This window comes from Aphis gossypii, unplaced genomic scaffold, assembly GCF_020184175.1.
Source record: "Aphis gossypii isolate Hap1 unplaced genomic scaffold, ASM2018417v2 Contig00007, whole genome shotgun sequence".
NCBI classification, from domain to species: Eukaryota; Metazoa; Arthropoda; class Insecta; order Hemiptera; family Aphididae; genus Aphis; species Aphis gossypii.
This window is the reverse complement of record NW_026082986.1, coordinates 313,975-386,063: the sequence shown is the minus strand read 5'-3', so window position 1 is coordinate 386,063 and position 72,089 is coordinate 313,975. Positions and strand designations below refer to the sequence as shown.

Genomic DNA, 72,089 nt, shown 5'->3' with positions numbered 1-72,089 from the left:
CTAGGGCTAGGATTTATATGCGTTTGCATGTTTTAGATTCTGAACGAAGTGATGAATGTATTGATTTTACAATGGTGTGTGTTTTTTTTTTTTTTTTTTTTTTTGTTTTTGTGTCTGTGTACAGCATAACTAGTCGAAATAATGCTCCAATTTCAAACAATGGGGGTGGTTTCCGATGTAAAAGTGAATATCCTTGGTGCATTATACAGGTAAAAAGTTAACATTTTTCAACAGTTTTCAAAAAAATCGAGAAAAACAAAAAAAAAATGACGGAAAAACGGCAATTTTTACGCAAAACCAGTTTTCGACCAAATCGATTTTTTTTTATGGTTGTAATTCAAAAACTAATCACTGAAAATACTTGAAATTTTCACCAAATGTTAATGTCAGTGATATCCGTATATAGTTAAATTTTCAAAAAATTTTGACTTTTTTTGAGTTATTTATAGACCACTGAAATTTTCGATTTTTTTGAAAAATTTTTTTTAAAGTGTCGATAAAAAATTTTTGGATTACCAAAAAGTTTTGAAAATTTAATACAAGGTTCCTTATGAGTTTTTTTTAATGTAGCTAAAAAAAATTAAAAATCGTTAGTCACAATTTTTTTTTATAAGCGTTTTTAGTTCAAATTTTTACGAAATCTGTCGAAAACGCGAAAATTTGCAAGTAATTTTGAAGTTGAAAAATCATAAAATTTTTTTCTTTTATAACTAAGTTTTGAAAATTTGGTACAAGGTTCTCCATACATTTTTCTTCAAATATCTGTAAAAAAAACTCTACCGGATTCAGACAAAAAATTTTTATGAGTGTTTGAAATTTAAATTTTTACAAAAACCGCGTTAAATAACAGTTTAGCCTCAAACGATTTTTGATATTTGTTATTATTCAAAAAGTATAAGTCGTAGATACTTGAAAATTTTACCAGTTATTAAGATTCGCGTTTTCTTTACGTGATTTAAATTTCAAAATATTTTGACTTTTTTTGAGCTATTTATAGACAACTGAAATTTTCAATTTTTCTGAAAAAATATTTTTGAAGTGTCGATAAAATTTTTTTGGCCATATCAAAATACTTGAAAATTTAATACAAAGTTCCTCATATGTTATTCTTATAGTGATTAAAGAATTATAAGAATACATAGGCACAATTTTTTTTTATTAGCATTTGAAGTTCAAATTTTGACGAAAATTCGTCAAAATTATGAATATTTGCGAAATATTTGAAGTTGAAAAATCATAAAATTGTTTGTGTTTATAACTAAGGATTAAAAATACAACACTAAGTTTTCCATAAGTTTACCTTCAAGTATCTATAGAGAAAACTCGAAGCATCATTATAGGAAAAATTTTAAGTGCGTTTGAATTTTAAATTTTAACGAAATAGCGTAACGATAACGATTTATCCTCAAACGATTTTAAATATTTGTTATTATTCAAAAAGTATAAGTCGTAGATACTTGAAAATTTTACCAGTTATTAAGATTCGCGTTTTCTTTACGTGATTTAATTTTCAAAATATTTTTTAATATAAGCTGGTTTTTTTAAACCACCTTTTTTACCAACCACTAGAAATTATATCCTAGGCTGACAAATCATCTTCGTTCAGAATCGTTTTTCGTATACAATGATAACTATCATTGGATTCAAATTTAACACTCCTATAATATATAATAATGATCCATACGGCACCTAATGTACAGCAGAGCGGTACTCACTTGCCCACTTTTTTTTCCTTAAGTCCAAATTTAATGGTTGTCAGATTTGTCCACGATTTGGCTTATTCTCGTTTAAATAGAACCAATTTTTTTCCCATATTTTTGCATATTTTGAACACAATGCATATTTATAAATTTTTGGAATTTTGACTTTTTTAACTTAAATTTTCAAATTTTTATAATTTATTGTTAATTTTAAATGGTGTTTTTTCATAAAATCGATAATTTTTGGTTTATCCGTCGAATTATTGTAAATATAGAGTATAAATATTATATATCTAAGAAATCGATATTAATTAACTCCAGGATAAATCGCATTATTTAAAATATGCACCAATAACCTCGTGTGATGTGGAAAGGAGTTTTAGTCAGTATAAATCTATTTTACGTTCAAATCGTTGGATGTTTATATTTGAAAATTATTGAAACAACACATTATAGTAGCATGTTATAATGATTTAATATAAACTAATATTTAATATTTTAATGTAATAATAATAAAATTTTGAATTATGATAAATAATAATACTATAGAAATAATAAACATTTGTTTTTGCATATCTTTGCATATTTTGGTAAATAAAATGCATATTTTACAATTTTTTATTGCATATAAATCCTAGCCCTAAATTAATCACTATAATCGTACCAATTGGAAATTTGTATTATTTTATATGATTCAATGAATGTGCGTTAGTATATTGATACGGTTTTTGGGCGTCCGACGAAATGTGTTGCACACTAGTGCTCACTGCACATACACCAATATAGATGTACATTATGATTTGAAAAGTCAGTTCATTTCAAACTGGAAAATTCTTAACGATGGTAATGTTATGTCTCTATCATTGTAAAATAAAATGACCGTCAGCGATTTACTGCAATACATGCGGTAGAGTACCTTCTTAAATAAAAAACCATGCTATTATTAATTATACAAGAAATGTTATAGGTGCATTAAATCGTACTCAGTTGTAAAGATTTTTTCTCCTTTCAACAGCAAAATCCCTACTATTTTATTTTATTCCGTATCTAACCTTACCTACATTATAATAGATTATCGGTTTTTCTACCTGACCTACGTCTGAAAAGTGTCTATCTAGGACCCATGGGTGTAATAAAGAAAATTTTTATAGGGAATAAAAACTATTTTATGTCGATATACCGTTAACTTAAAGATACTTAGAGACTAAATAAACCCAATGAATTCATTTTTCAAATTATCAAAGGGGCAGTTTCCCTCTCTCGCCCCCCCCCCCACACTGTTTACGCCAATGCTGGGACCCCATATGCTGAGTCTCCTGTATCATCGACTGGTCAGTTACACGTGTATCCGCCGCCTTCCCACGCTCTGCGTTAAACATATATCTATGACTTCACGTCAGATCGTAGGTTAACGTGCGATGATGCTTACGATGATGGTTTAACGGTGACCGGGTGACGATACTAATACGCATTTAATCATAATCGATACGGTCAGCATTTTCAAGAAAAGCTTCTCTCGTATCACTTTCGATAATAGGCCAATAGTTTCTCACGCTATATATTTTAATAAAATTCGTGCATGGGTGTTGTCCATCTATTACTAGAACTATATGTGATTTATTTAATCCTTCACATTTAGGCCTAGTGTTACTGTCTCGTACTTGATGAATTCTACTCCAAACGAAAATGTTCATAAATCCTACGACGTAGTATTTATTATATTTATAACTTTCATTACGCACGGTCCAACGTATGTATCTACGTTTCGGTACCTATATATATTATATTTAGTATCAGTTAGAGCACGTAGCAAAACCATCTAAAATAAAACGTAACAAGAAGACAATATTCTTGTATCCCTTCATCAACGCCACAATTTATAATCTTCGACTGAAAAGGTTTATATTTATAAAGATAATTATATATATCTTCCTCGACTATAAATTTTTATGTCACAGAATTTATATATATACCGGATGCTACGTAAATCAAGAATAAAAAGAAATTTTTTTTCAAATAATAAGATCGTCGAGTACACGAAATCTGCTATAAAGGTATATTATAATAATAGGTAATAAGAAATCTATACTATCGGCAATAACAGTCGTTAAATTCTAACAAAGAATCAGAACATTTGCTCGTATTATGTCGATGTACATAATAAGCTACCAACATACCGCGGTGTAACTCGAAGAACGAAAAAGGAAACTATATAAGTATTACTATTGTGTTAAGGTCTAATTAGCGATTTCTCTTTAGAATCTTCTACAGAATATTTTGTTCACAGCATGACCACACCAATGTATTTCAGCATATTGTCTTTGCCTATTGTGCTCGCAGTTGCAATATTCTACCGTCATCGTCACCGATAAATGACGTTTACCGATAGTGCATTCCAAATTTAAAATACTCGAATACGTCTTGCCTAAATATATTCATAGTGTATGCATTTATTGTTTCACTAAATTGGTAACCTTTATCATTTATTTTTCCGAAAAAATGTGGATTGTTAAATGTTCGACAATTTTTGAAACCTATAGTGGTTAAACATTATTCCATGTTCACAATATTATTATAGTATCATTATCTATAAAAATTCATCTTCTATAATAATTGTATGTTTATAACTGTTAATTAATTATTTTAGTAGGTAGTTAGTTATTAACTTCACCGGTCGTCTAGACTCTGTAGATTGGTGGTTAGTTTACTATGATATATATGTTTAGTATAATAATTTATCAATATATACTATACATAATTAATATAATATTAGTATGATCGAAGAATTTTTCAAAATTTTACCTATAAAAATACATTTTATTAAATACATACTTATTATAAAATCATCTTCACTCTTCCATTACTGTTTTAGTAGGTATTTAATAAAAGTTCGTATATGAAAAGTAGCCAAGTCAAACTTTAGGCTTCAATATTTATCCTAAGTTATAAAAAGAAATTATATTTTAAGTTATTATAAAACATTTATAATTTTACATATATGTTTTTAATGGGATAATCAATGTACTAATCTTATTCTCGTATAGCATGCGCGTTAAAGTCTTTGTGAACTATATACAACGGCATGTTGCAAGGTACATCTTCCTGTATCAAATTTTGCGATTTAGGTCATCCTCATAATTAATCATAGGTTAGGTTAGGTTAGGTTAGGTAGGGCTAATTTTTTAAGTTTTTACTTTTTTGAATGACAGCATAGATTTTTAATTTCATATTCCAAAGCAGAGTAATTTTCTGAGTAATTCGATACATAAAAATCAAATTTAGGGTGAGTAGTTTATGAGTTATACGTATTTAAAGTTTAGCTGCGCGGAGTGGAGTGGTACGGGGTTACCCCGCAAAATGTTTGTCCACTACTCCGCTTGTCACGAATTACTCAAAAAATTATTCTGCTTTGGAATATTAAATTAAAAATCTATGTTGTCATTCAAAAAAGTAAAAAACTTAAAAAATTATAAGGATAAAAAATATTTAAAAATATAAATTTTATAAAAATGTTGTTTTTTATTTGAAACTATGTAAAAAAATATTTTCAAAAACATGAATACTTTTGGAAATAATGAGTGTTGTTTGATAAAAGTATCACCCTGTAGAAGTATATCTGCTGCAACATAATCTGCAGGCTACTTTCCATTTGTAAACGATACAAACCGTCACTTGTTTTATTGATCTCTCGGTTATAGTTAGAAACTAAACTTACGTATTTATATATTATATTAACTGATAGAAATCAGTAAATATGTACAGTCAATTTATAAGGATATGTGTGGGAAAACTACATTAATCTCGCGGTCTTAATTGTTTATTGTTTTGTCTCATTTAGTAATACAACATTCAAATTATTTCAAATATATAATTTAATACTTAAATTGAATTATTAAAATCCTTTGGATCGACAGAAACCTCTTAAATATCTCCTTAAGTAGGTATAGTTTTGGTTAAAATTAGGATACATCCTGTGATCAGCTTGACAATGGTCGGTGGGTTAGGGGGTCAGATCCTTATATTATACTAATATATCATTAACATTTTATTGTTTTTCACAGCTGTAAAATGTACTCCTTAGCAAAGTTGTCTTACTACGCTTGCAGCGATGATGAAAAATTTATTTATGACGAGTTAGAAACACTCAAAATTGACATTCAACCCTGTTGTGAGGATATTATAAGATACCAGAAAAAAAAGGCAAAATTAAATATTATGGATAATGATATCGATGTCAAATTAATAGACGACGAAGGTAAGCAATAATATAGTCTAAGAATATAAAGAGTATAATAAACTCGAATATTGTTACTGTATTTAATTTTATTCATAAAACCCAACCATTGTTACTTATTTTTCGTTTAACCATTTTAAATACTACTCTAATGGCTAGTTGATCACCTTTATTTTTTAATTCAAGCCTGCACATTCGATATCGATCAATAGTTGTGTAATTATTAATAATGCTCCTGAACGGGAAGAGCATTTTCAGCTTCACAAGTATTTTATTCAAAAATTAGTCCAGGATAGGTTAGGAAGACTTTTCATAAATATTTTATTTGATATATTTGGTATTATACCTCAATATTCTTCACGAACTCGTTCTAATTTATTAATTAAATCCTGCTGAAATAATTATGGACATAATAATTACCTTAAGAGGATTCCAATACTGCAAGAAATGAGTCAACACTTGACTTTTTTAATTTTGAAATATGCATTTTATATTATGAGTAATCCGGTTATATAATACTATAATAGTATGTTACATTTTAGATTACACGATGAGCGAAAAAGCCGCTGCCAGTGGGCATATAATGTGTTTAGAGTTCGCTGAAAGCTGCGGGTTCCCGTGGACAAGAAGAGTACGTGCAAGGGCCGCAAAAAATGCAATTAATTGCCCTCTTTACACTCGTTTTCATTCATTTGATAACGACGTATGCTCAGAAGCTGCTTGTAATGGCCAACTGGAGTGTCTAATGTACCTCCATGACAATGGCTGTTTATGGGACGAAGACACGTGTAAAGCGGCCGCGGCAAGTGGGCACATGGACGTGCTGCGGTATGCCCATGAAAACGGCTGTCCATGGGATGAAGGCACGTGTGAAGCGGCCGCGGAAAGTGGGCACATGGACATGCTGCGGTATGCCCATGAAAATGGCTGCCCATGGAATGAGTTTACGTGTATGTCGGCTGCGTATTATGGGCACATGGACTTGCTGCGGTATGCCCATGAAAACGGTTGCCCATGGGACGAAGGCACGTGTGAAGCGGCCGTGGCAAGTGGGCACATGGACATGCTGCGGTATGCTCATGAAAACGGCTGCCCATGGGATAAATCTACATGTGGTGCGGCCGTGGCAAGTGGGCACATGGACATGCTGCGGTATGCCCATGAAAACGGCTGTCCGTGGGACCAGAGTACGTGTGAGGAGGCCGCGCGAAATGGAAACATGGACGTATTGCGGTATGCCCATGAAAACGGCTGCCCGTGGGACAAGAGTACGTGTGAGGAGGCTACGTTTTATGGGCACATGGACATGCTGCGGTATGCCCATGAAAACGGCTGTCCATGGGACGAAGGCACGTGTGAGGCGGCCGTGGCAAGTGGGCACATGGACATGCTGCGGTATGCTCATGAAAACGGCTGCCCATGGGATAAATCTACATGTGGTGTGGCCGCGGCAAGTGGGCACATGGACATGCTGCGGTATGCCCATGAAAACGGCTGTCCGTGGGACCAGAGTACGTGTGAGGAGGCCGCGCGAAATGGAAACATGGACGTATTGCGGTATGCCCATGAAAACGGCTGCCCGTGGGACAAGAGTACGTGTGAGGAGGCTGCGTTTTATGGGCACATGGACATGCTGCGGTATGCCCATGAAAACGGCTGCCCATGGGATGAGCTTACGTGTAGGTCGGCCGCGAAAAGGGGGGACATGGACATGCTGCGGTATGCCCATGAAAACGGCTGCCCATGGGATGTGCTTACGTGTAATGCGGCCGCGGGTGGTGGGCACATGGACATGCTGCGGTATGCTCATGAAAACGGCTGCCCATGGGATAAATATACGTGTAGAGCGGCCGCGGCAAGTGGGCACATGGACATACTGCGGTATGCCAATGAACGGGGCTGCCCGTGGAACAAATTTACGTGTAATCCGGCCGCAAAAAACGGACAAGGCTCATGTCTGGAAAATAGATGCTTGGAGATTGAGGTATTCGTGGAAGAATGGCTAGAAGAATGACAACATTTGTAAAAAAGTACTCCATTAAAACTTAAAAACTTTTTTTTGTAAAATATTATTTAATATACTTGTATTGTTATGAATTTAAGATGGGCTTATTAATTTTGTTTATACCAACTACTAACCATAGGTACCCTACCTATGGGTTATACCTATACGAAAAACACAATATAATTTAAAGCGAAAATGAATAGCGTTTATTACATATTTATTTTGAGTAATATCTATCTATTTGTTGATGAGAAAATTATTTAGTACTGTAGATTAGTATAATAATTCAGTAATCGAAGAATTCTAATACTGAGTGCTCGTTTCTCGTCTTGGTGTTGTCGGCCGCGGGGAACCGATGTCGACCGTCGGCGTTGTGGCTCAGTTTTGGCACGGAAACTCGCTAGGTGAGGGTTTCCCAATCGATGTGCCGTGAGACCTTTATAGGTGTGCCACAAAAATTTCTCGATTATTAATAAACGTTTACGTACTATTTTGGTAATTGATTAAAATATAATACAGTCGCGAGTTATGTGATTTCTACTACGCATGCGCAAACCACTTGTCGCACATTTTTCCCAATAATGATAAATATAAAAATAATATTACGTAACTGATAATTTGTTTTTAAAGCTTTAAGTTATATTTATATTATATTATAAATATTATAATATAAATATAATAATAATTATAGGAATAAATATGCCGAGATAAATTTGCGACTCGTCGCTTGCGCATGCGCAGTAGAGGTCACATAACTCGCGACTCGTCGGTAATGTGTGCATCATCGACATTGTGTGTAATCTAAATGGCATGGCTCTATCCATTCATGTATATGATCTAAGATTTTGTATTGAAAAAAAAAAACGTTGATAAATCGATTAGCGTTATCAAAGTAGATTAAAACGTACTATTAAGCTATTTATACCTACAGCATTGCGCTACGGTACAGTAATACATTGAAAACACCAACAGATAAGTAAATAATTGGCTTCTGGTTGGCGATGTTAAAATTATTATTATCGTTACCTGATTAGATAATAGAATTAATTAAACAACATTTAGAATATTTATAAAGTAAAATATAATTAGGTTTATAATTTAATATATTTACTAAAATACGCAACTCGCATTAATGAAACACCAATTATATTTTTCTAAGAAACCAAAATGCTCTGACATGACCATATCGTATTTTACTATTTATAACTATTGTCTGTAATTGGAATATTAATGCAATTTATTCCTTATTAAGCTCAAAACTAACAGAATTTAAAAAAAAATTATTTTATTCATTATTATTTCTACTTTAAAAATACATAAAACCTGACAAATACACAACACTAAACATTAATTATACTATTAGAATTTAAATTATTTCCAATATAACTTTAAAACTAAAAAATGTTATCTATAGGTACAAAATATATTGAGTTATTGAATAGGTAAATTAATACCTAACATGAATGACATGATTAATAATGTTCATATTTACAATTTTTTATTTTATATTATGTTCTTTCAAATTATATTTTATTATTATAATTTATAATACATGGATTGGTGATTAGATTATTTCTATTATGTAAACGTGAGTACATAGGTTGATAGTAAAGTGTTTATTATATTAAGTTTATAATAATAATGATTAATTTTACACATCTACAATTATTATCATTAATCAACGATGATATCAATGATACCTATACTATTATGGTACAATTAATATAATATAAAATTAATATTAGTATTCTTACTAAAGATTAAACAAATTAATTTTAATTTTAATTATAAATAATTGAAATAATATATAATTGATATGACTACCGCGGTCATAGATCATCATAATTATAATTTATAAGTACCTGCCACCTGGTACAGGTATACTGTTAAATATATAAATAAATTCTCTGTAAAAACAATTATTAAATATTTATTTTTATTTGTTATAATTTATAATGTATACAATATAATGTTAATTTAATTTTGGACCTGTCAAAATAAGATAAAAGTTGTACCTAACCTTATTTAGGGATGTAGGTATGTACCAAACCTAATACCTTATCTAACCATTTAGTTTTAATAAGTTCTATATACTTGGTCCTTATCAAAAAGATTTTCAAATGTAAAAAGATGGAAAATTTTGTTACGTACTATAAATACTATTTGAAAATGTCAATAATGTCATAGTATCTATAAAATATAATTATATAGAGGTTCAAGTACACCTGCCCGAATATTTTAAATTAAGTATAACAAAATAACTAAAATTGTTATTCTGTATTGTTAATTTAATTTCATTATATTTCAAATTAAAAAGTCTTTAAACAATACCAGGTTTCTAATGTTTTTATATTTTTCACATTTTATGGTAACAGTATGAACTACTTAGCTACATGAAAATGAAACACAATACATTTTTGACTATAAAATAATGTGCAAATAATCATGATTAAGACTTATTTTGTTAAAATAAAATCAGAAATTCAAATATTTATAAAAAAAATCTAAAATCAAACAAGTTATAAAGTATAGGGTATCAAATTATTGTTTGATTTAGTTGCCAGTTAACTTGCATAATAATAGTTTATTACAACTTTTTTAACAATAGCCACACGCCGCAGCCGTTCACCGAATCTCAAAGGATGATAGTTATTATAGGTTGGTCCGATTTTACGAAATAACTGTTTAATATAAATTATAGCTATCCAGAAATAAAGGGTCGTATAAATTGAGACGGCGGCAGCGGCGCAACGAAAAACCAGGGGTTCTCCTAATATGAATTACGATAGATACAATTTAAAATAAACAAATGAGTAATAACAGATACAATTAATACATTCATGGTTTAAATTAATAATATAAAAATAATATAATATAATAATGTAGATGTATACAAAATTATTTTGAAGATTAAAAAAAAAAGTATTGAAAAATGTATTCTATTAAGTTTTCTTTTGATTAAGACGGGTAAGAGATTTTTCCAAAAATCATCGTTTCGTTTTGTTTTATACATCAAACCTGTAATGATTAGTAAAAAAATACCCATCATTTTTTAAAACATATGTAGTAGAGATTTTCGCAGAAGATATTTTTGAGAATTTTCAATATTTCAACGATCCCTTTTTGTTTTTAATTTTAAAAATATTACTTATTACTAAATTACTTGTTTTTTATTAATTACATTTTTTCTTATTTATACAAAAACAAACTAAATTCACCGTTTATGATATTGAATATAATAGTTAAAATAAATGTAGGTACTATTTCTATTTAAAATAATTATTTTTTATAATGTTTGCCCCTTAAAATACTTATGGTTACATTATTGAGTTCTATCATCATTATATATAATGAGTCGTTATTAATAATGACTATACGCATTACGATATTATAATATATTAATTAAACTGCTTCGGACGGCTAATTATTGTAACTAGGCAGTAGGCACTCCAATACAAATACAAATAAAGCTAATAAAATAATATATTAAATTTGGATTTACATTGTTAATCAATCGACTTACAACAGTGCATGGAATTGCTAACAATTTTCGATATTCCGGGACATTTACGGTCTAAACATTTGCGGTCGACTCCTTTTTCGTGCCGTTTGCGGTCAGTTTATTTCTATCTACCTGATAGATAAATATAAAATTATGCAATTACATGTAATAATATACTATTATAGATTTATGTTAATTATAAACTTCTCTGTACACTTTTCCAGGCTTAGGACTGGCAGTAATTTTATTGGCGTGCTTAAAAGATTATTATTATTATATTACTTATTCTAGCTTTTGTATATTGGCTATGATGTTCAAGCATTTTTTCAAATTTTTGTCCAATTCATACGCAGCTTATATTTTTTAATTCTTTGGTCTAATCGTATAAAAGTCTTTTTTCTCCTTTTGCCTTCCGTGTTTAAATAACTGCGTTCATGTACATATAATAAGTATATAACAAATCATAATTTAGCCGAAATTGCAAAGTCTAATATAAATGATTCAGAATCTATTATATATTATATTGGTAACTATTGTGTACTGTTAAAGCACTGCTTTTAGTAGTTTCCAAAATGTCGAAGGAATAATTCATTTTAAAAATACCATAACTCTACAAAGGTATATAGTACAGTACATACTATACTAAAGATTGAGTACCTATATAGATGTTATCGACATACGAGTACCTATATATAAATGCTGTCTAACTATATATTTGACAAAATATAATTTTTCAACATTTCATATTTTGTTATGAAAACTATAAACAACCATTTATTTAGGCGTTTAGCAATAATTTAGTATACATAATTTAATATATATAGGTATATTATATAGGTATATCTTAGATTTGATAATCAGGTAGATAGAAATAATCTGACCGCAAACGGTAGGAAAAAGGTGCCGACCGTATCGATGACCGACACCAATTTTCGAGCATTACATTATACAGAAAGCGGCAAAAGTCGGGGTTAGGACGTTAGTGCGACACATACCACAACAATTAGGTGCAATACATTAACCATTCTTCGTACTGAAAATATAACCATCTGCCATTGTTATCACTGTAGCTCTTTCTTCATATTCGTTGAGCGTTGAAAACATGAACCACAGGAACCGACTTTTGCTGCATTCTGTATTATACCTACCTACAATAATGATATAGCATGTATCATACACACACACATATATATATTATGACTTATGACATTAATTAGATATAATGTTTGTGTACGTAAGTGTATAATATGTATAATATGCGTAACCGTTCAAATGTTCAAACATATTATTATACCTACTTAGTTAATATAGGTATTGTTAACAACAGTGTAGACACAGAATGAAGTATGTTTGTTTCATTGTCGATCCGCGATATTTTATTATCGTTATATTAAAAATAATTAACTGACTCACTTCGGTTAAAACGTTGCCAGATAACATATTAATACATATTATGTATATATTATAGTAAGTATAATTTAAATAGCTTATAGGTAACAACAAAGATTATATTTTTTATTTAATGACCAAGGTCAAAGTACACATTTTGTTCGATTCCAATTTCAATTGAAAAACACCAAAACTATCAATCATTCCTGTTAAAATGAATTAATTGTATTGTATAATAGAATCACTACAGCAAATATAATTATTAATGAAAACAATTCCCGCTAGATTGATAAAATTGTATTCAAACTTTACACCTATGCTATCGTTTGTACGTTATTTAAAGAAAGAAAATATTTTTCGTATGTATTATATATATTGTATATTTTATTTTAATAATAATAGGTAATGTTTTTGAGTAATCATATAAAGATATTTGGCTTCAGAAAAACGAACATTTTATTTTCGTATAGGGCTGTATAGATTCCATAAAATAAAATAATTATTATAATTGGATATAATTTTAGACCTCTATTTTATATTTTGTTATTCCGCCTAAATTAGTGTTTGTAAATTTATGTCGTTTATATATCTATTTCAACGAAGAATAAGATAAGTTAAGACAGCCTGACAGTAGAATTATTTAATTAGTTAATGCCACGCAATGTAGGATCAACTAATAATTTATAATTTATAAACTATATTATATTATTAATTATTATTATATGCATCTCATAATGTACAATATTATATTATATTCAACTTTAATTGGTATATATTTGAATATTTCTTCGTCGACCAATTAAAAAAATAATTATCAAAAATATAAATCGTATAGGTATATACGTTATACATACAATGAAATACGAATGAAATACAATACGATAATTGTAAATTGATAATATAACTTAATATAAACTATTTAATTGTCCGCTAATAATCACATAATTGATACATAATGTATACATATTGCAGAGTGTTATTTTAACCAATGATGATAAAAATGAAATTCACAAATTAATTTGTTTTTTTGAGTATTAACTTTTATGGTTTTGTTTTTAAATAAATTACTGATATCACCGTACATTTCGTATTGTCGAAGGACAATTATATTTAATTAATAATAATTATTATACATAAATAAAATAATTGTTTTCATAGCATTCGAATATTATCGTATATAATTATATATCAACGATTTACGCATCATACTTTAATAGAAATATTTTAATTACATTAATATTTAGGTTCGAAATTGAAGCCATTATTGTTTTATCAAAGCTTGTAATTCATTATCAATTCGGTATCATCAATCGAACAACGGTTCAAAGCTAATCTAACAAACACATCTAGGATTTTACGTACTGTATAAATAATAAATAAATAATATAAGGAATCGTTCTTTCATCGTTCTCTAACGTTTCGTCACCGAAGCTTTTGATAATGAACAGTTCCTGGTGTTTATAAAATTTGGTGGAAATACTGAAATTATATGATAATAGAGAGGCATAGTCTATGATTATGGTCTTGGTCACAATATACAGTTCACTAGAAGTTAGAACATCTCTGATATTATTTATGGATAAGAAGTAGGCACCGGGCCATCCTTTTCAACCATTAATTATTGCAATAGTCACTTTCAAAAAATATTTGGATCAACTGAGAAATATTTTTAGACCATATAAAACACTTCGAAAAAATGTGCCTAATTTTATTTCATTTGTAATTAAAACTGCAGTTAACTTTCAAAAATTGATTTTATAAAATTGCAATTAAAATAAAATGTATAAATTAAATATGTTCAATACAAACTATGAAAATCTTTCTATGAAAGTTGTTTACTAACTTTTATTTTATCAAAACAATAATTAAGTTTCCGTAACATTATCGAAACATCAACACATGTAGGTATACATTTGCAACAAGAGTGGCATTCATTGGTACCTACTCATATTAAACCTTATTGGCTACTTACCTACTAACCATTTACTTATTAATATTTACGAATAACACATAATATACCTAAATAGAGACAATACAAGATTAGTACTTGAATAATGAATTATTGTTGCCGCTTAAATATAGCAAAACTATCAAAATATATACATACTAAAGTTATAACTAATCTATAGTCAATATGGAAACAATAAAATATCAAGTTATTTTAAATTTTAAATAATAGCTATACATTTCGTAAACAGATTAATATTATTAATTTTACTATAGCTAAAATTTTTTGTGGACTTTGGGAAGTAGTAAAATATAATTCTTCAAAAATATATAAAATAATTCACACGTCCAAGCAGTGACGGGATTCAGTCTTAAAACGACAATATTAATATAGACATAATATAAAAACTACCTTTCCTCCTTGATTTTGGGAAACTACGTGTTCTGTGATTTTTTAAACTTTTTGTGTGTATTTAGAATTGCACAATGGCCACAATGATATAATGAATTTAATACAGTGAAACCTTTTCTCTTAACGGAAACCGCACTAAATAGCTGATACCTTCGAATAACGAACATAATTCCAAAAACCAAGATTGTTTGGTATTATAAGTTTTACAGTACCTATTAATATTAAGAAAGAGTAATAAATGAACAATATACACTATAAAGAAGTAAGGTAATTTAATAAAATAAGCTAAATAATATATAAAACTGTTATTTGATACCTTATCGTGACGTTTTATGTGCAAGATTATTTTTAACTTACAATCTATATTAATAATACAATGAGTAAATTTGAAAAAGATAAGAATTTTTGACATGAAGTATACGATGAGAGAAAATATCCAACGATATTATTAAAAATGACATTTTTTATGCACTAATCAGTGTTCAGAGTTTTAATATGATGTACAATATTGATAGCGAATAATGAATAATAATTAGTATAATTTCACTAAACGATAATTAAACATAAAATTGTAGTAATGACTTTAATACGTACCTATGTACAACTAAAAATTAAAATAATAATAAAATGTATTGTTAGTTGAGAATTATTGGTTGTAACTTATATACGGTTAACAGTTATGTAGGTACCTACTTAAATGTAATAAATAGTAATAATATTACTACGAGTATACTGCATTATTATGGTAAACCATCATCGTTATTACTAAATGCTTGAGTGTAAAAGGCGAGAGGTATATGTTCGATTTATAATTGCAGTGAATAAAAATAAAAAATTATTATCTACATGTTGCGGCAAACGAAAAAATAATATACTAGTTTATTATTATATTGTTAGAATACGAACGGATTTTACGCGTTCAAATATTACACTACTGTCTACCAACGATTAGAAATTTAAAAAAAAGTTTATTTCGAGTCGTTTTTTAGTAAGCCGTTTTCAATCAAATTTATTCTACAGACTAAATTGTGACTTTTTGGCACAATTTAATTTTGCACATAATATATTAATATCGTATATATGTAAAATGCATTTTAAATTTATAAATAATCAGTTATGATGTGTAAGTAACAGAAAACGTGATCGTTTGTATTTCATAATGTCCGAAACTCATAACGGAAGCAGTCAGTCACCACCCTGCACCCATACCTTATAATATCTACGATTATTACTGTGACAGTAAAGAGTATTGATTTTTACATTATATGCTATAATGTGCATTGTGCATATTATTTTTAAAAATATGTAAAAATGAAAAATATTTAATTCCGTCGAACATAAGTTTTAAAATTTTTTCATAAATTCACATTAAATCTTGAGCATTTATTCTATTCTCTGAGTCGTCTGTAATCTGTATGTTATTTTTCGCAATACCAAATAATATATGAAGCATAAAATGTTGTATCTACTGCATGGTTAATAATATTTACCAAAAACACGTGCCTTATGCACGTGTGCTATCGGGTGTTTTTCTAGTAATTACTAATTAAGTCACTTCCGTTAGACCGTCGACCATTGTTCATTTACATACTGACGTATATAATATAATGTATTATTATTATATACTGAGATAATAGCTTATAATATAAATTTGACATAAGATATATACTTTGCATAAACCTACTGTTAGCATTTGAAAACAAAATTTCTCGAAACTGAAAAATCAACTAATAAAGTAGGTACCTACAAACAAAAGATCATTAATTGTAACAATAACGATGCGTAAACATCCTACACCCAAGGAGTGTTGCGACCAAAATCTTTTCAAATGAGAGATCCATACTTGTTAAAACATGGATAATATTATATGAAATTATCTTTTATAGCCCATATAGACATGGCACCATAGCCCAAAAGGGGTTCTGGACCTGCCACCCAGGTTATGTCACTGACGGTAAGTCTACAATGATACCTATAGAATTGTATTATGTTTAAAATAACCGAAATACACGCTATTGTACAGATTTGTAGTCGAATGAACGATAATAGAGAGTCGCACAGATCTAAGGGGAGGCCGGAGAGTAGGTGTTAAGAAGCTTTAGCCACTCTCCTTGGCACGTGTCATATTAAGACATTAAGTAATATTTAATTCTTCTTAATATCTATATTCTATATATTTAAAATTATAATAATAATCATTGTTATTATTTGCTATTTACTTTATTAGTCACTATCGAACTATTCGAACTGTTCAATAGTCCATAATAACCATTTGAATAGTTAAATCGAATAGGTTTTTTTTATATGTTTATTCGAATAGGTAGCTTATCGAATAATTTTTATTCATTTGAACTTCGAAAATTTTTTAAATTTTAAATAAGTAAAAATTATTCAAATAAACTATTAAAAATAAAAAAGTAATTACTAACACTACTAACCTAACCTACTATACCTAGTTGTAAGTTGTAACAAATATTGTACTATATACCTATACTATATAATTTATTCCTAAAAATAAAATAATATCATTAGTTTGGTTAATAGTTAAATTAAAAAGTATTTGAAAAAATTCTAAAACCGAAAACGGCGTTACCTGGAAAGGCAGCAGTGGCGGCAGAGACGTTTAGTCGAATCTCTTTTGGCCAGCCTGAAAAACCGTTGCTCCTCCTTCACCTATGCTGCATCGCCGCCGCCGCCGCATCACCACCACCGGAATCCCCACCACCACAGCTGCGGACGACCACGACAACTACGTTCCCCGGGCGTGTTGACCGTCTATCAAACGGCGCTCGGCTTCTTATCAGTCGGCATACGGAAATCAACGAGTAAGATACTCCGTGAAGCCATCAGTCTGCCGTATTAGCATCTAGTTGTACTGCTTAGTACTCGGTTCCGTGTTTCGTGTTTAACCTCCGTATTGTAGTATTTCTGCATTTTTTTTTTCTGAATTTTGAACCCTAAGTCATTATGCATACGTTGCGGTCGGACGCCAATCGAAACCGTAGTAAGAACGTAGCTAGAAGAGCACGTGGAAGATTTCACCCAAGGTACAGTATATAGGATAGGTAACAACAATAATAAAGCGTATTATAAGAAATATTGTTTAACCTATTCTTTTTATTTTTTTATTTGCAACACGTTACATATACCTACTGACATTATTATTACTTGTAAATTGGAATATTATTTCGTGAATTAAAAACAAATAATAATGACGGTGATAACGGAATAGTATGACGATAAAAAACGAGTACGCGTATGTACACACCGCGATCGATTCCCTCAAATCCCAGAACTGTTTTGGTGCGCGTACTCGTTTTAATCTCATCGTCGTCACTATTACATAATATGCACAACTAACCGTGATCTTTTTTTACTAAACACAGAAATGCACGAGTGCCCCTGCTTACGCCGTTGGAAATGCTTGAACGCAGAATTTCATTCCAAGACCTCGAATCGTTGCAATTAGTCGATGAAATGCCCCAAAACATTTTCAATCGAAATGGTAGTAAGAACGTTGCTAGAAGAGCACGTAGGAGTTTTAACCAAAGGTACAGTAATAGGATAGTAACAACAATAATAAAGCCTATTATAAGAAATATTGTTTAACCCATTCTTTTTATTTGCAACACGTTACATATACCTACTGACATTATTATTACTTGTAAATTGGAATATTATTTCGCGAATTAAACACAAATAATAACAATGACGGTGATAACGGAATAGTATAATGATAAAAAACGAGTACGCGTGTGTACACACCGCGATCGATTCCCTCAAATCCCAGAACTGTTTTGGTGTGCGTACTCGTTTTAATCTCATCGTCGTCACTATTACATAATATGCACAACTAACCGTAATATTTTTTTACTAAACACAGAAATGCACGAGTGCCCCTGCTTACGCCGTTGGAAATGCTTGAACGCAGAATTTCATTCCAAGACCTCGAATCGTTGCAATTAGTCGATGAAATGCCCCGAAACATTTTCAATCGAAATGGTAGTAAGAACGTTGCTAAAAGAGCACGTAGGAGTTTTAACCAAAGGTACAGTATACAGTATCACCCTTATATTTAACCACTATTAACTTTTGATTTTTAAATGGTAACATATAATAAAAATATCATGAATTAATAATCCCATTTTTATTATGAATTTAAATTAATTTTAAATAAACTATAACCTACAATATATAACATTTTATTATTTTAGTACACCTTTGGAATATAAATCTATATTTAAATTATCTAAATACCTGCATATTCACACATATGTATACATAGTAAAAACAATGAAACAAAAAAATATAATAAAAATCAATAGGTACCTATTGTACAACATATATACAATGTATATACATTATACATAAAAAAAATATACTAGGTATAATAAACACCAAAATCTTATAAAAATAAATTGTTTTGTTTGAGGTCTTATAAAATTGTCCATAATAAAATTTGAACACAATAATTGTATATTTATCTTGTGGTTTGAACGATATATAAATTTATACAACATACTTAATAGTTATAAAACTGAGACTAATAAATAATTACATAGTAAATGATACAATTTTTTTTTAATAACATAATATAATACAGGTGTATGCTGAAATTAATTTCAGATGGTGTTTGACAAATTGAAGAGTCTCATTACTCATTTGTAAAATTTCTTCAGAGGCGCACACAAAGCTACCTAAAAAATTATTTTATACACCTTATGATACAACTAATAGAAGTCTAAAAATGTAATTAAATTCATATAACATGAGGTGACTTCAGCCACATTGAAAATATTATTCTTACAATTTAATATTATTTTATTAACTATATGCTATATAAATTGTATATTAGGCATACATACATATAACTAATACATCTTATTTTTATGATTATTATTTTTTTTTAACTATTTCACATTAGTTTTGAGTTAGGTAACTGTAACAAGTCAATAATCAAAATTTTAAATATACATAAAATAGTACCTAACCTATAAGTAAACAAAAAGCATTTTGTATTTTTTAAATGTATACTAATTGTACAACTTTTTTTTACTTATTTTATTTAATTAAAAACAAATTAATTCAAATTTGCAAGTCCTACATATTATCCCATATTATATTAAATAATACTACAAACCACTTAAATTATTTAAAAGTGAAAAACAATAAAAAGCTAAATATTTCAAATTTAAATTTATATAATGTTTTATTTCAAGATTATTTTAACAATATAATTATGAATATTGTTAATAACAATAAGGTAATATATAGGAAAACAACTTACCTATTTCAATATATCATGACTGAAATCACCCCATTTTATATTACTATTATTATGAATCACTATAAAAGGCATTTGTATAGCAGGTGATCTACCAATTTACTAGAAGTGATCCATCACAATATTTAGATATGTAAATTTACATTGTACATATTAGGTATAAAATATATTTCACCATTAATTATTAAGATATATTTTTTTAGGACCATCAAATCAAATAAGAATTTATTAAAAATACACAGTTTACCATCATTGACTATTGCAACAATATAAAAATTCTGTTTCTATTATTATCGAAATTAGGCGTACCTACATGACAACATTATTATAGTACATTATATTTATTGGCTTAAATTTAGAAGTATGTAGTAAGTTAATAACTATAATAATTAATAGGTAAATAATAAAGGAGTAGAAGTAAAATTGATTGACTTTATTACTACTACTATAAAAGAAATGCACAGGTAAATGTGGCCAAATATTTATAAAATTTAATAGAGCACCTGCTAGACAAATGCCCTTTAAAATGTTACCATAATTTAATAGCTCAGGACTATGATAAGTCTATTCCAATTTAAATCATACAGTCAAATCAAAATATTTGTAATGCAAAAATGCAAAATATGAGTGAAGATCATAACATATATTAAAAAAAATTGAAGCAAGCTCAACTTAACCTCTAACTAAAAAAAATACAGTAAAATTTAGTAGGTGACAATACCTAAATAGTTAACAACACCAATCAAACAGAACTCAGAAGGAACTATTTAGTTGCTAAACACTAATTAATACAATATAGTTTAATATAAAAATATTTTTTGATACCTAAATATTTGGATTACGATTTACGACATACCTAGGTACCTAATATTATAACAAAATGGTTATTTAAGTATAATATTTTATAATACCATGTATTATAATGAAAAAATTCAAAAAAAGTTAATACTTTCTAATATTATTAGTGTACCCACTTAAATGAATCAACCTGTATAACAACAATAATAAAGCGTATCATAGGAAATATTCTTTAACCCATTCTTTTTTTTTTTTATTATTTGCAATACTTTACATAATAATATGCACAATTCTATTTTCAGATCTATTTTTACCGAACATGCACGAGTGCCTCCGCTTACGCCGTTTGAAACGTTTGAGCACGACATTTCATTCCTCGATCGTTATGCTACAAACGAAGGAACGGAAGACACGGACGACATCGATGAAGAATTGTCAGAAATAGAAGACAGTATTAATACTAACGTCAGCGATACTTGGTCGATTAACAACGGGACGTCGGAAGACGAAGGCGAGGATAATTTTATAGACGAAAACGAAGAAGCGTCCAGAGAACAAATGTTGACTCCGTCACCGACGATTGGACTAAATAGTCCATCCGTCTCGGACGAGAACCGTGTCATGCATATCGAGTTTACGGAAGCCGCGGCCGGTCGAAATCGAAGCAGAAACGTAGCTAGAAGAGGACGTCCTAACCCTTTCCCAAAGTAAAGTATAACAACAATAATAAACCATATAACTCATATTTCTTTTTATTTGTTATTTGTAACACATTGAATGTACCTACTGACAATATTGTTACTTGTAAATTGTAATATCATTATATGAATTAAAAAAATAATAATAACAATAATAACAATAATGACGGTGATAACGAAATAATATGATAAGAAACGAGTAGGTATGCGTGTATCATATATACCGCGAATAATGCTTCTGAATCACAGAACTGTTTTGGTGCGCGTATCTACTCGTTTTAATCTCACTGTCGTCTATATATTACAATATATTAATTTATTATGTATAACTAACCGTGTTCAATTTTTACTCCACACAGAAATGCATTGGTGAACCTAACGCCCTTTCAACGCGGCGAAACATTCAACGGATTTGCCAAGAACCTCGAACTAGAGGAAATTGTTGGGTTTTCGTATGATGATGATGATGAGATGGTTTTGTGTGACGTCAAATGGCGAAATGATGGAAATAGGACCAGGAAAATTGAAGCAAGTCTTTTACGAAGATACTGTCCTGGTATCATCGCGGACTTTTACGAAAGAGTGATTATCGCGAGTATTCGTCAATGAAACGCCTGTACGTGAAATGAAAACTGAGTTTAGAAAAATAAAAACGTATTTTGTGTGTTGACACAATACGCACGTATTACAAATTAAACATAAGATTATATATTTTTTTTAATTTCCTATTAACATTTTATTCAAAAAGTTGTATTAAAAATAAAGAAGATATGAAGATGTTAATTAAACAAGTAAAACCATTTATGTACCTATATTATAAGATATAACTATACAGGGTGTAATATGATAAATATAATATTTTTTTTTATTTTACTCTTATTCAAAATGCCTTTTTATTATAAAATTAATTTTACTAAGAAACAATCCACATTATTAACCAATAAATATTTATTAAAATGATCACTGATAAATGATAAAACATACCCTAATGTTACTGCGAGTCGTTCCTCTATTTAAATAGATCTTATTTTATTTGTGTATTCTTTTATCGTATCTTTTATATTAAACTATGAAGTTTAAAAAAAGATTTACTTGACATGTGAAAATAAATTGAAAAATTTGACTCGTATATAAGAAGATCGGGTAATAGGGTGTGAACATTTCCCCTATCTAATCTAGTCCCGATAAAAGGATGCACCCAATGGTGCCTATTTTGTTTTTTATTTTATTTTTATATTTTCTATTCATCGAACAATAAAGTAAAATAACTTCTTCTGCTTCCATGGTTGAGTGAAAAATAAAAAAATTTAATAGTTTTATTATAGAATCAGACACTAGCAAATGACAAGCATCTCTTGTAAAAAGCGCTCATATATAAAACACATTCTGTGTCTTGTAGCACAATTTTAGTGGCTGGACACAAAGTACCTCGTCTGAAAGCGCTCTTATAGTTACTCTACATTTAATAATGAATGTAATTGTTACAGTTTTAAATATGTTAAATGAAAAATGAAATATTTATTAGCAAATTTAAAATGTAATTGGTATAGTAACTCAGTACCTCAGTACACACATACTTTTGAATAATACAAACAAAATTATATTTTTTTTTCATTTCATAAACACATTTGATACGATAAGTTATATTACAGTTACTCTACATTTAATAATAAATCTAATTGTTATAGTTTCAAATATGTCAAATCAAAACCGAAATATTTATTAACAAATTTAAAATGTAATTGGTATGGTAACTCGGTACACACATACTTTTGAATATTACAAACAAAATTATATATTTTTTTTTATTTCATAAAAACATTTGATTCGATAAGTTATATTATAGTTACTCTACATTTAATAATGCATCTATTTGTTATAGTTTTAAATATGTTTAATGATAATTTAGATATTTATTAACAAATTTAAAATGTAATTGGTATAGTAACTCAGTACACACATACTTTTGAACATTACAAACAATATTATTTTTTTTTTTTATTTCATAAGCACATTTGATACGATAAGTTATATTATAGTTACTCTACATTTAATAATGAATTTAATTGTTGTAGTTTTAAATATGTTAAATGAAAACTGAAATATTTATTAACAAATTTAAAATGTAGTTGGTATAGTAACTCAGTACACACATACTTTTGAACATTACAAACAATATTATTTTTTTTTTTATTTCATAAAAACATTTGATACGATAAGTTATATTATAGTTACTCTACATTTAATAATGCATCTAATTGATATAGTTTTAAATATGTTTAATGATAATTTAGATATTTATTAACAAATTTAAAATGTAATTGGTATAGTAACTCAGTACAGACACACTTTTGAGTATTACAAACAAAATTATATTTTTTTTATATTTCATAAAAACATTTGATACGATAAGTTATATTACAGTTACTCTACATTTAATAATAAATCTAATTGTTATAGTTTCAAATATGTCAAATCAAAACCGAAATATTTATTAACAAATTTAAAATGTAATTGGTATGGTAACTCGGTACACACATACTTTTGAATATTACAAACAAAATTATATATTTTTTTTTATTTCATAAGCACATTTGATACGATAAGTTATATTATAGTTACTCTACATTTAATAATGCATCTAATTGATATAGTTTTAAATATGTTTAATGATAATTTAGATATTTATTAACAAATTTAAAATGTAATTGGTATAGTAACTCAGTACAGACACACTTTTGAATATTACAAACAAAATTATTTTTTTTTTTTATTTCATAAAAACATTTGATTCGATAAGTTATATTATAGTTACTCTACATTTAATAATGCATCTATTTGTTATAGTTTTAAATATGTTTAATGATAATTTAGATATTTATTAACAAATTTAAAATGTAATTGGTATAGTAACTCAGTACACACATACTTTTGAACATTACAAACAATATTATTTTTTTTTTTTATTTCATAAGCACATTTGATACGATAAGTTATATTATAGTTATTCTACATTTAATAATGAATTTAATTGTTGTAGTTTTAAATATGTTAAATGAAAACTGAAATATTTATTAACAAATTTAAAATGTAATTGGTATAGTAACTCGGTAAACACATACTTTTGAATATTACAAACAAAATTATTTTTTTTTTTATTTCATAAAAACATTTGATACGATAAGTTATATTATAGTTACTCTACATTTAATAATGCATCTAATTGATATAGTTTTAAATATGTTTAATGACAATTTAGATATTTATTAACAAATTTAAAATGTAATTGGTATAGTAACTCAGTACAGACACACTTTTGAGTATTACAAACAAAATTATATTTTTTTTATATTTCATAAAAACATTTGATTCGATAAGTTATATTATAGTTACTCTACATTTAATAATGAATTTATTGTTATAGTTTTAAATATGTTAAATGAAAACTGAAATATTATTAGTATATTTAAAATGTAATTGGTATAGTAACTCAGTACAGACACACTTTTGAATATTACAAACAAAATTATATTTTTTTTTTTATTTCATAAGCACATTTGATACAATAAGTTATATTATAGTTATTCTACATTTAATAATGCATCTAATTGATATAGTTTTAATATGTTTAATGATAATTTAGATATTTATTAACAAATTTAAAATGTAATTGGTATAGTAACTCAGTACAGACACACTTTTGAATATTACAAACAAAATTATATTTTTTTTTTATTTCATTAATATATTTGATACGATTAGTTATATTATAGTTACTCTACATTTAATAATGAATGTAATTGTTATAGTTTTAAATATGTTAAATGAAAAATGAAATATTTATTAGCAAATTTAAAATGTAATTGGTATGGTAACTCGGTACACACATACTTTTGAATATTACAAACAAAATTATTATTTTTTTTTTATTTCATAAGCACATTTGATACGATAAGTTATATTATAGTTACTCTACATTTAATAATGCATCTATTTGTTATAGTTTTAAATATGTTTAATGATAATTTAGATATTTATTAACAAATTTAAAATGTAATTGGTATAGTAACTCAGTACACACATACTTTTGAACATTACAAACAATATTTTTTTTTTTTTATTTCATAAGCACATTTGATACGATAAGTTATATTATAGTTACTCTACATTTAATAATGAATTTAATTGTTATAGTTTTAAATATGTTAAATGAAAACTGAAATATTTATTAACAAATTTAAAATGTAATTGGTATAGTAACTCAGTACACACATACTTTTGAACATTACAAAAAATATTATTTTTTTTTTTTATTTCATAAGCACATTTGATACGATAAGTTATATTATAGTTACTCTACATTTAATAATGAATTTAATTGTTATAGTTTTAAATATATTAAATGAAAACTGAAATATTTATTAGCAAATTTAAAATGTAATTGGTATAGTAACTCAGTACACACATACTTTTGAATATTACAAACAAAATTATTTTTTTTTTTATTTCATAAACACATTTGATACAATAAGTTATATTATAGTTACTCTACATTTAAAATGCATCAATGATCATAATTGATATAGTTTTAATTATGTTTAATGATAATTTAGATATTTATTAACAAAAATTTAAAATGTAATTGGTATAGTAACTCAGTACAGACACACTTTTGAATATTACAAACAAAATTATTTTTTTTTTTATTTCATAAAAATTTGATTCGATAAGTTATATTATAGTTACTCTACATTTAATAATGCATCTATTTGTTATAGTTTTAAATATGTTTAATGATAATTTAGATATTTATTAACAAATTTAAAATGTAATTGGTATAGTAACTCAGTACACACATACTTTTGAACATTACAAACAATATTATTTTTTTTTTTATTTCATAAGCACATTTGATACGATAAGTTATATTATAGTTATTCTACATTTAATAATGAATTAATTGTTGTAGTTTTAAATATGTTAAATGAAAACTGAAATATTTATTAACAAATTAAAATGTAATTGGTATAGTAACTCGTAGTAACACATACTTTTGAATATTACAAACAAAATTTTTTTTTTTTTATTTCATAAAAACATTTGATACGATAAGTTATATTATAGTTACTCTACATTTAATAATGCATCTAATTGATATAGTTTTAAATATGTTTAATGACAATTTAGATATTTATTAACAAATTTAAAATGTAATTGGTATAGTAACTCAGTACAGACACACTTTTGAGTATTACAAACAAAATATTTTTTTTATATTTCATAAAAACATTTGATTCGATAAGTTATATTATAGTTACTCTACATTTAATAATGAATTTAATTGTTATAGTTTTAAATATGTTAAATGAAAACTGAAATATTTATTAGTATATTTAAAATGTAATTGGTATAGTATAGTAACTCAGTACAGACACATTTTGAATATTACAAACAAAATTATATTTTTTTTTTTATTTCATAAGCACATTTGATACAATAAGTTATATTATAGTTATTCTACATTTAATAATGCATCTAATTGATATAGTTTTAAATATGTTTAATGATAATTTAGATATTTATTAACAAATTTAAAATGTAATTGGTATAGTAACTCAGTACAGACACACTTTTGAATATTACAAACAAAATTATATTTTTTTTATTTCATTAATATATTTGATACGATTAGTTATATTATAGTTACTCTACATTTAATAATGAATGTAATTGTTATAGTTTTAAATATGTTAAATGAAAAATGAAATATTTATTAGCAAATTTAAAATGTAATTGGTATGGTAACTCGGTACACACATACTTTTGAATATTACAAACAAAATTATATATTTTTTTTTATTTCATAAGCACATTTGATACGATAAGTTATATTATAGTTACTCTACATTTAATAATGCATCTAATTGATATAGTTTTAAATATGTTTAATGATAATTTAGATATTTATTAACAAATTTAAAATGTAATTGGTATAGTAACTCAGTACAGACACACTTTTGAATATTACAAACAAAATTATTTTTTTTTTTTATTTCATAAAAACATTTGATTCGATAAGTTATATTATAGTTACTCTACATTTAATAATGCATCTATTTGTTATAGTTTTAAATATGTTTAATGATATTTAGATATTTATTAACAAATTTAAAATGTAATTGGTATAGTAACTCAGTACACACATACTTTTGAACATTACAAACAAAATTATTTTTTTTTTTATTTCATAAGCACATTTGATACGATAAGTTATATTATAGTTACTCTACATTTAATAATGAATTTAATTGTTGTAGTTTTAAATATGTTAAATGAAAACTGAAATATTTATTAACAAATTTAAAATGTAGTTGGTATAGTAACTCAGTACACACATACTTTTGAACATTACAAACAATATTATTTTTTTTTTTATTTCATAAAAACATTTGATACGATAAGTTATATTATAGTTACTCTACATTTAATAATGCATCTAATTGATATTGTTTTAATTATGTTTAATGATAATTTAGATATTTATTAACAAATTTAAAATGTAATTGGTATAATAACTCGGTAAACACATACTTTTGAATATTACAAACAAAATTATTTTTTTTTTTATTTCATAAAAACATTTGATACGATAAGTTATATATAGTTACTCTACATTTAATAATGCATCTAATTGATATAGTTTTAAATATGTTTAATGATAATTTAGATATTTATTAACAAATTTAAAATGTAATTGGTATAGTAACTCAGTACAGACACACTTTTGAGTATTACAAACAAAATTATATTTTTTTTATATTTCATAAAAACATTTGATTCGATAAGTTATATTATAGTTACTCTACATTTAATAATGAATTTAATTGTTATAGTTTTAAATATGTTAAATGAAAACTGAAATATTTATTAGTATATTTAAAATGTAATTGGTATAGTAACTCAGTACAGACACACTTTTGAATATTACAAACAAAATTATATTTTTTTTTTTATTTCATAAGCACATTTGATACAATAAGTTATATTATAGTTATTCTACATTTAATAATGCATCTAATTGATATAGTTTTAAATATGTTTAATGATAATTTAGATATTTATTAACAAATTTAAAATGTAATTGGTATAGTAACTCAGTACAGACACACTTTTGAATATTACAAACAAAATTATATTTTTTTTTTATTTCATTAATATATTTGATACGATTAGTTATATTATAGTTACTCTACATTTAATAATGAATGTAATTGTTATAGTTTTAAATATGTTAAATGAAAAATGAAATATTTATTAGCAAATTTAAAATGTAATTGGTATGGTAACTCGGTACACACATACTTTTGAATATTACAAACAAAATTATATATTTTTTTTTATTTCATAAGCACATTTGATACGATAAGTTATATTATAGTTACTCTACATTTAATAATGCATCTATTTGTTATAGTTTTAAATATGTTTAATGATAATTTAGATATTTATTAACAAATTTAAAATGTAATTGGTATAGTAACTCAGTACACACATACTTTTGAACATTACAAACAATATTATTTTTTTTTTTTATTTCATAAGCACATTTGATACGATAAGTTATATTATAGTTACTCTACATTTAATAATGAATTTAATTGTTATAGTTTTAAATATGTTAAATGAAAACTGAAATATTTATTAACAAATTTAAAATGTAATTGGTATAGTAACTCAGTACACACATACTTTTGAACATTACAAAAAATATTATTTTTTTTTTTTATTTCATAAGCACATTTGATACGATAAGTTATATTATAGTTACTCTACATTTAATAATGAATTTAATTGTTATAGTTTTAAATATATTAAATGAAAACTGAAATATTTATTAGCAAATTTAAAATGTAATTGGTATAGTAACTCAGTACACACATACTTTTGAATATTACAAACAAAATTATTTTTTTTTTTATTTCATAAACACATTTGATACAATAAGTTATATTATAGTTACTCTACATTTAATAATGCATCAAATTGATATAGTTTTAATTATGTTTAATGATAATTTAGATATTTATTAACAAATTTAAAATGTAATTGGTATAATAACTCGGTAAACACATACTTTTGAATATTACAAACAAAATTATTTTTTTTTTTATTTCATAAAAACATTTGATACGATTAGTTATATTATAGTTACTCTACATTTAATAATGAATGTAATTGTTATAGTTTTAAATATGTTAAATGAAAAATGAAATATTTATTAGCAAATTTAAAATGTAATTGGTACAGTAACTCAGTACTCACATACTTTTGAATATTACAAACAAAATTATATTTTTTTTTTATTTCATAAGCACATTTGATACGATAAGTTATATTATAGTTACTCTACATTTAATAATAAATCTAATTGTTATAGTTTTAAATGTGTTAAATGAAAACTGAAATATTTATTAGCAAATTTAAAATGTAATTTTTATATTAACTCAGTACACACATACTCTTGAATATTACAAACAAAATTATATTTTTTTTTTATTTCATAAGCACATTTGATACGATAAGTTATATTATAGTTACTCTACATTTTATCATGCATCTAATTGATATAGTTTTAAATATGTTTAATGATAATTTAGATATTTATTAACAAATTTAAAATGTAATTGTAATAGTAACTTGGTAAACACATACTTTTGAATATTACAAACAAAATTATTTTTTTTTTTATATTTCATAAAAACATTTGATTCGATAAGTTATATTGTAGTTACTCTACATTTATAAATGCATCTAATTGTTATAGTTTTAAATATGTTTTTTTGATAACTTAGATAATTATTAGCAAAATAAAAATGTATTTTGTGTGTGCACACAGTACACACACAAAAATGTATTTTGTGTGTGCACACAGTACACACAATATATTAAAAATAAGATAATATTTTTTTTAAACATGTTTATATGATTATATTTTATAGTATTTTTTATTCACGATTTACCATTTTAATTTGATATATTTTGCACAGATGAAAAAAATCTAATAATTAGTAGTTAGTATTGTCTTTATATTATACATAGATAATATACTTAATAGTAATTATATTAGATAATATTATTATATACATACAAAATGTACATCTAATTCATGAATAGCAAAAAATTTAAAAATAATGATTAAATAAGGGTAATGATGTAAATCTTTTCTGGGAATATGTATTGACAGTAGTCTAAGTTTACATTGATATTTTCTACCCTAGAAAAATAAATAAGTATAGTTTAATTAAGTTTAAACTATAAAAAATAATACATATTAAATTTATTTTGATAAAATATTTTTTTCTGATGGTACCGCTTTTATTCAAAAGAATGTAAATTATAAATGTTTATTTACTATTAATCTAATAATATTATCTCAATATTTTAACTTTTTAGAATTAAATTTAAACAAAACTTTATATATTGGGTTCAATATCCAAAACTACAATTTAAATATTTCTTTTCTGCTTATGTGGTCATAGAAAATTATGTATTTACTGTAATAATTGAGTTAACAGATTAAAATATTTATGTTCAGTGGCATATTTAGGATTCATTTCATGGGGGTTTTTATCATTTAATAGATCATGATAGGTGGGGGCATAAGTATGTGTACGTTTTATACAACTTTTTTTATTCTAAAACACATAAAATAAATAATACAATATGTAATATTAATATTAAAACAATAATTATAACATATTACATATAGCCCTTCGGGGGGGGGGGGGGTTCTAACAACCATATCATCCCTCCCTAAATAAGCCACAGTTTGTGTTTACATATTGGCTAACAATTAAATACGGAATTACCATAATATTATTCATATTGTAAAATTAATGAGAACATTTTATGTGGTTGTTAATATCTTTAATTTAATTTCAGTAGTTATATTAAATAAATAAATAAATTTAATAGATTTTCATTTATTTTAAAATAATAATTCAGACACTTTTATTATATCTTTTTACTGAACGACAAACGAAAACATGGGAATGAGACTCAAACATTGTTCTCACTTAATTTAAGTTATAATTACGTAATTGCATAATATTTTTTTAATTTTCATAATATATATTTAGTGATGTGGCCTATTTTCAATTATTACCAACTAATTGAAGGGGAATAAGTAAACAATTTTTTATGTAACCAACTTCGTATTTAGGCACACGCCCGATAGGCTGGGCCTAGAGCGGCGACATTGGATGGCGGAAATCTTTAACGATTTTTTTTTTACAAAATTACAAAAAGTATTTTTCAATTGATGAAATCAAATTTAACTAATTTTTCGTTGGCTCAAAATTTAACAGCTACAATCGTACAATCTACCCGTACCTACTATATTATACACAATATAATATAAAAAAAAGCGGCAAGTGGGTACCGTTCTGCTGTACATTAGGGGGTGGAGTTGACCTCGAACTAGGGTAGGTTAAATTTGAATGCAATGATAGGTATCATTGTATATGAAAAACGATTCTGAACGAAGATGATTTGTCAGCCTAGGATATAATTTCCAGTGGTTGGTGAAAAAGGTGGTTTATGTTTTAATGGCCTGAATACACCAAAATTGAAGTTCTTATATAGTTATTGTAAGCTAACCTTATGAAAAATCTTGTAATAAATTTTCAACTCTTAGCTACCTATACAAATATTTTATGAATTGTACCTACAAAATAATTTGCAAATATTCATAATTTTGACGAATTTTCATCAAAATTTGAACTTCAAATGCTAATAAAAAAAAAATGTTCCTATGTATTCTTATAATTTTTTAATCACTTTAAGAATAAGATATGAGGAACTTTGTATAAAATTTTCAAGTATTTTGATTAGGCCAAAAAAATTTTATCGACACTTCAAAAAAAATTTTTCAGAAAAATTTAAAATTTCAGTTGTCTATAAATAACTCAAAAAAAGTCAAATTTTTTTGAAAATTTAATTGTATTTAGATAACACTAACATAAATATTTTGTAAAAATTTCAAGTATTTACAGTGATAAGTTTTTGAATTACAACCATATATAAAAATCGATTTAGTCGAAAACTGGTTTTGCGTAAAAATTCCCGTGTTTCTGTCACTTTTTTTTTGTTTTTCTCGATTTTTTTGTAAACTGTTGAAAAATGTTTACTTTTTAGGTACCTCTATAACACACCAAGGATATTCACTTTGTTATCTGAAACCACCCCCAAAGTTTGAAATTGAAACATTATTTCGACTAGTTATGCTGTACACAGACGAAAAAAGCAAAAAAAAAACATACATTATTGTAAAATCAATACATTCATCACTCCGTTCAGAATCTAAAATTATATAGTAAATAATTAAATATGTTTTATAAATAATTTTAGGAAGGGTGTTGGAAGCGGTGAATCGAAAAATGCCTTTAGACGGAAAAACCAGGATCCTAACCCCAGGATATTATTTGAACAAGGGACTGAAGGAATCCACAAAATTACCAAAGAGGCAATAGAATAGCTAAAAAAACTTGATTTAGACTTATAATTATGATTATTTATAACAATATTTTATCATATGTTTTTATATTTTATTTGCGTTTATACTAACAACTATATTATGTGTATCACCAGAACGATATGTTCTGTTTTTTATTTTGTTTTGTTTTGTTTTATTTTATTATTCTATTATTTGTTACAGTTATAAATTGAATAGTGTATTAGGGTTTTATATACCAGGATATCCTCCTTGAACTTTATTTATGGAAATTTCATTCAAATTAATCGGAAATACCGTCAAGACCTGTCTTAGTAATATTTTACTATGTTTTAAATTTTATTTTTATTTCATAACATTTTTTTTAACCTATAATCAACTGTTATCTTAAATAATAAATTAAATAAATTAATATTACCTATACTAATATCGTTTGAATTTTACATATTTTCACGCAACAAAAGTTTTAAAAAAAACTACCTATCAAAGAATCCACATAAAACATATCTTAAACACGGAAAATGAAATTATCTCATCATCAAATTTCCATTTTTTAATATTTTTAGATTTTTTTCCAGAATTAGTTACAGATTATTTGATAGCCTGTCTAAATGCATCCTTTTGATTTGTCCACGACTTTTTACAGTTTTCAACTGAAATATTTTTTAATAGGTATATTATGAAAAGCATATGACGTATTAAGCGTATTAAAATTACTTAAAATAACAATGTATTTATATAACATATATATATAAATTAAAAAAAAGAACCATGGAACTCATAGGTTGCGGCTCGTGGTTTGGACGACTAGATGATCGCATCTCCTACTAAAATTAAAAACTAAATTTAAAAAAAATAATTTTTATTAAAAATACAAATTTTTAAATAGTAAAATAGTTATAAGAAAATAAATAGTTATTGTGTGCTAACATTAAATTTGTTTCCCTCATATACCAGGAGCATAATGGGTACCTAGTACGACCTACGCATGCACACTGCACTACAGCGCACACACGACCAGCGTCGTCCGTACATTCAGAAATAATAATTCTGAATATGTACAATGTATATTATAAGGGTCTGAACAGACGACAGGTTTTTGCCGGTCGTGTTTACTCATATCATTTAATATGTATTTTACTATGACGCGTAATTATCTTCCGGTGTTTTACCGTCTAGGTAGGATACCATCTAGCGTGGTAATTTAGCCGGACCGGTGAGTTCTGCTCCAAACTGACCGTCCGGCGAAAACCGTCAACGTCTGTTCAGACCCCAAGCGAAGGCGTTGCAATAGTGTGTGAGTACGTTTAAGCTGCGATCTAATAATCTAATACCTATACGGGTTTTGGACGACGGGTCAGCGTCATCCGAGCAATATTCTGAATAGGTACGTATATTATTATAAGCTAGGCGTTGCAATCGTGTAAGTGCGAGTACGCTTAAGCTGCGATCTTATACATTCAAGTTTTGGTCGACAGGCAGCGTCGTTCATACGGTAAAATATTATACTTCTATATCGGGTAGTTTATTTCTATTTTTAAAATTAACTGAGTGTACGCTCGTCGTTGTCGGCTGCTAATCGCTATTATTATTATTTTAATAAATTAATAATTTTCTACTACTATCTAAAACTAGTAGGAAGTAGATTGTCATACGTATTTTAAGTAGGTATGAATTGTATTGTTTTTTAATTTTAATTAGTTCAATATGTCGAATTATGCTCATAATATAATAAATACCAAAATAATAATAATACTATATATACTCATAATTATATTACATTTAATTTGACAATTTGTTATACTTATGACTAAAGGCATATTATATTTAAAGTCGCAAAGAAATGTACCGAAATGGTGGCAAATGTTACTACGTGTCTACGTGCATTATATTACTCAGGTGGTGTAGGACAATAGGTACATTATATTATTAACCCGCGTAATTGGTAGGTACCATAAAGGAATTACGCTGTTATGTTTTTAAAGTGTTTTGGAAAACATAGGTAATATGCATTACTTTCAAACACCGCCTAATACGAATTTTATGTTTCGTAAAATTGTGCGTTCATGTGCATACCGATTAGGACGTTTACCAATCCAAAGAAATTCTAGGTAGTATCTAATTATATATAGGTAATAATTATGTATTTTATCGTGAATTAAAAGTAAACACTTATTTTTCATACTGTTTGTCTGTTTGTATTTTATTATATTTAATAGTAGCTGTGTTAGTAGTAGTAATAATAATAAATATTAATTATATTCATTATGAATAGATATACAATATTCGAGGAAGACGCTTCATTCATATAACGTGTTATGTTCATATTATGTTGTCTCCGTACTACAAACATATGACATAGGTAAACAATTTAAGACCAATAAAACCGATTTTTTTTGATATACTAATCAACTAATTTACTTGAAAATTAGAATTGACCTATACGTAATCAAACTTGAAGGTTAGAAGGTTAGGTTTTTACGGAATTTTAATAATTATAAGCTCCTTTTCACCATTAGCGACTGCCAATTATAAATTTTAATACCAAACCTTGACAGTGTAAAGATTCCCCGTCGGGACACTGCTAATGTAGGTTATTAAAACAATATATTATAATGTACCTAATTATTATGATAAACCGCGATTGTTATACATAAATTGTATCTATAAACTGAACTGTCTCCATAGTGAGGTTTATATTAAAGGATTTTTTAGGTTTACTTTTTTTTATAGTTTATGAACTAATGATTTAAGTAGATAATATCGATAATAATATTATACAGCCGACTTGCGTCCTCAAAACGGGACGTAAAGTTACCGATCAAATTTACTACCTGAAAAATATATCTTTTTGGGATGCAAGACTCAAGTTAAGTCACTCGTGTGCGCATCGGTATCATTATCGGCCGTCGGCGTCCATTGACATCATGACTATTGGTTTTATAATATACAGATAAGCCGAGCTATAGGAATATTTGGAAACCTTATTTTTAGATTTATTTTATTCCGATTGACATTGCTCACATTGCTGTTGTATTCATTGTATATTGTAATTTGTAAACAAGTCATTTTCTGGTTATTCTCGGAATTCCGGCAATGCCGGCGTCCGGCACACAGATTTCTATACAGAACTATTCAACAATATTATAGTATAGAAGTCTGTGTACTGGCACCATGGACTTAAATAATATTATCTAAGTAACTACCTATTACCTAGGTCAGTGACCGGCAAGGTGGATTGAATTCACGATAGTCACCGATTACGATTTGTAGATTTTATACATTTTTAACTATAAAATATAAAATATTATTATAATCAATATTATATTAAATAATAAAAATACACAGAGGCGCATTTGAAAAAGTTAAGTCCCAAGACAACATAATTTTCCCACCCCATCTCGATCCAAGGAAAAAAAATGAAAAAACAAATAAAGTTAAGTATATTATGTAAATTAAATCAAATAGTTGTAGATTTTTAAAAATAATAAGTGTAAACTTAAATTACTAAAATTATGCCAAACGTAAAAAGTAAATAATAATAATATACACGTAAACCAAAATTAACACACGTAAAATTAAATAACTAATTAACCATTGAGTCAAGTTATACCATTGATTATACATTAGCCCACTCTTACAAAGTATAATAAAATTTTGCAAACAATTATAAATTATAAAGTAATGTATAAAAAAACCTATAAAATATTTTATTTTGATTTGTAGGTATTCTAAATATGACTAAAATTTTTAATTTTTCAATTTTGACTAATTTTGATGTTCCATAAAGTTTAGTTTTTAAATATTTTACAAATTAAAAGCTGTTCTATAATATATAATTCAAGTTCAACACAATCGGCATTCATTTTACCCATTCTTTTATTTTTTCATTAGTTAGTAATTTGTTGATAAAATGATGCCTGATTTTTTTTTTTAGTTTCACGTTGTCAACATTTTTTTTCAAAAATATTTAAAATAGGTATGATCGATTATAAGTATTTTCGTTGGTGCCTTAAGGCCTGTGTTAAATAAAGAATAATTTTTATTTATAATTAGCATTTGATTCTCATCATTTAAATCTTTCTCTATAATTAATTCACTCTTACAATATTCACGGTTACATTTTTTTTTATACATTTAAATGCTAGATATCCAGCGAAATATGTCACTGAGCAATAATTTTCTAATGCAACTGATATTGTATTTAAATCCTTTGGTACCGATATATACATATCAGTATCTTTTACACCGCATTCCGAATGTGTAGCTGAAGATTGATCATTTTCGATATTATTAAAATCAATGCCACGACCTATTTACGTAATAATAACGCTATTATTGGAAACAACGGAAACTGTTAATGATGTACGACAATATAATATAGTTCATTTTATTTTGTTGTCGAAATTTCTTCTGACGTTCCGTATTTTCTTTCGTTCTTTTTTCCTACCTAACTGTAATAATATAATCACAAGTACGCATATACCCTGTTAACAACAGTATACACATATACACATTCATTGTCGGCTGGTGGTGTTTAAAGTGGGTGGTGTGTAAATGCAATTATTGTAAAAGTTTGTTATAAAAAAAAAGCGTTTCGAACGCTGCGTATTTCGCGTCGTATTCCATCGAATTGAAAATGTGTTGGCTTATATCGGAGTAGCTATACACGATGGACGTAATATGTCACGTTTTAATCCGCGGCGGAAAACGCCGGTCGGCTTGCGTTTTGGTGGACGAACGCCGAAGTACCTAATAAAACTGCGGCGTATTACGTCCGTCGTGTATAGCTACTCCGATATAAACCAACACATTTTCAATTCGACGGAAAATGCCGCGGAAAACGTTGTGTAAAGTCCCAGGCCGAAGTGTTGACATTGAGTGGGGGACTCAATGACATAATACATTTACACTGACTAACGGTGTTCTGACCGAGCTGCACATCCAATGATGTGTATTTATTACATAACTTCAATAAATTATAGGAGTAATATTTTCGGGTATAAGCGAACATAAACTTTTTTGAATTAATACAATATTATACAATAAATTATTATATTTAAGCTTAAATAGAATGCAAATTGTGTAAAAAATTGAAAATACATTTTTACTATTTTATCCGTATTAATTTATGTGGTGTGCGCACACATTTGCACACCTAGGTACGAGCCGCCACTGTACACATCACGTCCAATGTGTCGAATAATCTACTTTATACTTTATGTTAGGTAAAACAGTACCGCAGTTGACGTTGGTAGATCTGTGTTTCGAGTGTATCGAACGATTGTAGGACGGGACTGGTGAATATCCGGTCTGACCGGTGGTACGGGGGGGGGGGGGGGGGGGGCGTACAGACGTATACTGCCTAGTTCTGAACATGGTTAAATAACATGATGTCAACTCGGTCTGTACAACTGGCCTACGTCACGCTGTCTCAGTGTCTGCTTATGCTTACTTCGAGCGCGTGATTTAAATTGGAGACAAGCAACGGGCCTACATCACAATTCATGGAATACCAAATAAAACCAACATCTTTTCGATGTAATCAACGAGATGCGTATTACGGCAAAAAAAAGTAAATTTTGACAGCATACCATGTTATTTGTCCGTGGTTCTGAAGTTACGTCGGGAAATGGCCAAGTTGACGCGTATTAGTTCACATCGATTCATAAAATTACCCAATCTACACCATACCGAAACTGATCAGATTTACCTCTACCACTGACAATAGTGACAAGTGTGACCATTCATTCATTGCTTATAGGGACAGTCAGTAGTCACAGCCTACTACAGGTGTAAGGACAAAGCAATAGAACTACGGATATTTAACCTGCATGTATTTTAGACAATTAACACTGTGACATGTAACTATATAGGACACGACTTTTCCGTTAATAAATGATTTTTTTCGAGTACCTCGTCATCATAATATTAAATACATTACATTGTTAATATAATTATAATTAAAGGTAATAATGATATTATATTAAATTTAAAATGTATAATTATAATATTATAAATTCTTACATAACAGCATAAAAAGCTATTAATAGGAATATTAGCGCTGCAATATTGGTTTTCTCTCTTAGACCAAAATGTGAATAAAATCACCTATAACCTCACATAAATTATAGAGGATAATAATTTTAAGGATTTGATATTTCGTTTTATATTTAATTATAAATTAACTTTTGTACTCGAATTTAAAATTAAATACATTTTTGTAAGTTTTAAATGAATATTCATAATATTAAATAAATTAATATTTAATATTCACATAAATCGATAAAGCATACCTGAAAAATATTATTATCTATAATTTTTGTGATAAGTAATTTTACTTTAAGATTTATGAAAAACAAAAAAAAAAATGTTTTTGCTTGAATGTATTTTATCTATGTAGTACTTGGCCAATGAGAGAAACAAATACTGTGCTGACATTCATTTAAAATTGGTTGTGTGTTTAAAATTTTAATTCGAATTTTTTATAATCATTAGAGATACGATAATTATGCTATTCCTCTTTCCTTTTCAAACCGATCTAACGTGGTCAGAAAATTTTCTTCACCTTGGCTGTCTGCAATGATGGAGCAACGATAAGATGGCACTGGTGGTGTCCAGGAGCGGTTGCAGTCGTCTAGCACTACGTTCTTCCTTTTGCCCTGACACAATTGTTTTTGAATTTCTTTTTTTATGATTAGATGAGTATCAGTAATCAGTTCCAGCTCATTGTTTAGTTTGCAAAGATTATCCTTTTATTAATATAAATAATTATAATTAAAGGTGATAAATAAAAAATATATTACATACATTCAAAATTTAAATACAAGTATTATATTAATATTATGTACTCATATATATACTTCAAAATCGTAAAATTTGTAATATAGTATAATATTATAATATATTGTATATAATTTTTATTTGATTTTTATTTTTTCAAATATGCTGCAATTACAGTGTACCTACCTACTGGCTATTATAATTTAAGTATGATATTAATGAAATATAGTAAATTTTTCCTATTTGTTTACATGGATACCCCTTGACTTCTTGAATATAAGTAATAACTACTCCGAAAATATATTATAATAATAGTTTTATGTCTTTAGGTATAGAGGACGATATAAACACATTAAACACGCATCTATACATTAATAGCTTCTATGAAATTTGGGGCATCTATTTAAATTCAATTTTATTTTACTCGCTGCATATTGTCAACTCTTATTATTTTGTTTTTAAATACGACCATATAACTTATGATAATATATTATAATAGACATCATATGTATTGTGAAAAAAGATAACTAATATTAATCAAGTAAAGATGCTAACTTCGTACTCTTCAATTTCCTTTTCCACTTTTTCTAAAAACTTGTTAGCCATATTCATAAACGAACAAATATTCGGTTGACTTTCTTCCAGCTTGAAAGACGACTTTTCAAGCATCTCGCGTGTCCACCGTTGGACCTCACCGCCATCGTTGTATGTTTCAACGTCACTATTTATTGAATAAATTCCTCTCTGCATCATAGCATATATTACATCTTTGGATAGTGGCGCGGGTTTATTTTTAAATATGCCTTCATCTCTCATTTGCTCAAGTCTCGACCACCGAGTTTTATTGCTGTTGTCAGGTTTCGCAGAATCTAGGTATAAAAGGAATAACACTAATGATATGATGGCGGATATAAAGAAAAAAATAATAAACAATCCCATTAATACGATAGAATTATTTGAATGTTTGAACGCGTTAAAATTAATTAATTTTTTATACAAATCAAAATATAAACTATAAAAGTTTGTTTATTTGGTCCCTATGAGTGATATATTTTGAGAAATAGTAACATTACGACACTCGATTCTTTAGAATTTATTTTTATTTTGTAAAAATACTCACTAATTAAAAAATAAATATTTAAATCATACCCACAATTTCAAACTTAATAAAATTGGAGTAATTAAGTATTGTGCCAGTTTTAAACTATTTATTATTTTTAAGATTTCGTTGTAGTTACATTTATTGCATAATCATATTCAGAATTATTGATATTTGCGTCAACATATTGAATAGATAGTAACATATTTGAAGTCCGTGATCATTAATAATATATTATTTATAAGTACCTATATAACTTAAATTGACAGCTACATTTATTATAATTTATTACATTAATTAATTTACATTTATAAACTATTAATAAGTAATTCATTAAGGTTATCTAAGTTATATTTTAAATATTGAATATACTCACAATAACAAAATATTTAATAGGTACCTAATTTACAAATGAAATGTATCAATATTCATGTACAATAATTGTAATAAAAGTAAATTAAATAATTTGAACTATTATAATAATTATATAATTTAAAATAGATAAAATCATACAATACATTATATTATGATACAATATTTATGACAATTTTATACAGTAGGGGTAGGTATTTAGCGAGAAACAGTAGTTTAAAAATTTAATACTTATAAATTAGATATTATATACATATATTATTATTAATAGCCATAAATATATAATATATATTTTATGTAATTATTAGGGCTGGGATTTTAATGCAAATGCATCATTTTTCTAATGTTTCAAAATGTTGCTCCGTAAGTATAAAATGTGTGTTGGGCAATGCTGATTAATTTAAAGAAATTTTTATTTTGCATTTTTTGAAAATTTTAGGGCATTTTCTTAGTTTTTAGAGCATTTTTCACAATTTGTTCATTTTATGACCAAACTATGTTGTGATTAACAAGATATTTTCAGCAAACTGCCGACGTGCGCCACGGTACGATTTATAAATTATATAGCCCGACAATCGATTATCGTCGATAACAATTTTAACATAGTAAGGACTTTCCGCTTAAATTATCGCTGTTATATACTTATTGGCTAACATGTACGTACTAGAAAAAACAAGATAAAATATTCAACAATTTTTTTTCTCACTATTATTTTATCATATTTTATAATGAATGATTAAGAAAACAGAAATACAACAAAACAAAACAAGTAACAACGTACAAAAACAAAAAATTAATTATACAATTTTTTTTAAATTTTTTTATTAAGCCATAATAAATATAAATGCATTTTTATAATGCATTTTTTGAGTTTTTAAGTCATTTTTGCATTTTTTAAGGGCATTTTTTGAGATTTTTTAGGGCATTAAAATCCCAGCCCTAGTAATTATATAACACCTGAAACATGAAAATTGGAAAATTAGGTACCTATGCTTTACTGTGCAATAAATGTTTAGTGATCGTGGATCATTGTGATGAATGAGTGAATTTTGAAATCAATGATACATTATTGTAATATAGTATATTGTGTGGCAAGGGCGAGAAGTGAGCCATTTCAGTCGCGGGCGTTGTGTGCGGCACGAGCCGTAGGCAAGTGCCGCATTTCGCCCAAGACTGAAATGGCCTTCCCGCACGAGCCACACATACTATTTTTTGTCACGCCCCTGCGTTTATGTAAAAGGTTATGCAGGGATCTATGCAACAATTATAGACTTTTACTAACGCATCGTTCGACGCACTTATATAGGAACAGTGCAAATTAAATATGTTTAAATGTTTATGCGTCATGCAAGGAGGTTACTATACATTTAAGATGTAACCAAAAGTTTATGTTTTGTAAGAACCGTGGTAGGTGTACATTTTAGTTTCTGGTTGTGCAGGGGATACCTACGCGCCCGGCGGCCGGCACTTTTGGGGATTTCCTCTTTTCCGCCCGGCACTTTTGGGAATTTCCTCTTTTCCGCCCGGCACTTTTGGGGATTTCCTCTTTTCCGCCCGGCACTTTGGGGATTTCCACTTTACCGCCCGCTGGACGGAAAAAGGACGCTTTCGAACGCTTCAACCGTGGTCGAAAACCAAACTTTCGGTGCAGGCGTGACAAAAAATTACAAGTGGATTTAAAAAAAAACAAGAAAACAAAAAAAAGTAACGGAAAAACAAGAATTTTTACACAAAATCAGTTTTCGAAAAAACCGATTTTTTTATACAGTTGTATCTCAAAAACGAAACTCTGTAATTACTTGAAATTGTCATCAAATGTTTATATTAAGGTTATCTATACACGGTTACATTTTCAAAAGATTATGGCTTTCTTTGAGCTATTTATAGACAATTGAAATTTTCGATTTTTCTAAGTATTTATTTTGAAATGACGATAAAAACATTTTGAATGCTCAAAAGAATCATCGATCACTTATTTTTTTTATAAGCGTTTAAAGTTTAATTTTTTACGAAATATGCCAAAATCTCAAAAATTTGGAAATAATTTTATAGTTGAAAATTCATAATTTTTTTTTATTTATATCTAATAGGTTATATATTATATATATATATATATATATATATATATGTATATATATATATATATATATATATATGTATATATATATATATATGTATATACATAATATAACTATACACTAATTAGATAGAATGCATAAAAATGTGAAGTGAAACTAAATTCAGGATAATTTTTATGTTCAAAAAGAGAATATCAGAATATTTATGTAAATTATTTTAAAAACTTTCAACTTCTAAAATAATTTGTACAGTCTTCAATTAATATTAATGTTCCTGTTTATACATTTCTTGAGACAACACTATGAACTTTTAACATTTAAATTATAAAACTTGAATAATTCCAATATAATATGATATTTAGTAGCATAATTTGAATTAAAATAACTATATTAAAATCTTTATGTATGTCAGTATGAATAAAATATATAAACCAATATAAGCAAATAATAATAGTTATTTTTATTATGTTCACTTATGAATAACATGTTTGTAGATCAATACAAATATATTTGGTAAATAGTACATCTCATTATGTTATTAATATAACTAGAGGTCTAATTTTTATGAATTTGCATATTTGTTTATAGTGTTTGCAGTTAAATGGGAGTAAAATATGTTTACAATTTATGAAACCCAGGATTTATAGAAACCATTTTATTTTACATAAAAATCATTCTTTTTGGGTTATAGATTTGAAAAAAAACAATATTTTTATTTTTGTAAATATTTTTCTTAAGAAGATAATTAATAATTATGTTATACATAATTTGTGTATACCATTTATGCACAAATTAATTTGTGATTGTAAACAAAATAAAATAAATTTAGATTGTTATTGTAAAATAAATAAATTTAATAAATTTAAACTACCTGTATATTAAAAAATATTTTGCATTTTAAAAGACATAAAACATTATATATTTGATAGTCTAAAAGAATATTAAAAGAGTAGATATTGCTTAATGTTTATTTTTAATGGCATACTTGTTAAGACATCATATTTTAGAGATTTTAAGAAAATATAAATTAGACCTCTAAATATATCTATGAATATATTATAAATATTAATTATAGTTTGCAATTAATTAAATACTAAGCTAATTTGTTATTTTTATCTTTCTCGTTTTTCTCATTTTCTTTTCCGAAAGTTTCAGTCAAATTTGTAATTATTTTGGTATGAAAGTCCATCAATTGTAAGTAAAGTTTAAATACCAATTAGTGGTCTTCAATGCAGGTACCTATAAATTATAATAAATAATTTTAATCAATAATATGAACTCAGTTATAGATTAAGGTATAATACCTAAACTAACAATAAAATGTTTGAAATATAAAATAATTATAAATAATCAATATGTATAGTAATTATTATGATTGTAGTGAGGAACCTTCCTAATTCTAAGTTGTACCTATTCATCTTTTTTAGAGGCGAGTTAAATTATATTAAGAAATCCATTTCTTTTTTACCTATAATATATTTATATTTATATATATTATAAAACTTGTAAAATTGCAAGGTGGTAGGTATAACAAATACAGCATCATATGGTTAACCCCCTCTCTTTCCTTGAAAACTTCTAAAAACATTAATTTGAATTCACCATTAAATATTTTACTTGAAAATTGCTTTTCTATTCCATATATTTAAATTATACTAACACTTAAAAAAAAGATTTCTAAATGTTAAATATTAAGAATTTCAAAACTGTTAATAATATTAATTTTAAAAGGTTATAAAGTCATTTTAGTAAGTACTATTTTATTTTAATGTTAATTTCATGACGAATTAAAGTACCTATATAATATTCAGAATTAATATTATCGCGTAAATCATCGGTTATTTAATTTATTCAATTTTAGCAAATGATAAGAAGTTTTGACACAAAAAAAAAGTATTATATTGATGTACTTACCAAGTTATATTGATTATAGGTTATTAAACACCATTTAATGGGTTTCATCATCACCAGACAAGTTATTTGGAAATATATTCCCCTGCATTACTGTGCATATTAGTACCTCGGGATCGCTATCGTGCTTAAATGACATGGAAGGTTGTTGAGTATATTTGTCATTGTATCCGTTTCGATACTGATCAGCCGAAGTAACTATAAACGACTGTAATGGTTCTTCCGAGCTTGTCTATAATCGTCAATCGAATTTCAAATTTCAATAAAAAAAATAACATACGAGTACCTATGATAAAATAGTGTGCTTACAAATATTGGTTTTAGAATATTATACACTTCTGAACGGATTTCATTCATCCCCTCGTCGTATTCAGTCAAGTAAACGTAGCATTCATTCTCCTGCTGCCTAACCGAAGTAACTATAGTAGACCCTATTGATTTTTTTGTGCTCGACTAGTTAAAAAATAATACAAAACAATTATTATTATAACACGTGAATGTGACTTAACATATATTTTTTAAGTATTCATACACGTTATACAATTATTTTTATTAAATAGGAATAATACGTACAGCTATGTTTTTTTCATCATTGCTGCTCTGAAACGAGTTTGTCAACGAATGATGTTTGTTAACGGTAAAGCAATTCGTTAAGTTTACTCCATTGTTTGTACAATTTTCACTGAGGTCATCATATTTACAAGTAATAACATTTATCTTATTATTACCAGCGGTAAGCTATAAATCATGTTTATAATATTTTCTGATTAATTTATGTAAATAAATAATATGATATCATACCTATACTAAGTTTATTACATGCATTCTCATATTTGATATCAAATTAATAAAATATAATTGTAACTTTGTATATTAACTTGTACAATTATTGAAAACTAAAATTTTTCTTAAAAGATAACATATTTAGTAATTTTTTTTTAAATCACACACAACAAAATTGTTATTTTAGAAATTGTAGCTATGTTATGCACCTTTGGACGTGTGTTAATAATTTTCTCATCGTTGTCTTTGATCCAGTCATGGTTATAACCGTTATCCTCCTGATTAACTGGAGTAATTACAGTCGATCCTATTGATTTGTCGGAGCACTCTAAGCTAGTCTAATCAAACATACAATTTAAATAATTATAATAATTATAATAACAAAGCTAAAATGTAGACACATTATACTCGTAATATTTTAAATATTTATACATATACATTTATTGTTATTAAAAAAGATTAATACGTACAGTGTTCATTTCATAATCGCTGCACTGAAACAAATCTATATATTTAGTGGTGCCAAAGTTATCTGTTTTTTGAACTTCATCATCCGAATAATATTCATTAGGATTACAATTATTATAAGCAGTAAACTAAAAATTACGTTTAGAATATTTTCTGATTAGCTAACATATTATATAATTATAACATAGGTATAATAGATACTTAAAAAAAAATGATATATTATCATAAAATAGTATTCAATTTGTAGTTTTTCAATATATTTATACATACTTCTGAACGGATATCATTAATTTCCTTGTTATCATGAGTAAAGTAGTATTCACTATCTTGTTGGCTAACTGAAGTAATTACAGTCGATCTTATTGATTCGTCTGAAAACTCTGAATTAGTCTAATCAAATTAAAAAATAAAATAATTTTAAAAACACTGGAATGTGGTCACGCATAATATTTTAAATATTCGCCGAACTACATTTATTCTTATTTAATAAAAATAATACATACAGTGTTTATTTCATTATTGCTGCACTGAAATAAATCGGTATGTTTGGCGGTGTTAGAGCTATTTATCATTCTTACTTCTTCATCATCCACATCATATTCGCTTAGATCACAATTAACACAATTACAGGTAATACAATTAGTCGTATTACTACCAATTTTTAACTATAAATCACGTTTAAAATATTTTTTGATTAGTTTACGTATAAAATTTATTATAATTGATAATTTCAACAAATATTTAACACATAATAAAATTGTATAGAATTTGTAGCTTTTCAATATAATATATACCTTTGAAGGGTTCTTATCCATTTGTTCGCTGTTTTGAGTCCAGTAATAGCTGTATTCATTATCCTGCAGGTTAACCGAAGTAATTACAGTCGATCTTATTGATTTGTTCAAGTCGGTCTAATAAAATTTAAAATTTAAATAAAAATAATAAAATATATTTATGGATTAAATGTATATTATGCCGTTCAATACTATAATAGATAGTGGTGTAGAATTTAGTTTAACCTCTAAACTGAACAGTTTTAAAAAATAAAAATAAAAACGATTCGAAACTATAATCATAATTCATAAACTATCATACATGTTTCTCATGATACTTAACTTACTTCACGTACATTGAAGTCTTTTAACTGTGTATGACGCATGTTTGCAGTGATTTGTTTCGAATTGACCAAATTTAAAACATTAAACAATTATTGACAATGAGTTCCCTTGATTATTAATTAATTAAGGCGATAACGTATGCCAAACGTATTTTCTGTAGAATATAATGTAATTACTATAACAATAATATTAATGATGACTGATGAACATAATAAACTGTATTTTGATATTATCAAGGTTGATTTTCAGTTTACTTGTAGAAGTAGCAATGAAACAAATTATAACTGTTGAGAATTTCGAATTTTCCAAGTTAACTGAACTATTGTTAATCGCTGTACAATATAATAACGAATTGAAAAAGTCGACGTGTACCTGTATACCAATGTTATATTTCTTCGACTTGATTTCATAACCAATTTCAAGTTCAAATGTTAACTAAATTTAATAAAATATTGGATAAATAGCTATGTCGTGAAAAGTGTTAGGTTAAGTTTTTATAAACTAATAAAATAAATGTATAATTTATTAATAGTTTAAATCTATTATAAATATTTTTGAATGCATTGTGCAGATATAAAATAGTGATTTTTTTTAGTTTAGAAAATAACAATATAGGTAGGTATGTGTCTAATGCAAAAATATTGAAGTCCCTATGATTAATATAATATTTTGAATTACAACAAAAAGGTATGATTTTTATTTTTTATTTTTTAATTAAATATCTTACCTATTAAATTTAGTTTTAAATATTTTTTGTTTACTATAAGAAAAACTATTGAAGGATCTTGTATTAAATTTTCAACCTTTTTGATAGATGTACATAAAAAATTGTTATCAACATTTATAGAAACAATCTTAAAAAATTTGAAAATTTAAAAATGCTAATAGCCTGTGATTCAAGTCTTTGTAATAATGAAATATTACGAGTAATATAGTATCGTCAGTATCACGAATAAAGAAAATATTTATTATTTAATAATATAATCTGTTAAATAACAGGCGTTATTTCATAGTATATTACCAGCTATTATGAAGTAAGTAAATTGTAAATAGGTACCAACGTACCGTAAAACAGTGTTAATAAGTTTGTGGTATAAGTACCTACACTTTAAAGTTAATCTTAATGTATTTTGAAAATTCATACTTTATAGTTTAGACTTTAGAGTAAATAAATAAATAATAACACATGTAAAGATGACAATCTTCAAGTACCTAGGTGGCTAGGAATAATATTTTTTTAAGTTACAAAGGTATTATAAAGTTTGAATATCTATATTGTCAAAATTTAAATTTCTAACATAATAAATATAGGTAGTCATTATATTTCTAATTTATCATAATTTCATAACAAATGTATGTGGCTTATTAACGCTAAACAGCTAATTTTTAATTTTTATTTTCAATAAAAATAATTTATGAGTCAAGTTATCAAATACAAAATTGGTGTTAAAATTAAAAGCATTTGTGAATTTTATCTTTACTAGGTATGTTATGTATTTGTACTTACATATATTTTTTGAGATTTTAAAGAATTTTCTGAAAATTACAATTTCAGTTGTTACTATTTTTTTTTTTTAAATTGCGATGATATTTTTTTTAACTTTAGTAAGAAAACTTAAAAGAAATGTTTTATTAAATGTTCAAGCTTCTTTATTATTCAATGTCACGTGGAAGATAACAATTAAAATGTTGTCTATCTCTGATACGATGTAGTATAGTCATACATAGATTAATACCAAACGGGGGAATATGAGTGAATTTTGATGTTAATAATATTAGACAAGACACTTAGTTATACCGAGTGCAATATAACTATGAGGTACCGACCTATATTGAAATAAAATTGTTATGTGATTTGTTTACTTTTCCGGTGACCTGGTAGCAACTCATGGAGCAGGCGATAAAATGAGACTGTTTCGTTACACGAATATTAGTGGCGGCTCGTAAATAGGGGCGATTGGGTGATAGCCCCCCTTCTAAAATTATCATTTATTACTTTATTAATAAGTTTAATATCAAATTTAAAATTTTTATTGTAGTATAATATTGTCAAAAATTTAAAAATAAAAGTTGTGTTTCCTATATTTACACTAATAAATATTATGAAAACATTATCAGAAAATAAAATAAATCATTCAACACTGTAGCGTCTGTAGCTTCTAAGAATCGATTACCCATAACAATTTTCCGGGACTAATTTTCCGAGCAGCTAATGTGATGCTTGGGCGATGTTGAAAGTCGCTCGTCATAATTATGATCGGAATACAATAATTAAGAAAGGGAACACAATAATAATACTGACGCCGGGGCGATGATTTTAATCGCCCGATATGTGCACGGATTCCGAACTTGCGTGTGTTTATTATTTACTTTGAGCGGTTGTAACATAATAGCTAAATAATATATATAATAATTTATATGTATTAAATAGATTTAATTAACTAACTATCATTAATATTATTTGTGTTCGATACTTTTCATAAATAAGCAATTTTATATCGCCCTCCCACTTTCAAAGCACACGAGCCGCCACTGACGAATATGTAGCAGATTGAAAGATTTTATTATTACAATAATTATAAATTATAATAATTATTATTATTATTATTATTTTAACACAATGAATATTCAGGATAAAAACATTCACGTTATGCAAAGTACCTAATATTAAAAAGATTTTATATAAATGGCTATTTTTAAATTTGATTTAAAACTTTTAGTTCTGTATTGATAATCACATGTTTAAGTCCTATTTTAATAAGGATATGCTAATTTTAATAATTTTTAATACACTTATTAAATTTAGTTTTAATCAATATGTCAAATATTTATATTAATAAAAATAACACAAAAAGATCTGAAATGTTTTAAAAATTGTATTATGTCAAGATGTTAGTATAAAATTTCGTCGAAAATTTAGGGTTATTTTTTAATTACAAAAAAACAAAATTGATTTTGAAAACTAGTTTTCTTACTTCCATATACTCCAGCTATATTCATTTTACTACCAGAAATCACCCTAAAAGTAGAATGTTTAAGCATTTTTTTTTTTACTGCTTTTTAATAGTGATCTCGATTACAAAAAAAAAAAAAAAAGCGTTTTTTGTAAAACAATTGTTTTATTCACTAATACGCTCATAATCAACAGAATCTATAAGACTGTTGTATTACAATTGAGACATTAAAATAAAAAAAAATTTAAAAACAGATAAAAAAAAAATTCTTAAAGTAAATTAATAGTTTAATCTAAAATTTTAATAAGCGATTAAAAATAATGCTTTTTCGCGCATCCCTGCTCCGTTGGCGGTCATTTGAGTACGTATCACCCGCGCATAATATGTCTTTGTCTAACACTTGCTTGAATCTGTGTACCTACATGATTCTTATTTCATACTATAGTTACTTCAATTTACATTGAAGCAAATTTGAATGAATTTGCTGAGAATATAAATTGTGTTCAAGTTTTTTTCTTTATAGTTTTATTTTATTTAACCTAAGTAAGTACTCGAATAATAAATTTTTTTTAAATTTAAATTTATCGTAATAAAAATAAATGATAAAAAAACTTTATTGTGTTTAAACGTATATTTTCCTCTACCAATTTTGAAGCGGTGTTTAGCTAGTTTAATATGTGCCACGTGGCTTATTTTATTTGTAAACCATACAAGTTAAAATTCAATTTTTGTTACTTTCGAAGTGATCCAAAATACTGCTCGTATTCGTATTTCTTATTAAAATTATTAACTCGGTAATGTGAAATACTACAACGATTATTGGGCATATAAGATATGGATTGAAACTATACTAAAACATAAATGACTTTTTAAAAACTAATTTGTTTTAAACTTTTACAAAAAATGAGTACATTTTTAACAATTTTTACGAAATTAAAATGGTTCTTGAGCAAAATGTAAGTCTTTAAATCATATAAATTACAGTGACTTTCTCGATAACGAAGTACACTCGACACTTCATGAACAGCAGAGTGATTACTTATTTTCGCCATTTTTTATATTTTAATTTACAAATAAATTATTATTTGTGATATTTTAACTTGTTTAAGAACATTTATATGTTATTAAGTAAAATTCATTTGTTGACTTAATTGTTATTTTTCTTAAATACATCTCAACAATTATTTTTGAATTTTCTTTTACAAACATAAATTTAACAGTAGATAGGAGAAAAATACTCAAAATAAAAATAACATTTATATCAAGTTAGTCATTAAATTGTAAAATTTATTTTGCAAATTTAAATTTAGATGGACCGACACTGTCTCATTTTCTCTTATGTCACTTCATTATTGAGGATAATGTTATATTACCTACCTGGAAAACCAGAACTGTTTAAAAAATAATGTCTGAAGCCAACATGTACATATTATATTCTGCCGATTTTCAGATAATTAATTTTAGAATTAGCCTTATTATATGTAAATTATATTAATACATTTTTTGACTTGCAAAAATAAATTTTAAAATAATATACATCATATATATAAAATTCTGTGTATATTAATGTGAGAGATTGTGATGTGTACATTAATATGATGTTTAACATTTGAATATATTTATTAATTTATTTATCTTATATCAAATGCAGTTATGAAAAAAAAAATTATGATTACTTTAGATTATTAAAATTGATTAACCCAGTCATTTATAGGAATAATAAAATTATTATTACCATCGAAAACGTTTATCTTATTTTAGAGTTTATATTGATAAATAATAATTATAATCATGAATGGTTTTCAGCGCACTGTTTATTTCCTCTCTTTGACCTACGCGCAACATGGAAAATTTGTGTTTAGTACAATAATTCTCTTGTTGCTAGTTTTTGTAGGTATTAAAGTGTATTGACCTGTTATTAAACTTAACGTTAAGAACATAATCTGTTTAAAATTTAAAGCGAGATATGAGCATTTTTAAATTGTAACATATCACATATTCATAATTCATATAACTACATAAAAAATATAAATATCGTAAAAAGTCAACACAGGGATATTTTTAATGATTTAAAGTTTTGTAATAATAGATCAATTTACTTTAATACTGAGCTAACAACAAATACAGTTGGTGGTTCTTCTGAACACAAATTTTCAATGTTACACTTAGACGAGAGATCAGGGTATATTGTAAGGCGCTATTGAGCATTGTTTGCGATATTGAGAAAATTTTTTGTGCTGTTGGAAATACATTTTTATGTTGTTGTTAATATTATAACGATAATATTACGGGTGAGGAGGTTGGTGATATGGCTCGAAAATTATATTTTCCAAATACCAAAAACCACCAATGTCATAATTTTGTGAGAATTATGTATTTTAGTGAAGTGATTTTCAAGTTTTAAATATTACATGTTAAATTATTTTAACAATTATATGTATTATTTTAAAGATTATTTTTCGGAAGTCGATTATCTTATCGAATATCGATACTTGCTTACACCGAAAATAGACATAGTTTTCATGTACTTGTAAGTTGTATGATTTAGTATTATGTATATTGTATAATACACTATTTATTATTTATATGCATTATAAATATAACATTATAATAGGTAGCGGGCCTTGGTTTCTTTCGATTAAATTCCAGTAATTCCACCGATAATTATTTTACAAATCGTTGGCTTTTTACTTATGGTTACCTATATTGTAATTTGTATTCATTTTATTCATTTCATTCCATTTGAAGTACAATATTAGTTTGAAAGTGTACCTACCTAATATCTAGCGTAGTGTTTATATTATTCAAATATACAGGTACATTTTGTACCTACCTATATAGTATACTTACATGTGTATACTATACATGTAAAATGTATGTACAGTTTTTGTGAGACGGTCCAATTGGATTTTTATCATTTACCAACCTATTTGACTTTTATATTTTGCATATTTTATGGTAAACTGCAATAATAGTACATTTTTTGATCGAAATATATTCATTTTTGCAACGTTTATTAGTTATATAAATTGTTATATAATTATATTTTATTTTTATTTTTTTTTTATATATAGAAATATACTAACCCACTCATTAGGTACATTTTTTATAAGAATATTCTCTAATTTTGTTTAGTTATTACTAAATTAATTTATATTTATTATTTACATTTAAATTATAATTAAATTATTTACAAAGCTATGTTAAAAAACATTGTACCTGTATGTACCTATATGTTTAATATTTATTTAATATACATCTTTAGAATGTTGTAAGAAATTTAGCATAATATATAGTTAGGTAAAAAAAATATGTCATATCATTTCAACGATTTAAAAGGCGATTATAATTTTATATTCAATTTAATTTAAATACGATAAATACAAAAAAGTTTAAAAAGCACTGCGTTTTTGACCTTGAACATACTGATACATTGTATAACTAATTTTAACCTTAAATCGGGGAAAAATGTGTGTCATTATAGATAATCAAATTTAGTTTTAACTTAAACAATTAAAATTAAAGTAGTCAAAAAATAATATTGGTGGAGTTAACATTTATTTTTACAGCTTAGAATTTAGTATCAGTGGAATTTACAAGTTTTTCATTGGTAAAAAATTATTATATTATATAATATAATATAATTATAAAAATTACAGGAGTAATAATATTATATAACAGTATGTTTTGCAATTTGAACATAAGTCGTCAGTGAATATACTGTTTATCCATTGGCCATAATATTATATTATTAAAAAATGTAATTTAGCCGAGTAATTATATCTAAATATCAATGCAATGTCCCATATTTACTTCTCTAATGTACACTATTCAAAATTACAACAAATTTATATATTTTTAAATTTTTTTTTATGATCTTTAATAGAGTATTATAATAATGGTAATAAAACGATTACATACCGACAATCCAAATCCAAATAATTTCAGTCGAGTACTGGTGTAACAATAAGAGCTAAAGTGTCTGACTGAATGCCACTAACCGCACCGTGAATATGAAACATGTTTCGAAGGTTCAAGTTCACTCCACACCACCTAGCGATAAACCGTATTTATATGAACATTGTGTAGTGTGTTTGGAAGATTTAAAAATGGTACAACGTTTATTAGAAATCAGCAGCTCTTATTGTAGTTATTATTCTGTCTGTATTCAATTATACTATTTGATTATTCGACATGACGCAATGGTGAAAGGTCAAAGTTTAGGTCGTCGTTGATCGTCGGTAGGTCATAGGTATAGGTATAACAATACTGGTTTGTATTCTAACAAATACAATATTATGCGCGATTACTTAGATTTTAGAATGGTTTTATTTTTAAATCGTATTTAGTATAGCCCTCGATGACGTGACAGTGGCCATTGGGAATTGAGATGGTTTTACTTGTACATAGAATTTATTTTTAAAGTTCTAGATTTTTTTGTAATCTAACTATGTAAATTATTTGTTTTCGATAAATGGTTATCCAGTATAATAGAATATATGTACTTAAATATACCAATAACCGGTTAAGAAATATTACTTTTAGTGGAAAAAATTGACGAAAACGATGTTTTCGAGTTACATTCCTTTTGACTAATATACAAATAGAACTGACAATTAATCATTGCGTATGTATAATATATAGTCTATTCACTTTTCAGCCTCAACCACTACATAAAATCCTATAAAAACTAAATCCTTTGACAAGTATTAAATTAAATTCAAAAACATTAAGTAAAAACAGTTGTACACATTATACTGAATTAATAATATGTATTAGGAGCTTAAAATAATATTAAACAATAATAAATTATTATATTTTTATATTAAATAGTGATGTGTAAGTTTTTATTTTTATGACCATAAGGTAATCAACCTTTAAGAGCTGCTTTTTAATATTCTGATTAGTAGGTTGGCACTTGCTTCAAATCATTATGACGTATTAATTTAAATAAATAGATAAAACATATTGTACTATTACTAATCAGGTAACATATGTTTCATAGAAACAAAGAATAACAGTAAATTCAATGTATACATTATAAATTTTTATTGATTATGTAGCGCAAGCGTTCCGATAAATGTATTTACTTTATAATGATGTGTGTGTGTGTGTGTGTGTATATGTAACCATTATTTTTCATTTTTGTGTTCAGCATCACGGTTTAGAGAAAAACAATGTATACATTTTCTTCTTTGATGGTATTTAATGATAGAAAATCAGTTATAGATTAGAATATACATCAATTGCAGGTCGTATAAAATTGGTGGCAGTAAACGTATACATTTTCGTCTTAATAAGTGTATTTAAGCAAGGTATGTACAATAATCATTATTATATAAGTAAGCATTGCAATGATATCATTTAATATACGAAAATTTGATGAATAATCTTTACTTGTCAAGGATAACTCATAATTTATGTAACAATTTTCCATCAGAACTTATAATAATTATACTGAAAAAGTTATGACAAATTTACCAAACGATATTATTTGATTTCATTATTTTGTTATTGTTTATTAAATCATATTTTATTAATACGAATATTATTTTTTCAAAATTTATAATATTAATTATTATAGATCGAATAACGAAGAATTATATTCTTGTTACACATAATATTTTTTAGTATTTCTTTATTTTATTATAACTAGTTAATTTAAAAACGAATAACCATATAAATTTGAAATTTTCACCAGTATAATACTAATATAATATATAATTTTATATTATTATTTTCTAATATACATAGTGTAATTTTAAAAATATTTCTGCTTATATCTGTTATTTAGGTATATAGTTGAAATTTATTTTCATTTATTATTTTTATTTTTGGCTGTAGCCTAACCATATGAATGTATTGATTTTATAAATAAATTATAATACTACGAAGTGTGTTTTTTTGTGTATGTGTATACAATAAGTAGTCAAAATAATGCATTGATTTTCAACTTTGATGGTGGTTTTGGATAGAAAATTATGTTTAAATTATACATTAAAGAGTTTAAAATAAAAAATGTATTCACAATAATTTGTTTTGAAATCATCAGGGGGGGGGGGGAGAAAGCATGGTAAAATGGGAACGCTCTGCTGTACAGTAGGTATCGACTGGACCTCAAATATTGAGTAAGTCACTTTAATGTGTGTGTTAAATCTAAAATTATTTAATTGTAAATAATAGTTATTTTACACGTGAATATTTGATTTCGTAAAAATTTAAACTTAAGATATAACGCTCAAGTTCTCTTAAAATGATTGTAAACCAATCGTATGGTATATTTTATATTAAATTTTCAACTCTTAGTTATTTTTACAAATTTTTTTATATATTTTTAACTACACAATTTTTTTTTTACAAATATTCATGATTTTGACAAATTTTGTCAATATTTTAACTTTAATAGATAACAATAAAAAAAAACACACACACGTCATTGTAAAATCAGTACATTCATTACTAAGTTCAAAATCTAAAATTGTACCTATGTATCACAATAAAAATTACTTTAATTTACTTAGGAGGAACTTTGTATAAAAATTCAAGTATTTTGACTCTGTCAAAAATATTTTATCGACATTTATAAAAAAAAAATAAGTTAACAAATATTTAGAATAAGTTTTGATTAAATTTTTTATGCGCACGCTTGAAGTTTAAATTTGGTGACATTGGATATTTAAAGAATGAATAATAATAATTTATAAATAATCATAAATTAATTGAATTAATGATCTTTAGACCACAATATTTTATAATATACCATCTTTTTTTATGTCACCAAAGTCAAATGTGTGTTAACAATACATTGGACTTTATTCTATTAAATATTAATCAAACAAAATTTAAATATTTAAATTGTACCTATTTTATCATCGTGACTGTATAATTTTAAATACATTAGAGAATTATCTTATCTATAACGGTTATAATTGTTTTGTTATAATTTCAAAACATTATTCGTAGGAATTTGTATAACTTATATAACTTATATGACGTATTATGTGATAGGTATATCTAATTCTAATATATTCTATGTATACCATTCGATTACCTATTCTATTTTATAAATATATGATTATAATATAATCTATGCACAATAAAGGTTTTAATTAATTATTTTAAAATATTATCTACCCATTTAGTATTTAAAGGATGACTATTTTTTCTATTTTATGGTATTTATTACAAAAAATTGTTATTAAATTTATATCGGGACAACTTATTAAATGTCACAGACGCTTATGCCGTGACAATGGTACAGGTTTTGAAATACGCGGTACTTTGCCATATACTACAGAATGTTTGGCCTTCCTTTTTTTGTATATCCCTTTAATTTTTAAAAATCTAAATATCTCAAACTAAGAAACCTAACCTAAATATTTGAATTTTGAATTTTTACCTCTCATTAGTACAAATCAGATCCAATTTATCTAAAACCACACGTGTAAATTGTAGAATTTTATTGACTATCGTGCTTAGTGTATACATATACAAAAAACCTACATCACTTTAACATTAATACCTACATTTATAGCTCCGTTCAAAACTTAAAATATTATTATTAGTTTTATTTAAATTTTTTGATTTCTTCAAAATATTTATTCGTTATCTAATTATGAATTTCTTACGAAAATCAATAGTTTAAAAATTAAAATATCTCCAATTAATAGTAATCCTCGATAGTGCAGTAGGCAGCACGCATAAGTCTCCTAATATTTGTGGTTACGAGTTCGGTCCTCATCATTCATCCTTAACGCGAACATTTTTGCAGTATTTTTTTTATTAATTTATATAACTTATTATATTTATGGAAGGTTTTCCATGATAGTTAACTAAAAACTGTATGCAATAACAAAATTTAAATTTAATAATAATCATGCATCATTATAATATGTTTGAAATTTCTTAATTCGTATAAAAACAATTTATGAACGATCATCAATCACATTTTAAAGCTTAATTCCTTGGAATTAGTAATAACTATATTATTATATTATTATATTATTTTTTTAGCTTAATATAACTATATTATATAAATAAATAAAAAAAAATACTGCAAAAATGTTTTGCCTCGATAAGGATGAGAGATTAAGATGAGGATCGAACTCGTGACCTTAAAATTAGGAGACTTAAGCGCTGACTACTGCACTAATTGATAGGAGATATTTTAATTTCTTAAATTAATGATTTTCACCACCAGTGTCGTCATGATGATTATTATTACTATTCGAATGGATCGTATAAGCTACACCCAAAATCGATATTATGTTAACAGGGGCCTATGATACAGGTCGTCTCCATCGATTCACGGCGGTCGGAAAACTGGTTTTATGACACTGGCAAGGCGGCACGAAAAGCAATAGTTTAAAAAACTAAAATAGGTACCTCTTATTAAATAAATTCCTCTGTGACGCAGTGTTCAGTGCTTAAGTCTCTTAATCTTAAGGGCACGAGTTCGATCCTCATTCTAATCTCTCATCCTTATCGGGGCAAAAAATGTTTGCAGTGTTTTTTTTATTTATTTATATAATATATAATCTAAAACTATTATTACTATATGTTAGATTACAGAATGACAATGGAAAGTAAAAGATTTAATTGAATATTACTCACTATCTTTCACTATTTTTCGAAGTAATTCCATGATAAAGAAAAATTAAATTTTCAGATAGGTATTTATTTTTGATTTATTTTTACTTGGGGTAGCATTCGTGAATTATTTTATTAATTCAGTAATTAAGTAATTTTCTAATAAAAAAACTCTATAACTGCATATTATGAATATTTTATAATAAATCAATATTTGAATACTAACTTTTTAAATGTTGAGTAGTAGTGGTATGCTAATTACTAAGTTTATTTATCATAGTTTATAATATATATTTTAATATTGCTATTAGAGTACCTAATTTATTTTACTGTTAATATTACGGTAGTCGGTGTATTTCAGTAGGTTGATTCAATTCCGAAAACACTACATTAATATTTAATGTTCAATTTTAAAATATATATCCACATTATTTTACTATTATCGTTGAAATACGATTGCGCCCACCTTACCATTTTACAACCAAAAAACGTAACACAATAATTGTGTTATAGTTATTATCAAGATGGAGCAAGTTTATTACCTTTTTACCTGAAAAAAAACCCACCACGATTACGTTCTATGAAATATAATATAACTATATATGATATATAGGTATAAAATTCTAACAATTTTTTTTATTTTTAAACTTTTAATAATGACTCATTCGTAATGGCAACGTGAACCGTACACGCAAAGTATGTAGGGAGAAAGAAAAATCCATTTTAAATGAATATGATCGTTTCATTAACAACGAAATTAGTTTAATTGATTATTTGAAAACATTAGGTTGTAAATATATTTTAATTAAATTATATATTGAAAACGTGTGCTGTTTTGAACCATCGACCTTTCAAATTTAACTTTTTATAATAGAATGAGAGCGATATTGAAGGGTGTACAATGGGCGGTCATGAACGGTAAGTGTGCGGTTATTATGATCGCTACAATTTTAAAATACAGAATTTAAAAATATTGTTTGACTTGGTTAACTGAAAGTTGAAGCTTAAAGTTTGAGTTAACCTTTGTATTAATATATAATAAATATTATTACAGACGAATTTAGTTAACTGAAATTTTAACTTAAACTTTGAGTTAACTAAGTCCGACTGTATTTTCATTTTTCAAATAGTATATTGAAAAATTGTTTAAAGGGCAATATACTTATATTATAGTTTCGGGCGCAATCGTGTTGCATTTTTCGCATATAAAACGGTAGGGCGGACGCAATCGTATTACACCCTATTATATAGTTGTTATTAACTTATATGTCAATACAACCATACCATGAACCAATGTGAATAGATTCATTGAATAAATAGATAAAATATTAAAATGGACTTACATAATATTTTGAAAATTTAATTGGGAATACTAAAATTTACAATAAAATTCGTAAAGATAGAATAATTTTGTTAACATATTTTTCATATTTTTTAGTTCTATGTAATAATATGAACTAATTTAATGAGATCTTGTAATACATTTTCAAGAATTTTGACTCTGCGAAAAAGAATTGTTGTCATTTGGATAAAAAACATTAATTTTTCAATGTCTACAAATTGTATAGACATTGAAAAGCTTTATTTAATAAAGTTCCGTTACGCCAGCACTCGAAAAGAGTTAAAATATTTAAAAAAAATTATACTATTTGTAATTTAAACATTAAGTGAGAATTTCAAGAATTTACTTTGTTATTCGTTTTTGAATAAAAACAAAAGACGAACGTAATTTATGAAGAAATATCATACAGCCGGAAGACAATTTTTTTTTTTTTGGCGAAAAATAGTTTTCTTAATGATTTTTGCATACTTGGAATTCTATAAAGCAAAGGTATTTTTAGCTAATAATTTCAATACAATTATAGCGAATTATATTTTGGGAAAAACACAATTTCCAACCTTGAGTAACTACTCTCCTAGTAAGTTATTGTAGACTATATTTGTGACTCGCTATTTATATCGATAAAATTATGATCAGTCATTACATTAATTATTTCGAAAATAAGAAATTATCAATGTTCAAATATATTCTTTGACTCATCAATTGACAATTGCATAAACTTTTTATCATTAAAGACAAGTTTAAAATAAATATATAATGGCTATAGTCTATAATAAATATAATATTAGTTTAAATTATATTACTATTATACTATTTATTAAAATTTGATGATCATATAATATAAAACCATTTGCTGTATACCTATGTATAATAGATATGAGTACCGAAATAATTTATAATTATTAAAGGTAATTAATACCTACAAGAAATTCTATTAGGATCCAGCATCCGTATATGTTCCGTTGTCTCACACAATTATTAATATAAATACACTAAATATTATAGAATATATTTATTAAACTTAATAAAAATACTTGTGCTGTATAATTTATAATCCTTACAAGAATATTTAGGTAGATTATTAGTAATTAGTATTATTATTTTGAAAATATTAAAACATTTAAATAAAAGTAGGTAGTTATATTTTATATTCTGAGAGAAGCTATGCACGATAAATAGTCGATAAAATGCTACGATTTTCACATGTATGTACAATAACTTGTAGTTTCAGATAAATTGGATCTGATTTGTACTGATGGAAGGTAAAATTAAAAATTCCTAGTATCTAAGTTAGGTGACTTAGTTCGAGATATTTCGATTTTTAAAAATTATCAAAAAATAAAAAAAAGAGATAGGCCAGACGCAGACGTCTCGTATATACGGAAAAGTACCGTATTTCAAAGTCAGTCTCGTTATCGCGACATAATAGCTTCTGGGGCGCTAATATTGTCCCAATCAAAATATTATAACATTTTTTTGTAAATACCATAAAAAGTAAAAATAGCTTCATCCTATGAACAGATATGTAGTTAATATCTTAAAATAAAGCAAAATCTTTATTGTGTATACATTCATGATCGTATATTCATAAAATAGCATAGGTAATCGAATGGTACCTATACATAGAACATTAGATGTAACATATAAATCACGTTAAGGTTTAAGTTTCCATGAATAATATTTTGAAATTATAACAAAATAATTATAATCGTTACAGATTCGATAATTCTCTAATTATGTATTTAAAATTATTCAGTCATACTGATAAAATAGGTACAATTTAAAAATAAAGCCGTTTACTAAGGTAGGTATTTAAATATTTAAAATTTTGTTTGATTAATATTTAGTAGAATAAAGTCCAATGTATTGTTAACACACATTTGACTTTGGTGACATAAAAAAAGATGGTATATTATAAAATATTGTGGTCTAAAGATCATTAATTCAATTAATTTATGATTATTTATAAATTATAATTATTCATTCTTTAAATATCCAATGTCACCAAATTTAAACTTCAAGCGTGTATAAAAAAATGTAATCGATATTATGTGAAACTTATTCCAAATATTTCAGTGAAAGTTATTTATAAAAAAACCATTTTACATTATCAAATGTTAGTTTTAAGAGTAGAAAGGTAAGCTAATGGATTAGATCAATTTTTCGATTATCATAAATTATAAAAATTTATATTTACAATATTTTTTTATAAGCATTTAAATTTAAAATTTTGAGGAAACTTGTAATATCTTGAAAATGATTTTATAATTAGAAGTACATTTTTTCATAATTAATTTTTTATATATAAGGTTTGAAAGTTTAATAGGTACGAGGATTTTTTAAGGTTTTTCAGCTTATATAGAAAATATTTCTACCAGAAAATCAAACTACGATATGGCATTTGACTTATTTGAGTGTTTGAAGTTATGTTTACAATTAACAATTCTATTATATTTTTGAAATATTGTTGTAATTAAATTTATAAATAACCATAGATACTTATATTTTCAGTAAATTATTAAATGATTATTTTCTATAAATATAAAGTTATCAATATTATATAAGTATATTAGTTTTGAAAATTTAATATTAAATTATTTATAATTTATAAATAGTTCATACTAAAACCATACAATTTAAATAATGTATAAATATAATTATTAGGTATTTATAGACATTGTATTATAAAATTTGGAATAAATTACGTGTCATACGGTTTTTATATAATTCTATACTTTTAGATTATACTAACTTTTACATGTTTAAAAATTTTCCTATGCGCAATAATATTAATAATTTATTTTTAGATAATATCTATATTTATACTATGAATAATTTCTGTCATAAGTCTTTGTTGATTCCTACAAGGAAGTTATCGATGATAAATTTACTATTAGAAGATCTTAATTAATTTTTTCTAGAATTCTTAATAAACTTCAATCGAGATCTTTAATCTATGGACATAAGAAAGTTTCCGTTACTTGTTTTGGAAATCCTAGTGTGCTATTAGGTATCTAAATTACAATTATTATAAATTAGTAGGTAAAACATTATTCGTACTCCTAAACAAAGGGTATGTAATATATATTTTTACGTAGATCTGGTAAAAAAAAATATACATGTAATATTTTCTAACAAATATATTTGTTATTAACATGAATAGGTATATAAAGAGGTACCTGCAATACACCATACCCGCATGTGCTGTCTCCGTTTCACAAACGTACAACACAGTAAAAACAGGGAAAAAGAACTAATATATAGTGCTGTAGTACAAGTTAAACAACTCAATTTTTTCATTATAATAAAAAGAAAAACATTATAGCCGTGCAAAATCGTTTTTAACTTTTTAGTATCACTAATCCTTATTGTTTCATCTATAAATTTTGTATTTTTCAAACGTGAATAACTTTTTTTTTGTAGTTCCAATATAAAAAAAATAAAAAGATGTTTCACGGTTTAAAATTAACTCTTTCTAGTGCGAAATGCTGGTAATTTAACTTGGATTACAACCCTAATCCTAGTGATCATTATTCACGTGATACGGTTTTTCTGGGTTGTACGTTTGTAAAACGGAAACAACATATACGGGTGTGACAATAAATTAGGATGGGCGCATGTAATAACTCCGCCACAAGTACCTTTTCTTACTGTAAACTCCACCAGAAAAAAAACAGGTAAAATTGGGTTCATGTAAACTCCGCTATTGTAATATAACTAATATAAATAATGTAATACAATTTGTAAATATTCTAAGTCATGTCTTGTCTCCATTATACTATTATAATATACTACCTGTAATACCTGTGCATCCTGTAATACTGTCATTTTTTTTTTTTTTTTTTATTTCGAATTTTGAAACTTGCGGAGTTTACGTCATAATATACCCAATACAGGTAAGAAAACAACTGACTGAATTTACATTAGACCATTTATTATCTTTTTATCTTGACCGGTATTCTGGCGGAGTTTACAATGACCCATTAGGATTTAAATATTAATATTTAATACGTCCGTGGTTGTTATATATGAAGGCAGGAAAAAAAGTGTCGAGGAAAAAAAGTCCCGGAAAAAAAGTCTCTGGGGAAAAAAGTTATATTTTTATAAAAATAAATCCATGTCGTTGAATCGTAGTCAATAATATTATAAAAAGTTAAAACATAACAAAAATTATAAAAAAACCTATAGGTATATGAATTATTATAGCTATAAATTAATATTTTTAGCTGGGTATATGCTTATAAAAAATCTTTTAATAAATATAAAACAGATACAAAAATTTAATTTTTTAAAGTGTTGATGACTAATTATTGTCATAATAATACAAAATAAAAACAAAAATAATTACGTAATTATAAAAAAACCTATGGGTGTATACATTATTAGCGCTGTAACTTAATGTTTTGATCTATTTAGCTTTAAAAAAACCTTCAAATGCAATTTTAATGTTGCCTTTATTGGACATTAACATTTCTATTTCCACATTATGAATAATTAAAATTACATAAACTATTTAAAATGACTGTCTTGACGTACGTAAGACAAGCTACGACTGTACTACTGCACTATATTATACATATAGTCACTGTGTAATACAATTAATAGTTATAAGATAATATTTTATTACCTGCCGATGCCATAGGTAAAAATCAAAAATTATTGGGTTTAATATATTTATAAATATATAATACCTACTGAACTTTATTATTTTATTTACGGGTTTCTACACCAAACTAACGTATATAAGATATTATATTATGTGAATAGTAGATTTCATAATTTTATAAACGTATTTTTCAAACAAAACTAACATTTTATACAGAGTGATTGTATAAGTTTAATAAGTATTAGAGTTTTACAAAGACATTTTTTCCCTATATATACCTATTTATATCTAGTTAAAAAATATTAATTTACAGCTATAAAAATTCATATACCTATAGGTTTTTTTATAATTTATTTGTTATGTTTTAATAATATTATTGACTATGATTCAACGATACGTTTTTTTTTTATTATAAAAATATAACTTTTTTCCCCAGAGACTTTTTTTCCGGGACTTTTTTTTTCCGAGACTTTTTTTTCGTTTCCCATTATATTTAGGATAACCATGGCTTAAGATAGACCATGACGATAACCCATAAAAATTAGATTTCTATTTTATAAAACGAGATCAACGACATCTAATGGATAAAAATTTACAATAATAATGACATACACACATTGGTTAGCTGCCAACTACCGTTTTTTAGTTGGAAGAGCGTATAGTAGCGTTTAAACCTCATAATTTTGGTCAGCTGTGCGAAGTAGGGAAAGAAGAAACACTTGATAATTTACACCACCACCACCCCGCCAAGCCACTCGTTACCTGTCTTATTCCTTATTGGTCAACGATAATCATCTATACATAGTAATACTGTTTAGTTTAAGCGGCCGTACCATATCGGCTACACTGTAACGGCTGACTAATAATTCGAACTGCTTCCATAATATGCCGCCGCCTGTCCATTCTGTTTGATCAGATATCGAACTCGAACGTCTCCGAACAGTTGTTTGTTGACATAATTTTGTCTAGTGCGGTTTCGCGGAAAATTTAGTTTATGATTTACGGTTGATTCGGTTGTGCATTATTATTGTGATATCTCTTTTATTAATATATTCAGTATACTTTCGAGCCTTGGTTAGTACAGTATTTTAAATAATATATGTATATGTTTATTTAATTTGTTTAAAACGCAGATAGTAGTTAAATTATTTTTAGTAAATCAAAAACATATTTGACAAAATTAGAGAATATTACTTTTTATAAAACGTCATATTACTTTAAAGTTAATTAAAAAATATATATATTTCATATTATTGTGAAATAAACTCATAATTGTTACTTTTCAACAGATTTTCTACTAACCAAATAGTCGTAAACATTATGATTTTTTAAGAAAAAATGGTCAGATATTAGCAATATTAAAAATTGATATTTTGGTGAATGAATGGAGACATTTGTTTAATAAATAACAAATATAATATATTACCAAAAATAATAATTCCTATAGTTTTATAATATCTAGGGAGAAAAAATGCGTGTTCGTTGAAATTTTATTTTGTATCTTTAATCAATTTTATATAAAATCTTGATATTCTTAATACATTTTAACTTATGTTATATTATTTTTACTTACATGTTTACTTATATTTTGTTTAGAATAATATGGATCCTTCATGGTTGGCTAATTTTAACAATATTGTTGTTGAAAATACTGCAAGCAAGTCGTCATTGATGGTGGCAAATTTTAAATTGCTTAAAGTAGTGGACAAAAATAAAAAAGAAATTAAAAGATTAAAAAGGTCATTAAAGCATAAAGATGAACAAATTTTGGCTCTTAGAAATTATATTTCAGAGATGAAAAAAGAAAATCCTTTAACTAACGACGCCAACGCCACAGGCATATTAGATTCATTCGGTAAATATAAAAATTTGATTACCTACTAATCGGTCTAAAAAATGTATAATAATATTATTTTAGAATTAATTATTTTAATTATAATAATATGTTTGTAATAAATTAAACATATTTCAAATTGCATAAAATTAACTAAATGTACATGAATACAACAAAATATTCGCAATTAAAATACCTATAAAACTCTTTATTAATACCGTGGAGTCCTATCTAAGTGAAGAAAACAAACTTTTGACTTTATATCTGTTATAATATTGTAGTTGATGTTCTTGGTTTCTATACTCAAAATTTATTGTTATTGGTCTACTATTATTAACCGATCAAGGAATTAAAATAATATTATTTAAATTATTGTGTATAAAATGAACACATAAAATGTATGAACAACATGCCAGTACCTGTACTTATATATATATATATCAAAACATTTTTTTTTTTAGTAGAGTCGTATTATAGTATCAAAATAAAATATATAATTAGAAATGTTGATTAAAAATATTGTGAACCACTGCAGATATAATAACAGACCCTAAGTTTCGAACCGTTTAATAATATAGTGTAAGGATTACGCCCGATTTTTTCTTTTACAAAAACTTCACATTCCTGGTACATAATTATCCAAGTAAAAACATTTTAATGACAATCTTTCTGGGCGTAACGATGTGTTATTCTGATTCGAAAGACGCCACCTATATAATAGTAATAAACTAATAACCCTTCGTAATATATATAATATTATTTATAAATACAACACAGGTAGATTTGTCAAAAACTGGATTTGCGTAGGTAATATTTCCGTTTTTAATAATAATTAATTGTCTTATTGTTTTTCCCGGTTAGTGAAATGTCACTACCGCAATAAAAAAAGTTACATTAAAATGTAATTATAATTTTAGATTCTGAGAAGTGTGATGTATATATATATATAGATTTTAGTATTTTACAATGATATGTGTTTTTTTTATTTTAGTTTTTCATTACCTATTGGAATAGTAAAATGCTTAAACTATTATTAAATTATTTTTCATCTTTGTGAGTAGCTTCTGGTAGAATTGGGTCAAGTTAATTGGGGTCAATTTCATGGTAAAATTTCAGAGTAAATTTCATGTATTTTTATATTAACGAGAAAAATTTGAAAAAAAAAACAGGAATTTTTAAGCTGAATCAATTTTGCATAAAATTAATTTGATTTTTTGTTATAATTCGAAAATAATTATCGTAAAATCTCGATTTTTACGAAGTGTAAGTATATTTTAATTCTCTATAGGTACAATGTATAATTTTTAAAATATTAATTTTTTTTGAGCTATTTTTACTAGCTACTAGCTATTTATAGACAATTGAAATCTTCAATCTTCAAAATATGTAGATTTATGTTGCGAATGTTGCGGTATTATTTATTTATACTATGGATTTATTCTCATTATTTTATGGTCTTAATAGTAAGGTATTATTAACTAAAAAGTTAATAATAATAATGTAATATGGAAAAATATGTATTATTAAATAAATAAATATATATAATGTATTATAAACACTAATAAATTAAGAAAAAAAAATAAAAAATACATATTTTTAAGCAATATCGGAACTTAGGATTATGTGCATTTTACGGCTTACTTCTAATTAATAAGAAAAGGTGGACTGAAAAGTTCATAGCACGCAATCTCCAATATCATTTTCTATAGTCCTATAAATACATATAATTTTAAAGAGTTCCAATTTAATATTATAATAGTTGTGGTATTGTGAATTATTTTTTTTAAAAATATTATTATTTTTAAATATTTTAAGAAAATATGAAAATGGACGAAGAATCTATTGAATCCAATGATCTTACACCAGAAGATGTGGAAAAAAGAAAATATTTTAAGTAAAAAATGGAATTCTGTTGCATTATAAGCATAAGTTATTTCTACGGACAGTAGGTACGCTTTACTATATCAATCGATACCTAGTAAATAATTTATTGTTGAATGAGACATATTATGTAACCATACTTTTTATTTTTATTGTATACGCACCTAATCTTAGTTAAAAATTAGTTTGGAAGTAAGATCATTAGTAGAAATATGTTTATAACATAATTTTTATTAAATAAATTAAGTAATATAAAATTAATTTTTTTTGAAATTGTTTTTTTTTTTATACTTAAATCTTGTGAGTTATTATTTTTAGTTGAATGTCTACGTCCTATGGTTAGTTATTGCAGCTCTGCAATATGTTCTTATAAAAGGTAATATACACTTTTTCGCAGCATGTAAAACTTCATTTTTAGTCATAATATACAGACTATTTATGTCATTGGCAACTTATACTGATATGTTCATTGTTCTGCACTCGATAATGATATATACTTCAACATCCAGAACTAAAACCATATATTCACAGAGGAAGTTTAGTAATAATAATTAATACCTAGTACTTTAAAACTTAAGTCTTATCACTCCTGCTTATCGCATAGGAAAAATAATATACTAAATATTAAAAAGTAATTTTACCTACATTGAAATTTAGATATTTTTATATTTTTGTTTTTTAATACTGAAATATAATATATAATTAATATAATAACACAACTGCTATTTTTTATTAAAATATAGCATCTAAATTATATAAAATTATTTTTATTTAATTTGAAAACAAAAAAGCTGTTTAAGTTTGTTTTGTATTATATCATTATATTTTTAAGCTTTGTTAAAATTTTAGAATAGGTATTAAACAAATAACCATAAAAAAGTTTTTATTTAAAAAAAAAAATAAATATATTTATATAATCCTCATATACCTTAATAACATTTTTTTTTCATTTAAGTTTGTTAGATTTGGTATTGATATATATTTGATGTTTTCTTAATATTCATTTTTTATTATGTTCACATTTCGTGCATCATTTCAATTGACTTCTGGGTGATTATATCAGGGAATGATAAGTTTCTACACGAAAATAAAAGGTAAACAATTACATGTGTTAATTCCTACAAATGATATTATAATATGTAAATTCCTACACGGCGGAAAGAATGGTAAGTATAAGTTCTTGCATGGCAAAAATATTGCTTAACATGATAGTTCCTATACCAATCATACACCGATAGTTTTTCTGTAGTTAAAAAATAATAGTACGGAAAAAGTGCAATAATATTATCGTACTTGTTCCAATCGCTATATATGGTGCCTATAATAAATAGTTTGTAAAGATGAATAATTGATAGAGTTGACATCTAAAATCGATTTTTCAACACACAAAATATTTACACATTTTTATTACAGGTAAAAATAGTATAAACAACTTTTGGTTTAATAATAATAAATTATAATAAAACCTACATAGAATAATATACATTGGCACATTGCTACACATTGTTCAAAACATTCGTATGTCTATACCACGGTCTAAAATATAATACTAATGCATTATATTTATATACTAAGATATATCTTAGTCCGTGGTATATACTCAATACATTATTCATTGTACATATCCGTGTATACTATAAATACTAATTTCTATTCATATACAAAGTCACGATAAGCAAAAACAATACATTCGTGTTAAATGAAAAAGTAAAAAAAGCGGGTAAGTGGGTACCGCTCTACTGCACATTAGGTGCCGTGTAGATCACTATTATATATTATAAGAGTTGGAAAATGTTTACTTTTTAGGTACCTCTATAATGCACCAAGGATATTCACTTTTCCATCGGAAACCACCCCCGAAGTTTGAAATTGAAGCATTATTTCGACTAGTTATGCTGTACACAGACACAAAAAAAAACATACATCATTGTAAAATCAATACATTCATCACTTCGTTCAGAATCAAAAAAAAAATGTTAATTTTAAATGATTTAAAAATTTTTAAAAATCATACATCTTATAAAAATGAAAATGAATGGCGATGACGTGTTGTAAATAAGCGTAGAGCACCACTAGGGTGACCAAGGAGCCTACCCTCTTGGCAGTCATATCATATTCAAACAAAATATGACGTCGGCACATACTCTTAAGAGTTGCATTGTGTGTGTGGGGGGGGGGGGGGTGTGTTTGTGTGTGTTTGGGTGTAGTGCGTAGATTACTTATGAAAATTTGTTTGTTTTTGTCTTTTATTCCGCATTAAAACACTAACAAATATTATGGCTAAATAAAAATTGAACTGCCTTACCATTATATATTTACTGTATTCAATAATATAGTAGGTACATCGTTAAGTTTAATAACTCAGAAACGATTTGTTTGAATTTCGATTTTAATGTAACAAAATTTTTAATTAAAATCATTTGCTTAAAATGCTTACAGTTCATAACATGGCTTTCATTTGAAGAATAAAGTTTGTACTTTGTATAATCATCAGAGGATACTCATTAATTATAAAATTTATTTATACTTGGCCTTCTATTTTATAATAAGTAATAACCTATTATATATTACTTACTATAAGTCAGGCACGTAGCTAAGGGATGGCCTGGGGTGGCCCGGCCACCCAAAATATTTACAGGCCATCATGATGGCCACCCCATTATATTGTTGAAATACCAAAGGCTTAAATAATTGAGTGAAAAAAATTATAACACATTTTAAAATTTCTATTATATTTGTTTTTACTTATTATTACATAATTGCGCTATGTTCTCACGATGATTGCAAATA

At 26.0% G+C, this 72,089-nt stretch overlaps 4 protein-coding genes across 6 annotated transcripts; 3 read left to right on the top strand and 1 right to left on the bottom strand.

Moving 5' to 3' along the window:
* Positions 1 to 5,764: 5,764 nt before the first annotated feature.
* LOC114124184 (ankyrin repeat and KH domain-containing protein 1-like) lies at positions 5,765 to 8,036 on the top strand. The gene is made up of 2 exons (XM_050208176.1): positions 5,765 to 5,955; positions 6,477 to 8,036. Exons 1-2 carry the CDS (start codon positions 5,769 to 5,771, stop codon positions 7,946 to 7,948), a joined length of 1,659 nt encoding a protein of 552 aa, XP_050064133.1. The 5' UTR covers positions 5,765 to 5,768; the 3' UTR covers positions 7,949 to 8,036.
* A 9,947-nt stretch (positions 8,037 to 17,983) lies between these two features.
* On the top strand, positions 17,984 to 22,848 carry LOC114132598 (uncharacterized). 3 transcript variants are annotated; one of them, XM_050208181.1, is made up of 5 exons: positions 17,984 to 18,236; positions 18,576 to 18,740; positions 19,073 to 19,237; positions 21,574 to 21,978; positions 22,329 to 22,848. In XM_050208181.1, exons 1-5 carry the CDS (start codon positions 18,157 to 18,159, stop codon positions 22,576 to 22,578), a joined length of 1,065 nt encoding a protein of 354 aa, XP_050064138.1. In that variant the 5' UTR covers positions 17,984 to 18,156; the 3' UTR covers positions 22,579 to 22,848. The 3 variants fall into 3 exon arrangements, with proteins under 3 accessions (XP_050064138.1, XP_027853904.2, XP_050064139.1); XM_027998103.2 differs by lacking the exon at positions 18,576 to 18,740; XM_050208182.1 differs by lacking the exon at positions 19,073 to 19,237.
* A 17,088-nt stretch (positions 22,849 to 39,936) lies between these two features.
* On the bottom strand, positions 39,937 to 41,301 carry LOC114127128 (uncharacterized). The gene is made up of 2 exons (XM_027991266.2): positions 40,820 to 41,301; positions 39,937 to 40,233 (listed from the first exon to the last, which is right to left on the bottom strand). Exons 1-2 carry the CDS (start codon positions 41,201 to 41,203, stop codon positions 39,991 to 39,993), a joined length of 627 nt encoding a protein of 208 aa, XP_027847067.1. The 5' UTR covers positions 41,204 to 41,301; the 3' UTR covers positions 39,937 to 39,990.
* Positions 41,302 to 56,197: 14,896 nt separating this feature from the next.
* Positions 56,198 to 69,458, top strand: LOC126552979 (uncharacterized). Its single transcript, XM_050208186.1, has 3 exons — positions 56,198 to 56,362; positions 67,181 to 67,439; positions 69,234 to 69,458. Exons 2-3 carry the CDS (start codon positions 67,187 to 67,189, stop codon positions 69,314 to 69,316), a joined length of 336 nt encoding a protein of 111 aa, XP_050064143.1. The 5' UTR covers positions 56,198 to 56,362; positions 67,181 to 67,186; the 3' UTR covers positions 69,317 to 69,458.
* Positions 69,459 to 72,089: the final 2,631 nt, after the last annotated feature.

What these genes read in the sequence shown, in the direction of transcription:
- LOC114132598 (XM_050208181.1), top strand. Translation starts at nt 18,157, where the DNA reads ATGCATACGTTGCGGTCGGACGCCAATCGAAACCGTAGTAAGAACGTA. An exon ending in CGTGGAAGATTTCACCCAAG is followed by an intron (nt 18,237 to 18,575) that starts GTACAGTATATA and finishes TACTAAACACAG; the next exon opens with AAATGCACGAGTGCCCCTGC. An exon ending in CGTAGGAGTTTTAACCAAAG is followed by an intron (nt 18,741 to 19,072) that starts GTACAGTAATAG and finishes TACTAAACACAG; the next exon opens with AAATGCACGAGTGCCCCTGC.
- LOC114124184 (XM_050208176.1), top strand. Translation starts at nt 5,769, where the DNA reads ATGTACTCCTTAGCAAAGTTGTCTTACTACGCTTGCAGCGATGATGAA. An exon ending in CAAATTAATAGACGACGAAG is followed by an intron (nt 5,956 to 6,476) that starts GTAAGCAATAAT and finishes GTTACATTTTAG; the next exon opens with ATTACACGATGAGCGAAAAA.
- LOC114127128 (XM_027991266.2), bottom strand. Translation starts at nt 41,203, where the DNA reads ATGGGATTGTTTATTATTTTTTTCTTTATATCCGCCATCATATCATTA. An exon ending in AGGAAATTGAAGAGTACGAA is followed by an intron (nt 40,234 to 40,819) that starts GTTAGCATCTTT and finishes TATTAATAAAAG; the next exon opens with GATAATCTTTGCAAACTAAA.
- LOC126552979 (XM_050208186.1), top strand. Translation starts at nt 67,187, where the DNA reads ATGGATCCTTCATGGTTGGCTAATTTTAACAATATTGTTGTTGAAAAT. An exon ending in AGGCATATTAGATTCATTCG is followed by an intron (nt 67,440 to 69,233) that starts GTAAATATAAAA and finishes AAATATTTTAAG; the next exon opens with AAAATATGAAAATGGACGAA.